General features: G+C 41.1%; 1 long non-coding RNA gene across 1 annotated transcript; it reads left to right on the forward strand.

The window, feature by feature from the left end:
* Positions 1-46,666: 46,666 nt before the first annotated feature.
* Positions 46,667-60,401, forward strand: LOC135309175 (uncharacterized). Its single transcript, XR_010369472.1, has 2 exons — positions 46,667-46,886; positions 56,928-60,401. It is a non-coding gene; the product is annotated as an uncharacterized LOC135309175 (long non-coding RNA).
* The last annotated feature ends 547 nt before the right edge of the window (positions 60,402-60,948 follow it).

Below are 60,948 nucleotides of genomic sequence, written 5' to 3' on the forward strand. Positions count from 1 at the left end.
TGCATTCCTGGTGCCACTTTAAAAATTAAAGGTGTCCAGGAGCAGTTTTGCTGGAGAACAGTGTCAGCTTGGCCCTTTCCACAGGCAGGTTCAGCTGCTTAGAATAGTGCCTGGGAGTACCACACCTCAGTTATTGCACTGCTCTGCTCCTGCAGGGCTGCTGCAGCAGTACCTGGACCCCAGGTGAGAAGGTGCTTCCCACTAGGCCAGGATGTGGGGCTTCCCCAGCTTCTCTAGCAGAAAGGGAGTGGAAAGCGTTTTGAAGCCTTCTGACTCAGGCCCTCCATCCACCAGATACCCACAAGAGCTCCAGGCCAACCTTGTAATGAGGGAGGGACATCCATGGACTCTGCCCCTGAGACATGGAATTGGAAGGCAACAGCAGAGCAGCAGATTTGAGCACCTGCTCAGAAACAGCCCCAAGAACTGGCCCCAGGTGTATCCTTCTGGCTAAGGAACCAGGGTAGACCTTGGTACATCTGAGGACCTTTAATTGGATTAGAAAAAAAGACCAATGTATTATTTTGTTGTTCCCAAGAAAGGTCTGATCTTTTCCTTGGGATTGCCCCATGTGTGTGTTTCTAAGTGATTAACCTGGCTGTACCTGTGTGATGGGTCCTTGGCTGGAAGTGCTGGTCCTCCCTTGGGCAGAGCAAGGACAAGCTGCACTGAGGCTCCTCTCTGCAGGCGGTGTGAATCAGGGTCAGGCTGTGCAGTGATTTCTTTCTGTCCCTGTTGGTGCAGAGCAGGGCACTGAGAATTTCACCTGAGCCAGGCAAGGCTCCTGGGCCATCTACACACCAGGAGATCACACAAGGAAATTCCTGGTGTGTTTTCCAGCTACACCCTTTGCACAGTGGTGGATGTCTTGGTGCAGCCCAGGTCTGGACATTCATAGCACTGTGTGATCTCCATGCTACTGGAGGAGCTGGTGAAGGTCCATAACTCCAGAAAAGCAGGTAGGGAATTTCATGGTGAGGTTCATAGCAAGAAGGAGTGTTAGGGTAACAACTTGCAGCCTTTAACTTCCATAGGTCTTTTTACATGCAGGGTCATATATTTAAAGTGGATTTCTGGATTAATGTAAGGTTGTTTGAGGCTCCCTCCCTTAAGTAAAAACACACGACACCCTTGCTTTCTTGTGGAAATGAACATAAATATGGATCCATTTCTGCAGTGGTTTAACATGCAGCTGAATTTACCCCAGAATGTCTGTTATAGGATGCATCATATAAATATATAATGAGTCACATTTTAGATACTGATCATGTCCTCCATAGATAATAATATCAGTTGGAGGTTATTACAGGTTCTGTGATGTAGCTGTTTCATATTTGACTTTTTAAAATATGTTCCACTTACTTGTAGACCACACAAGCTCTGTGGAGGACACCTGGTATCTATTAGATTGTTTCAGTCCGTGGAACAAAGCTAATCTGATATGACTAGGGAAGTTGGGAGTTTTGCCATTGATTTCAATGGCAGCAGGATGGGACTCAGAAGGCTGAATTGTAAAAACACAATTCCATATGATTTTATTCACATCTAGCCTGTCAGGAATAAAACCCCAGCAGCCAGAGGTCAGGGGAGCTGCACTGTGCTAAGTTGCACGCGTGCAGGATTGCAAGCACAGACAAACCATCTGCACGTGTGGATTTGCTGCTTTCACCTGAGGTTTAATTTAAAAATGAGCATCAGCTCAGCCTGAGCTACAACAATAAACTAGTGCCCTGAATATTGCTGTAGGTGGGATAAATCTTGGCAAAAATAACAGGCACCTAGCAATGCCAGAGGAAAGTGGAGCATTCGTCTTTGCCTTGCATATTGCAGCTTTCTGAATATCCAGGAGATGGTACAATTACTGTTCACAGTGCCAAGCACCTTCTCCTCCCACCTGAGGACATTCCTGAGCGCTGATTCCAGCGGGATTGCTGAGCCCTTGTAAACTGGTTGTGCAGTGTGGTCAGTCACAAGTCAGCAACAAGCTCTAACTTCCCAGGGACTTCAGAAGCAAGGATGGAAGATTTTTTCCCAAAAGAATGAAACCCAAGGTCATGTAGAAAGCTTCAGGGTCCTGCAGATCCTCTTTAACCCACTAACTCTTGACCACTACCCTGAAATTCCTGTGTGCTCCCTTTGCTGCTCCCCAGATCTATCACAGAATTGTTTTGAAGGCAGCGTCCTACATGGAGAGCAGGTTTAAGGTGGCTGAGCCCTGCTGTGCCAGGGCTGTGTGACAAGGGGCATGCACCCAGCACGGGCTCCCTTCCCTTGCATGCTGCCTTACAGCAGCTCCAGATTAGTCCCTGCAGTGCTGGTGCCGGGTGAAGAGCACCCAGCTCTGCCTTTCAGGCAGGCTTATGCCTCTGCTGAGGGCTTTTGTACTTGGATACACATTGCTCAGTCACTGGGTTTTACTACCCTGAGCCTGCAAAGCTTGAAAAGTTACTTGTAAGCTTTATTTAAAATTACAGCAGCTTGTCACACTTCAAGCTCCTCTTTATATCTAATAAATTATTAAAAAATTATTTATGAGAACACGTAAATGATTGAACATGAGTGACATCACTGTTGTTATTAAGGCATATCAGGGGCCCAATTTCATTGCGGTTTTGTTTATTTTTTAAAGGATTCCTTTATTCTGGATTCTTCCTAATTCCACACTTACAGCCGCAGTGACTCTGAGAATTGTACTTACCATTTTTTTATGGCAGGCAAAATCATCCTTGAAATCACCAGGAATTTTGTGTATATGAAGCTAAAAGTAAATCAGGGCTTCCAGATCTGTTTCCAAGCAATTCAAAATAGTCTTAGGGTTTTTATTTAATTTGGATGGAGTGAACTTGAAGGGAAAGTTCAATCAGTAAAAATAAATATGGCTCTTTCCTATGCGTTGAATGAAAGAAGATGGACTTGGAGACAACTTCATGAGACATCTGACCCAACCCTTTGCATCACACGCAGTAAAGGTTGTACTAATCCAGCCCTAAACTCCATTTTTATCTTATGCATCTCTACTGGTGCCTTAATGATCTCAATAGGCAGTTATTGTGTTTGCCAGGAAAGCTGTCATCAACTGTACCACTGCAATAATTTTTATGTTTCTGTTTCTGCAAAGATTCTTTCATTTAGAAGAAGTCACAGGAAAATGTTTGTTTGTTAAATGGATTTTCTGGCCAGATAGATTAAAAAAAATAATATAGCAGTGTAGGAATTCCAGTAGCTCTTTAATATTTAGTTAAATAATAGAATTAACTTGGTTCTAATTTTTGTCAGTGCTAAAGCATGCGTTGAATGGTAAATGATTTAGAATGATTTCTGGGTAAACTAAGACAAGTCCTAGAACAGACTTGCATATCAATTTTAATAGAAATCCTTCTGTTGAACTGTATTTTGGGTAAGAGAGTATAAAATTAATCCAATTTAAGTTTATGTGAGAGCAGCAAACTAATTACAAATTCACAAAATTAATTGCCACAGAGTTACTGAAATTGTTACATGACTATTTCAAATAGTCCTTGAAGGAAGAAAAGTCTCTAAAGCCAGAGCTCAGAGCTGCACCAATTTTCAGCAGTGCTCAGGTCCTGAGAGTACAAAGCCATCCCCAGAGCCAGCCCTAATTCAGAATAACTACAGCTCCTGCATTCCTGGCACACCACAACAAAAGACAATAAATGGAGTCAGGTTTTGTCCGGTCCAGTCAGCGCTCGCTACTGTGCTCAATGGTTTGCTTCAGTCGAATGCAGGACTGGACTCAATATGTGCCTGCTTTTTTCTTTTTCTTTTTTTTTTTTTTTTTTTTTCCTTTATGCTGCCCCTCTGTCCCCTCCTTTTCTTTCTAAACGTATGTAGAAAGAAAAAGTCCCTCCACAGTTTTCAGGACCAGCCCCTCCCGAATTCATCTTACGGTGCCTCTTGGCTGTACTGCACATTCCCCACCATAAAAATACATCCCCAGCACATCAGGAGCAGAGCAGGGGGCTGCAATATTGCTGAAAGGGACATCACAAGGGAAAAGTTGAAAACCTCAGGGCCTGATCCTGACCCCTTTGAACTGAACAGGAGCTGTTGCGTGGGCTTCAGCAGGAGCAAGCTCGTGTGCTCTAGGTGCAGAAGCATTAAACTTAAAAGCAAGCTGTTTAAAAGGCTGCATTGTTTCTTGCTTGTACTGATAGTTTCTCATGTAAAGTTCTATATATTCTTTCACAATAAATACATGAAACAGTTAATCCAATGTTATATTGTTTAGTAATATTTTACTTGCAAATGACCGTCATTTCTTCTCTGCTCTGTTTGTTCTTCTGAATGTCTGTTTTATATTCTGGAAATAGAAGAGCTGTTCTTTTAATGCCCATTTCTTTCTGATGATAATAGTTCTTTCTGGCAAATGCTGTGACTTGCAGCTAGTCTATATTTTTGATCAGTAAATATTGAACCACAATGGCAAGGAAGGTCTGAGCTATGATGCAGCTAAAACAAACAAACAGAAAGCAACCCACTTTTTTTTTTCTTCTTTTTTTTTTTTTTTGGCTATATTTCTATTATTTTCTGGATAGATGTACCCTCCTCTAGGGTAGTTCTAAAATAGTGGCTGCCTTGTCCCGAAGGGATGCAGGACATCCTGGTTTTGGGCAGGAGCTGCAGTGGGGAGGACAGGAGCCTTGTGGGTCAGTGGCCGGCACCCTGCCTGCTCTCTGCCTGCCCCATGGGACAAACAGGTCCTGGGGGTGGCTTCCTGGAGACATCAGGGTGGTGGCCCGAGGGGTGATGCTGGGCATCCCTCACGCACGCTGTACCTTGGAGCTGGCACCGAGAGCAGGGTTTTGGGGCTGAGGGGAAGGCAGTGCCCGAGGTCTGGGGCAAGGCAGAGCCTGCTGCTGGGGTAATCCCCTTCTCCTGGCGATGCCCAATCGCAAAGACAACCAGCGCCCAAATCCCCGGCCCTCACCAAAGCAAAATGCCATTGACTTTAATGAGCGTTTGCAGGCAGGTTTCAGATAAGTCAATGTGGACTTTTGTCTGCGTGAGGACTGAGGGATTTGGCCTACGGTCTTTTACAGTATGAAGTTAATCAACATGCGGGAAATTCCCACACCCTGTAAAGGGCTCTATTGTACCTCTGTTCCACAGAAATCTCCATCAAATCACTGGATTCTCCGCCAAAAAGCTGTGGGTATGATATGAACCAAAGTAACTCCAAGTCAGTTAACAGGATCTTCCCAGGAACGTATATAAAAAAAGCTTCCACAAAAAAAAAAAAAAAAAAAAAAAAAAGGACCTGGATAATTCAATGGGAGCCGGTGGGGAAGTACCCGCTCCTGCCCTCATTAACATCAATGGGAGTTTCCCCATTGATGGAGCCCATTCAGTGGGAGAGGAACTGGGCTTTACAGTAGCACTTTAAATTATATTCAAAGGTCACTTAAATTATATGGTCACTTTAAAACTGCTCTCCAGAAACGTGAGTAATATTCAGTTATGCTGGGCACTTGCCTGAAAGTGTCAATTAGGATCTCTTTGGATACATTCACTTTTGAAAAAGCCAGTTGGCATCAGCAGCTTGTTGTAGGAGCTGCTGCAGTCTAAGGTGTTAAAATGAAGCATTTGTTTTTGAAATGACCTATAAAGCCTGTCAGCATTTGCAATCCAGGTTGTGAGTGCTTGTGCAAGGAAGGCTGTTTGATGTCCAGGCGGATAGTTTGCGACCTTGGGCAGGATCCAAGTTTTTCAGGGAGCTGAAATCATCACCGGACAGTATAGAAATACAAGCATTTGGCAACACGAAGTATAGATAGAGACACCATCCTATAAATAATCTATTCCTCCTTCAGTTATATGGGATCCTGGAAGTAATATTCTCTATTATGAAGGAAAGGTGTCATGGAATAGGCTAGAAAATATGAACACAGCCAAATGGCTTACCTGCCAACGCAGGCACAGCTCGCCCTCTAAGTTAGCTGCGCTTTCCTTGTCTGGCAAAATATCTACAAGAAGCAATAAACAGTCTAAATAAAGCATTAATTCTCAGCCTTATCTCTTACAGATCCATTATGCCTTCATATAATTTACCAATATTTATCTAGATGAACTAAATGTTACTGAAAATTTAAAGGTGGTAAACATGCTGTCTGCTGAATTATTCTGTGTGTGCTGGGGAAGTAGCTCATGGCAGAATTGAATTATTTAATATTATTTTCCTGTATCGTGTAGACAAAGTATAAGCTTCATTTTTGGATTATGATTTGTATTATGAAATGCTTATCAAGTGTTTTGCAAAGATTAGTTTGGTTTTAATTAAATAAACCTTTCTCAGGAGAAAGCTCCCAACTACTCTTCGTACCCAGAGGCTACCGTACTTGTTGTTTTTAATTATTTTTCACTGTTACCCAAACTGCTTTGGGTACTCCTGCCCAATTAAATCACAGACATGGGCTTCTTATACACAATATGTTTAATATTTAATTTTAATTAAATTAATTAAATTGTTTATTTAATTTTATGTGCATTATTGTGCATGAAGCAATGCAAAATTTATGATAGGAAGAATTTGTGGGAGCTTTCAAACAAGCTAATTACTGAGGTAAAAAGAGACTTATTCTCTCTTTCTAGGGAATAGGCATTCGACCATAAGGAGATAACAGAAGTTGTTTGGATAAAATAATAGGTGGTTGCGCAGCATTAAGAATTATTTGTTTTACCTTACTTTATCTTGTAACCATTACTTGATCATATTATAATAGATTTGACAACAGCCCTCTTCCGCAGTTGTTGCAGGCAGGTAATCAAGTATTTATCAGGGTAAATAAACCTAAAGCTACTATGTAAATGTACTGGTAACATTAAAAATCGGCAGCTCATTTGCCACAGATACACATTTTTGGTTACACCCCGAGTCTTTTTTCTTCTGACAGACCAATTTATCTTCTAGGTAATCTTTATGAGAGCCTGCTGTTTATTAAAAATAGTATCGAATTAAAAAAAAAAAATCCCTTTTTTACTAGTGCAGGTTATTTGTTGTGATAGACTTTTTTTTCCTAATGAAGATTTCTTTCCCATCAGAGGAGTGGCAGAGTATTTTCGATGCTGTTTTAATCTGGTGGTGCATTGTTTTGAGAAGGTCGCTGGTGCTGGGCATAGACAGAAAGCTGTTCTGCATGACCCTGATGCATGCTATTTCAGCAGGATGCTAATAAGCAAAAAAAAACCACAAACCATAAAAATGCCTTTTGGTAAGGTTAGTTTTTATTATTTGTATAAAGGTGGCTCACGAGCCTCTTTTATACCCATGCAGAGGCTGTGGGGACCCATCCAAAGCCCTCTGGATTCAGTGGGGTCTGTCCGTGCTGGGGGGCTGGAACAAGCCCTGTGGGGCTGATTTCTGAACTCTGGAAGAGGCAAAACTATGGCTGTGCCACAGCTGCCACATCAGGGGTACAGCTCTGGGGAGAAGAGAGCAGGATCAGGCCCCTGGGCTGGGAAAGGGTCCTGGAAATGCAAACCAGGCTCGTGGTGAGAGCAGCCCTGCCTGCTCCTGCAGTTGCTGCGCCGAGTGCAGCTGCGAGCACGATCCCGGCGGAGGGAGAGGCAGGTTCTTACGGAAAAAAAAAATAAAGGGAAGTTTTTTTGCTTCTCTCCTGCCCTCTTCCTGCCCCATGGAAATGCAGAATGCATTTTGTGAACTCCCAACCTCTGCAAAGTCGTGATGGGCATTTTCCCTTTCCTTGTTTATGGGTTAAAAGGGAGTTCATAGTGAAATAGAACATGCTACTTCTCTGAGTATTGTGACAATGAAAACAAATACAAATAAATGTATTCACGGGAGTTATTAACATAATAATTAATAAGTCCTCAGCTCCAAGAGCAGAACAGCTAAAAACAATTTTTCTCGAATGTTAGAGATATTCATAGGGCAATAGTTTTATTTCAGCAGATTAAATAGTATCATAAAAGTAGCTGATGATGCAGTAAATTAAAAATCAGACTGGGGTCGACTTTACAGCAGCTTTTTTTAGCCTAATACAATTACCCATTACTGGCTAAACATTAGTTTTAAATCAACAGCAGTTGTCACAAAGAATTTTCTCTTAAAATTATTACTAGTAGAATTTAAAATGAGAGCAATATTACCGGATACACAAGGCCTGAAGAGATCTTAATACTGAAGGAACACACATCATAAAGACTCATCTAGATGTAATTTTTTCCCTGCAGTCTCTATTCCTGCACAGAGCCAGGCAGAGCGATGCCTAAGCACAATACACCTCCCTAACGTGCAGGCACACACCGGCAGAGCAATCCACTTGAATTCACAGAGATTCAGCCTCACCTCGGCGTGGTTAGGCTTAAAGGAGAGCTGTGAATAAGGAAGGAGGCTGTGGCCAAGCCCTGTGTGGCAGCCCTGTGGCACCGGGGGCTCGCAGCCTGCCCTGGGTGCTCGGTGCCACTCTGGATTTCCGCACGCCCGCGCGTACGCGGCGCTCTCAGGGAAGCGACAGCACCCAGCTATTTCCAGCCCCTCTTCAAGGTGTTCTGTGCAGCGTTGGAAAACTCCGAAGTTCAAAGCCTTTGCATGCTAATGGGAAGAGGGTTCATGCCATGAATAAAATGGGAAGGGGTTACATGATGCTGGAGGCTGGCAGCAGGGATAGGGGCGTATTTGGGGTGCCACGTGCAGCTCCCCATAACCAGTACCAGCACAGCACTCAGATCACCCCCATCCCCAGCTGCTGTGACAAGAATGGGTGCAAAACAGGCATTTTAGGTTGCCTGCTTTTCCTTCCCTCCTCAGGAAGACCTGGGTTCTGACTGGAGAAACAACAAGTGTGTCAAGCCAACGTGGCATATTTAGAGCGGGACATTTCACAAGGATAAATAAATGCTTTTTACCAGCCACAAAGACACACAGATGCTCTACTCTGTGCTCCCATGCTTGCAATAAGGCGGGGAGAAGCTCGGATATAAAGTTCATGATGTAAATCAGGGCAGGCAACTGCAAGGAAGAAGTAGCTATATGATTTACAGAGTAAATTACTGGCTTCACTAGATTTCATTATCTTCACCAAACTGTTCTTTATATTTCAGTGTGTTTATATTTTATTCAGAGCTCTTTTCGGGGCAGGAGGCTGAGCATGCACACTGTTGCCATTTCCTGAGATGCGTGCAGGGTTCCAGGAGTTATTTATAAAGGCAAACTTTGACTTTTATAGGCAGGGCGAGATTATTTTCCCTAGCTAAATATATGTTTTAGTAAGTGTGCTAAAGGTACTTTAATATATGTGCCTGTTATCTGATGAGCTTACTGCAACAGCTGCTGTTTATCCATGACGGCATGCTGCTCCAAGATTGATGGGTGGAGGACTCGTAGGAGCCAGCTCCTGGGAGCCCCTGCCCTGGCACCCCAGGCTTCCCCAGCTGGTGCCCCATGCATGGCCAGCATGGCAAACACAGCACCATCGGAGCACACAGCTCTGCTGTGGCTGTCCTCAGCCAAAATGGAGCCAAGGGAGCTGTGGGAGCCCTCTCTGGCTGATCCCAGTTTCTGCATGGGGTCCCAAAGGGAGCTGGTGATGGAGGGAGGCAGGATTTGTACTCAGCAGTGGGGAGATACATGCTATGAGCTCTCCTTAGGCTCAGAATTTGAGTAGAGGCCACACAAGAAAGGAGGTGAGGCAAAGGGAACATGAGAGGACAGAAAGTTTTGTGATAAAATCTGACCTGATGAATGTTTACTGCTGGGACAGCTCATCCCTTTGTGATGGTCACTCCTTTGAGCTCAGCTACACCATATGCTGATGCTGTGTTCAATTTCTTTTTAATCCAGCACTGGCCATTTTCCTTCCCTTTGTCCGTGGCATCTGCTGCAGCATTACCTAACTTCACCTGCTCTTTCCACAGAGAGATCCTTTGCCCCTGGCAGTGCCCATTTCCCCAGGCTCTCTTGCTTCACTCCCACTCTCAGATGACTGAGGGGGTCATCTCCTGGTGCAGGAGCCATCTAAGGGACAGGGTGAACTTCCAGGCCTGTATGGTGCCTCCCCTTCCCTTCCTCGTGCTCTGGCACCAGAGCCTCCCTGGTGACGTGAGGATGAGGATGAAGGCAGACATCCTGGTGGTGGGGTGTGATGAGCCACAATTATTTCCTGCCACTCCTTATGGGAGTGGACAACTTTCGTGTGACTTAGTATCTGAATCAGGAGTGCAGGTCTTAAGGAAGGGTAGTCTTGACCTGACAGAGCAAAACATCTCCAATTGTGCTGTTCAAAGCCATTGCAGGAGCCCTGTCAGCTCCAGCACAGCCATCCCAAACTGTGTGGTCAAAACTGTGTGCTGAACCTCACATGTGGTCTATATTATTATTTAACAGAAAATAAACAAGAAAAGAGAAAATAGAAAAGAAAGATGTAGTGTTTGTATAGAAAAATCTATTTCATCACTGTATTTCTAAGAAAACAAACTTTAAAATTGGTTTAGAACAGCAGTTCTGGACTTCAAAAGACCATGAATTTAGAGGGGTACAACTCTTCCCTTTCTAGCTCTGTATCTCTCTGTCCAGCAGGTGATCATCACAGGCACTTCAGGGCATTTTGCAGTGCATTTATCATTACAGGTGTTTGATGAAGTAGAGCAATTTAATTATTCCCATTTTTCAGCAGTGGAGCTGAGGAACAGGAGAGTTAAATGATTTGCTCAAAGTAGTACAAGAAACCTGTGGCAGAGAAAGGCTCTGCCCTGAGGCTTTCCTGCAAGACATTGTTAAGACTCAACTTCAAAGATGGGGCATTTTGATACATAAAAATCTGGCTACTGCTCTAGGATGGAGTTTTACCTTGGCTGCCTCAGCTTCAGGCCAGCATGTTGTGTGGTGGTTGAGTGTAAATTTATCATTCTCAAGGAAAGGAAAAAAGCGCTCGAAGAGGAAGCACAGGCTGAGATTTGTCTAAAACGGAGGAAATTGATAGGAAGGAGTTAGAAGATGGTTTTATTTCTTCCCTGTGCAAGCAGAAATTGTAAAATATATCTCATGAGGTTACTTATATGTGTGTAATGTGTGCACATTTGCCAGCGTGTGTGTGCTGCACACGTGCGTTGTGCTTCTGTTCATGTATTTGATCTATTTAACCATTATTTATTTGATCTATTTAACCATCATTCATTTGATCCATTTAACCATTTGGGGCACGCTGTTTATATTCCCAGCAACAAATAAAATGTCGCCCCATAGGCAGACGTGTTGCACACTGGGTTTGAGTCTAGAAGTAATTTTCTTTTGTTCACAGTGGAGTTATTAAGCTCTTGCAATGCGGGTTTACAGCCGAAGCACTGACAGACTTAATTTCAAGAGCAATGTGATTAGGGCAAGGCACAAGGTAGTGCTGTACCAGTGCTTACCTTTATTAGCTGTAACAGTGGCATAAGTCCAGCCAGCTGAGGGAGAAAACAAAACTGAGGCAAACAAACAAACCTCCTCCAGCAGCAGAAAACTTTGGCTTTTGGAGGCGTGCTTTAGGGGACGTGTGATGCCAAGCAAATTCCAAACTGGGGGAGACTCACATGTGCTTTTACTAATATTTATTTTATGACACATTATAACTACTGTGTGTTACTGTTGCTATGAACCCTTGGGAAATAAAACTGGGAGCCGTGCTGTGGTGAACCTAATAGTCCACAACTTTATTAAACATGGAAACCCATGTACACGGCACGGGCAGGAGCCATCAGTCCCAGCCAAAGGCAGGCAGTGGTGTGGCCAGGAACTCTCCCCAGCACCTCCACATCCTCCTTGCAGGGCCAGGCTGTGCTGCTCCCACGGGTCCTGCCTTGCACCTGCTCGTGTCCACCGAAAACAGCCGAAATGTCACTGTGCCAATATTAGCTGCACGCAGGGAGCGGCACCCCGATCAGCTGGAGAGTGGAGATTACTCACAGATATTGCTCTGAGGAAAGCTGCACAGGGAAAGGAAAATGAAAGAAAAACAGCGTTTTCTATAAAAATTCTCTGGCAGCATTAATCAGCTGCATGTTTGGTTCCCAGTTATTTGCCTGGCTCTTGCTCCAGGTTGTGTTTCTGCTTTGGCATCGCGAGGCTGCCAGGGCTGCCGATGCTTGGTGGGCACCTCCTCAGAGACACCGGTGGTGGGAAAGGGAATGCAAACATGAAAACTGCCTTCAAAACACCCATTTTTTTTTTTATGAGATGGCAAAACCCAAATTTAATGAGTTTGTACAGTCTGAATACCGATCTCATTAAAATGCTCTTTTCCATTTCTTTTGGATCAAACCCTGCTATAGTCCTTCCCTAAATATTAATCATTTGTCTTTTGGGACCATGTTCATTTTCCATTTTCTTCTTCTACCAGCATTTTTAGGGACTGAATAATTGCTCTCTGGAAACAATTATAAACCCAGTTAACTCTTCCCTTTCTCATCTTCTCTTCTAAGTGCACTACATTGTCCTGATTTTAAGGGACATGTGGGTATCGTTCCTTATTCTTTCTTTGTCTGGGATTGTGGGCTTGTGTGTAAAAAAAAAAGAAAAAAATAAAAGAGGAAGGGAAATTAATAACTTTTTCACCTTTTTTGAATTCAGTGGCTTTCTTTGTGAGTTTCCATGAGATGGTAGATTGAGAAATGTGAGGCAAAAGTAAACAGCATGCAAGGACTGAGTAGCTGGTTGGACTGGTGGGCTTGTGCTGATGTTTGTTTCTAGGCAGGTACTTGAAGAGTATGTCACAAAATTTTGAATCAAATGCATGGCCAGAAGGAGAAGATGTAAACTCCATCCTCCTGTCTTTAGTTTTCAGCTCTAATATAGACATATTTTCTCACAGTTACAAGAGAACAGAGATGTGAGGGATGATTTGGTGGAAGAGGTCTTTGCCTGAGCAATACTAAGAATATCTTGCTAAAAGATAACAGGTTATTCTTTTTTCTTCACTGTAGCAAAAGCATATGGTATTTGTAAAAGTGTGGAGTTAAATGCCCAGAATGAGGAAGTGTGTAGCAAAAAGCAGTCTGAAGTTTCTGGCTCTTCAGGGGTCAGACCTTAGAAGCCAAAACTCAGATCCAATAAAGGGAATTAGGAATTTCAATACTAATGAACTATTGTGGGACACAACAGTCAACTCCGGGGGTCCTGCTATCCTAGGGCATCAAAGGATGTTATAAAGCTACTGCTTTAGTTTGTTGTCCCATTAGGAGATGGGTATCTTTGCACTGACAGAACCCTCTTTTGATATTTTGATTAAAATTTATGAAGTTCTGTAATCATCTCTTCTCGCCGCTCATTGCCATTATGATCCCTAAATTCCCTCGTCTGTGATTTTCCCCTTCTCAAAACTTTTTGTGGTATTCAGATCGTCTCTGTCTGACAAAGTGGGAGGACAGAACATTAGTGAAGGCACTCTAGCTCCTAATTGGAGTGATAGTAGCACAAAGGGCTCTGGAAACAATACGTTGTGCTTAGGAACGAGGCCAAGAAGGGCTGCCATGCCCCTCAGCACAGTGTCAGCCAAGTCGTGAATAGCACCAGGCTTGTGAGCAGTAAACAACCTGGCTCATCAAGGCTCTTCACAAACTGTGACAGTTGAGCTTCTCTTACCGTGGGGATTTTTCCAATTACTGTCCTGACAGGATCATTCAGCACCACACCGGCTTTTACTTTCTTTCTGGAAGTGGAATAAGTTCATGAAGATCAAATGCAGTCTTTGCTGCCATTTCAGACTGTAGGTCCTGCAGGAGGTCAGGCAATACTTGGGACTCTGAGACTCTCTGAGCTCTGTGCAGGTATCATGCAGGACTTAACACTTGCCAGCAACAAGATTTTCTTTGGAAGAAGCAGTTGTTAAAGTCTTTCTAACCAACTTTTCCTGCCTCCTTGAAAAGTCTCAGCTTTAAGCAAGACTTTTGAGAAGATTGTAGCAAAATAATTGGATAGCTTTTGACTCTGCTTCGTTTCTCCCTGACACTGACAGGCTAACCTGAACTGTAGTGGTGACACAGAGCTGCTCTTGCATGCTGAATTTTTCTTCAGTCTATATGGCATTTTTGGCCAGCAAGGCAGAAATCGGTTCTAAGATCTAAACACGACTGGACATGTCACCCTCAGCTATCACCACAGTGAATGTGATCAGCTCATGGCAGCAAAGTATGGTGCTGGATACACAGACACAGATAGAAGGGGTGGTAGGTGGACTTGTCAGTGTGGGTAGACCCAGGGGAGGTTTGCTGATTTTTCAGCTCAGCTGAAGACTTTCACCTGGTCTCTTTTCATGCTTAGGTGAGACTAGGGGACACAGAAGAGGATTTGGGCTTTTGAAGTACCCATCTGTTCTTGTTACTTGTGCAAGGCAAGCACCCTGTTATTCATCACACCTTGCTTTGATTGCCTATATATTTGTCAGCTTAAAAAGAGAATTTTTCATGAGCATCAATCTTTTTGTCTCACTAGAGTTTGTGAAGAACGTGTGATGTGGTGGCCTAGCTGATAACATTTCATGCAGAAAGTACCCCACTGGCCTTGATGGTGCAATTAAAAAAGCTGAAGTTTGGTAGTGTGTGGTCCAGTCTCCATCTTCCCAAGAGATCTGGTCTTTTGTCTGGTAGCTGAGGAAACCTGATGGATTTGGCCAAACTGCTTTGATGAGGTGCAATTGGGTAACATGACCCTCTTTACCAGGAAGTGCTGGCATGGGAGTTAATATTCCCCTAGATCTTGAAACATCTGTCTTCAGTTTTCTGAAGTCTCCCAAATCTACCAGTGTGACAAGGATGGTGTGGGCATGGCCTGAGGACCTGGGGGACAAGGGGGTGGACAATTTATCTTTGCAGAAGGCAGCACTGTGAAACTCTTGAGGAGGAACACATACAGGGTTACAGATATATATATACAGGTATAGTCCTGAGCCTGTCCTGCTACAGGAAGAACATTTTCAAAATCAGCTGTCTCACTTCAGGCTTCAAACCTGTTAACTGTAGTTACCTATCTAATAGATTTTGTAATGATTCTGTGTTTATGTGTTGGACTTGGAGAACACTGTCTCCATTATGTGTCTCCAGAGCTGCTGAGACAGTGCTTGCTCCCTTTTACTTGCTCTGCATTGTTTCATTGCATCACTTCCTGTTGATATTTTATCTTCATCTCCATAAACCGTCACTTTCACTTTGGTCCCACATTTCCATCCTTTTCCACCATTTTTTTCTGGAAGAATCAACAGTCATCTCTTGAAATTCTCTAAATTCAGTGTATCTCATCTTGTACAGATTGAATGCTTCTGTATATGGGAAACCAGGGCCAACAGTAGCAGTTCACATATTCAAAAAAAAAGTTCATTTTATATCACATTATTTTAGTCCTAAAGAGAAATTAAAACTTGACATTCTTTTTTACGACTTAGTTTTTTTCAGACCTCTTTAGATTTCTTGTTTGCATAAATGGAATGATTTTATGACTGTGAAACAAAACAGTGGGTAGTGTTGATGCCATATATTATGAAATAGGTCTTCATGGATCATGTTTTGGAAGTATTTCAGTATCTGAATCCATTCAGACTTCAGCTTCTCTGCAAGACTTAGAAGATCCCAAATGCTGGTTGTACACACATAATAACTTATTCATAACTTCTTTATATGCCACTGTTCTTCCTCATAAATATACTAATAAAACTCATTATAGAAATCAAAGCTAGCTAATACAATATATCTGATGGACAGCTGTCTCTGGATGCATGAATTATAATTACACGAAGCAAGATGGTCTTATTATGCCAGGATATCTCTGCTCTGAATAAATTTCTATTACTGGAGTGTAATCTTTTGACTCAGGCTGGATGATAGGACCTTGCCCAAGTAAGTCCCTTGCAGCATTACTATTGAGCTGGGCTTTCACTCGTAGAATTGCAATTAGATAAGTTGTGCCTTTGAGTAACAGTGGCCTGTGCAAGGTGGAAGTTTGGGGGGGAGCAAGAAGCATTTATCATCTGAACTGGTCTTACCACTCCAGCTTTCAGGCTAAAACTTAATGCCATACACTGATTTAGATGTAGCACTTGTCAGCCAAGAATAAGACTATAAGACACAGACATTCGAGGACTTGACCCACAGTTTATTGTGAATACGTGATTGAACTCTGAGCTGACAGACAGACAGAGACAACCACTAGTGTGAGAAAGAGAATTTGTTCTGCCATGTAAGATTTCAAAATATCTTAAACTCAGATCTGTGTTTTAAGCTTAGACCACTCTTAGCAGATTTCTCAATGGTATTTGATGAGCTGAGTGATTTTTCTAAACTTTTTTTTTTACTGCCTATTCTTCTGTACTTTGCTAATAAAAATGGCAGCATCTCTTTTTGAGACACCACTTGGGACCACTCTTTATTTCAAGGGATTTCTCTCCTCACATCTCCAGTATTCACATGAATGAGAACAAACTGATACTGAATGTTGAAGCCACAAACCTTTAATGGATCCCTTTGCTCTAAATTTAGGACAATTCAAGGCACTTACTTGACAGCAATGCAATGGGTTTCTGCTTAGGCTGAGCTGCAAAGGAAAGGACTAAAAAAGGGCAGACCATCCCTGCATACTTTAATTGCTCTCCCCAAAAGTGTTCTGACCCTTCTTCAAGAAGCTGAGCTATCACTGATGAGTGCTGACATGAGAGACCTGGAAAAAGAGTTTGTGTCCTCCAGAAATGCAGGGAACACTTAAGAAACTTTGAAGAGAGGGAGTTTCTCTTTTCCTATGCCTGACCTATCAGGGAAGGTGCAGCACATCATGACAGTCAGCTCTGTTCTCCTCCTGATCTGCTGCAGATGTTAAAGCAATGGAGAATCACAGCTATTACAGGACAGAACTAGAGTAAATGAGCATGCAACCTCTCCCCCACTCCTGCCCTGGGAGGCTGACTCAGGTATTGGGCAGAATCAAGAATATCCAAAGGACTCATGAAATTGTCAGAAAGTAAAGCAAAGCAGCACAAGAAAAATCTTGTTTCTTGACTTTTAGAATGCATTAAAATAAAAAGAACTGTTCTCCAATGCTTTCTACTCAAAGATGTATAATCAGTTTTATATTTAGAGATAATGAAGGCATCATATGCACAGTGAGAAACCTGTTCCTGTATTTATTATATGTAAGTTTTGATTTAAGCTACTTCTGCTTCACAAATGTACTTAATATCAACAAGAGTACTATTTACACTGATTTTTTAATTAAAGGAATGTAGTCATCTTTTATGCTTGCAGTTTTGCCTGCAAGCAGATATTTTTTTTCCCCTTCAAATTCATTCTGTCAAAATGGTTAGACAAATTGTTTCTGGAAATGTATTTGAATTATGGATGATTTGTGAGTCGTCCATAGCAAGATATTTGCTGTAGCTAAAAGTTATGAATATACCCAAACTTGTCTTTTGAGCTCCTTGTGTTACCAAAGGATAGAAATACATGTTTCAAAAAAGGTGTTTCATCCTCTGAGGATGAAGAAGATGTGAATTCCTTTGGATGCACCTGTCTATTATCTATGGAAAAACTTGCAGACTTGGAGCCTAAAATCGTGAATGTTAAAGATATCTGAGATATTTTGTGACTATTTATGTTAATTCAGATACAGTTTTCAGTCCTTAACAAATTGATGTAGTATTTATGAACTGTGCTGTTTCTGCCCAAGCAAAATTTCAGCTCTTGACGAAATTGTTTTCAACTTTAGGTCAAAATTCACAGTTTGGGAGCATTTGTATGGAAACATCCTAGGAAGCCTGGGTTGTGGAAAGGAAAGATAAAATAACCTCTGGCCTGGTTTCTAGTTTGATGCTAGGTTTGTGAATATTCTTGTGGACTTTGGCAATTCAGAGGAAATACAATGTTGACATTGAAGGACAGCAGTGCTATACGCTGTTGGCAGTGGGCAGTGTGGGACTTGTGACAAGAAATTACAAACGGGAAAATGAAATAAAAATTAAAAGGAAATCTCAGAAATCTGTCTGATGCTGGAAACATTAATTGATACTTAGCAAGCACAATAGTTTTCTTGGGGGATAAAAAGAACAAAAAAGAATCTAAATGGTCTTGATTGGTGAAGAGCTCAGGGGAATGAAATGGGGAGAATTCCTCAGCCTGGGGTGGCAGCCAGGTGTCCCCCATGTCCTGTGGAGCACCCCACCCTTACAAGGCTACTGTTCCCATGCCAGGAATTTCATCCACAGCATGAAGAGTGAGGAAATGGGCTGATGGTTGTGATACCTCAGGATGTCTTAACCAGCATCCTTGTTTGTGCAGGAATGTATCTGAGCCACAATGTAAAGCACAGAAAAAGAGAAAGTGTTTTACATGCTTTTAAACACAGGAACTACTGATACTGTCACTGCCTGGCTTTGCCTACAAACAACGCACCCAGCTGAGTAATTTATTCTCAGTGTATAATCTTTGACGGCTGGGAAGCAGAAAAGCTGTTCACTACATTTGGAAAAGACTGCAACTACAAGGTGAGAGAGCAGTATTTAATATCTGTTTTGAAACCAATACTGGAGGCACCTGATAAACTGCCAGAAGATGGGGTTTGTAACACACAGAAAGCTAAAATCTGAAGGACTAACAAACATTGGAGCCACTATAGGGGGATTTAAAATGCTGTGAAGTCTGGACTCAATTTATTTTGTCCTTATAAAATGCAGTTGTTTAAATCTCATGGGTCAACAAGTAAAGACTGAAAATTTCATAAGAGTGGGCATTTTTGAGTGGATCCTCCTTCAAGGGTATTGCAGTACATGGGGCACCTGTGCTCTGATTCACTCCACCACGAGAAGAATCATGAAACACGAAAGGAACAATGATAAAAACAAACAAGAAATCAAATTTTTTAAGCTTCATAAGTATCTGTGTCTGGTTATGTTTGGAACATTTGTTGGCACTGCCAAGACTCCTTCTTTTATACATTATTTCACTTTGGTAACAGGGAGAGAAAGGCTTAAAAGGTAACATTTGAAAAGGGCATCAATACCAATCAGTATTTTGTTACTGATCCCCAAGTTTTTGTGTCTCATCAGTAAAATGCATCAGGTCCTGAAGGAGAAGGACTCGGGTAGATTTTCAATCTCCCTTTGTCCCAAGGCTGTGTGCCACGGCCTGGGGGTGCTGTGAGGGCTGAGGGTGGCTCGGAGTGACCTCGTGCAGCAATGCCATCTCCACAGGTGTTCCCAGCTGTGCAGCCACGTGTGGGCCAGAACTTGGTGGTTTTCACAGTGACAGGCTTGAGCAGCAGGAAAGGCAGGCACAGAGAGGAAGTTTGTTATCAGACTTGATCTTGAGCTTGACCCTAATCTCTGGAGTAGAAGGGATCACCCCTCAATGGGCAGAGCCTACAGAAAAGCTAAAGGTGAGGTATAAGATTATAATGGGTGTGGAAACAAATAGAAATTTTTCTCAGCTACCAGTTGTATTTCTCCAAGGAGTAATGAAGGAAAGGGTGTAAGAGTGTTGTTTTATTGTTGATAGGAAAGACCTGGATGTACAGATAGGTATTTATAAGTCAAAGGCAATAATTTTACTGTGGTGGAAACAAGAAGTGAGACTTTTACTGCTGCACCACAATCCAGGCTACAGTCAACTGCCTTGAGAAGGATCTTTATGGTGTAAATATAATCTTGGCAACCCCTGTCCATGTGAAATCAGATGTACAGCAGCGTGCTGCATCTCCAGCCTGGTTTTGCTGACATCCAAAAACAGGGCAGGACTTCTCTGGATGAGGCATCATCTAACCCCATAACCAGGGACTATCCCTGTCCAAAAGCAATCACGTTAAACCAGTCCCACCAACCCTTTCACACACGTCAATCCCTGCCATGCTGCTGTTGATGTCTATAGGAGACTATTCATGAAATTCACCATGCATTCAAGCACTTGTAACATCCTTTATTAACATGAACAGCAGAAAAATTCAGACAGAAGAAGCAAATGAATGATGAGCAAGAGGAAAAAGGAAATTACGATGGCAAGCAGACAGCTGTGAAGACTAGCAATGTGCCCAGCTGATGGTACTACAACCACAATTTTTAAAATGTGTAATAGGAGATAAATAAACTGATAAATAAAATTGATCTCAAAAGGCCACATGGGAAAGATGCACAGTCTTGATTACCTAATTACGGAAGGGATATTGCAGAAATGGAAATAGTACACCAAAGTCCCATAATGACTTTGAGACTGGAGACTCCAAAATGCTTAGTGAAACTAGGTCTGTATCCCTCGCAAAGAGAAAAGATTAAGAGGGGACCTGGCGGAGCTGCCAAGGGCTCTGGGGGGAACCGCAGGGAGCACTGCTGCAGTTATTAGAGCTAATGTCAAATATGAGGACGAGGGACACGGCTCCAGCGAGGTCTTGCACTGTACAAATGTAATACATTTTTTTTTTCCAGAGGGTATATATTATAAGCTACCAGATGCTGCTCTAGATGCAACCGATCTGACCAGATTTCAAATAGAGCAAGAAGCATATGGAGAGAGAGGGGGAGAAAAACAGTATATTATGGAGAACAACTGTTAACTGGAGGAAAGGATAGGCCTAGCTGGGCTTCCTGGCCTCCTGCCATCTTAAGATTTTCTTATGTCCCTGTGTAATCTTCTGACTTTTGATTTAGATGTTTCCTAAAAATGTGGCCCAGTGGTTGGTACATACTAGGCATTAGCCCAAGAAAAGAATGAAAAAAAAAATGCACTGTATCTCATTAAAGAATTTTTAAAGGGAGACTTTGAGGCGCCATTTGCTTCTTGTTACTCATCTTTGCAAATGTCTCTTGTCTTCCCAGGCTCTGCCCTGATGTGTTAGCGTTAGCAGCCTGTGGATTTCTGAGCCGCGCTGAAACGGGGTCTCAGGGCGGCCAACCTCAGTCGGTCCAGGAGAGATGGCAGCGTGAAGCAGAGGAGGAAGACAAAAATAAGATCAAGTGAAGTAAATGATGCAAGATTTTTGCGTGCACATAAACAGTATCAGGTGAAAAAGTGCTGTCTGGTAAAGGCTTTTCACGCTGCTGTCGAGAGTAAGGATCGCGCCTATATTTGAAATATTTACGGTTCAATTAACAGCATTTGTTTCCATAAAATATTTTAAAACAGAACAGTATCTATCTTTAATTATTTTTCATTTTCTTTGATGAAAGATTCCAATGTAGATATTGCTGTAGGCACAGGGGGCACTGAACACCAAGAGGTGGATTCCGTAAACAATTTCTCTCAAAGCGCTACAAACTTTAAATATTAATTTGTCCATAATTGGCAGAGAAGCAATTAAAAATGCTACAAAGCTGACTTTCTGCCTCCTTTACTTTCTCCTCCCTTTTCATTTAACCACAGTATAGAAAGTAGATGTAAAACAATAGGACCCTGAGCTGTACGGCATTCTAAGCCTAGCTTGCCTTAAAGCTACAATATGGATTTAATTTATATGCAAATGTAAGCAATAAAAAGCCAGACACTGTAGAAATTATAGTATTTTTCATAGATGCTTCAGCACCAGCACACAAGCCAGCAGTGATTTCAAACAAGGAGCTAATTATTACTGGTCACTAAGCTACCTTTTTCTTTTAATATCTCTCTTTCTTCCTTCAACTCCCCCCCTGTTTTTTTAACAATGAGTAAATTATTTTCTTGAGCGAGGAGGGGTGGGGGGGGGGGGGGAGAGAGAGAGAGAGAGAGAGAGAGAAAGAAACTCGAATATTGGGGGTGAGTGAATGAAAACAGCCAGAAATATCTCCTGTGAGATTCAACATCAGGATAATTTCACAGTCTCGCTTTTTGACTGCTGTGTCCTGAAGCTGACCAGCACCATGCAAGGCTGATCAAAGGCCATCGGAAACATCAAGTAAGCCTAAATGGGGCTAAAGTATGCTAATAGAGAAGCTAAATGTACTTTAATCCTGTTATAATACAAGGTAACTTAGAGGCAGTGAAGGGCCTTGTTGCTTTTCCCTACTGGGTCCAGGACCCCTGCAAATCTTGAATAGAAGTTGCTTCCTATTCTTCGCCGGCCGGGGTATGGCTTTCTCAGATGCACACACAGTCCCCTCCTCCTCCGTTTACTGAGTGTCAACAGTCGGCTGAGCAAGACTTCTCCGCTCCTTAGATCAGCACCCTGTGACCTTCCACATTTAAGCACAGACCATTAAGCTAAGCTTTCCAGCTGTTGCCTGAATTATGAGAGCTTTTTTTTTTTTTTTTTTTTTTTTTTTTTTTCAGAGGAGGGCAGAGCTTAGAGGAACACAAGGCAACAGTTTTATATTATGGACCCGCTGCCACCCAACTTGCTATGCAGAGCGATGTGCTTTCCGCAGGGCTGCGGCAGACGGGTGACGTTGGCTGAAAACAGGGGCTTGCTTTGAAGTGATTCAGGCTCTGCCTTGTCCAGCTTCGGCATCATTGTGCTCACTCGGGGTAACGTAATCTAATTTTGGGAAGAGGAAGAAACAAAGTAAACGTGACTGAACTGCGCTGCACCGTACACACCGTCCGCGACGGCGTCCCCGGGAATATCCCTGCTCCCCTGGCAACTTTCTTGTTCGTTTTCCTTCTTTTTTAGACTCCAATTTCGGCGCATACTAGCCAAAAGAGGAAAAAAAGGGTGGTAGTTCTGCCCGTGAAATGACATGCTTTGGTGGATGTCCCAAACTAACTACTGCCTGCAAACCCCAGATTAAAAAAGAAGACTGATGTAATTTTAAAGCCAGCCAACTGCCTTAGTGACTGTATCAGAAGATTAAAAACAAAGGTTTCATTGAAGCACTACCTCCCACTGTGCAGCTGAAAGTCTCATGGCTGAGGCAAATAGTCCTAAATATCTTTCTGTTAAGTACAAATTACATACTGGATATATTAAGCTGTAATGGTGCATTTTTCAAGAGTCACTTTTCTTGTGTGAGAGCATCAGTAAAGACTCAAAAAAATGCTGACTGTACGGCACATGGAAACAAAAAGCAATATGCCTTTTACAAAAAAATGTTTTGTTCCCTATTTTTCCTCCATCTCTCCCCATCCCCCAGCTAAGCCTGGAGTTTCAAATGCCAGAACCAGTATGTACAGTAAGTCTTTTGAAATCCATGGCAGAGAAATAGTATCCTGGCCTAGCAAACTATTGTCTGCACTTACATTCCTAAGCCTTACCCCTCTGTGTTAGTGCTGATAGGAGTCCATCAGATCAGCTGAAACATAACTGAATAAAGATGCTCCAGAAAACATCTTTTTAACGTGGAATTATCTTCCATTTACATAGGCAACATCCCTCAACTCGGCACATGTGCTATAATGCTTCATGCAATAGAAGCATTCCTATAAAACGTAATGATTAGCATTTGTTCTGCTCCCAAATGATCAATAAAATGCTAAGTTAATGCACAACGTGCAAAGGAGTCTGCCAGTGTGCATAAACTTGCATTGCTGTGTGGGATGTAGGTGCATCACGACTCTGGGAGCAGAGGAAGAGAGCAGTGCCCACTTGGGGAAGGGGCAGTGGCACCAGGGCTGTCCCTGCCAGTGGCTGTGTTCCCAGCCAGCCTTGGAATGCTGTGTGTCACCACGCAGCACCACATGTGCACAGACACATTTGCAGTTACAGCAGGTAAAAAGTAGGACAAAGCAGGCAAATACAAATTAAAAAAAAACCCCCATAATAACATCTTCTCTTTGCATTATCAGTGAAGGCCCACTTGTGAGTGATTTCTCCACAGAATCATTTGCAATAACTAAATCAGACAGAAGAAGCATAGATGGGAACTGTGGATAAGAGTTAAACTAGTGGAGTGGTGCACCTTTGCCCAGATACCCTCATGGTGATCTTGTACAAGTGATTTATTCCAGCAAATAAACAGTGAAGGATTTGAGAGAATATAGCTGGGCAGTAAAGAGTTAACATTAGCAAAATGTTTTTGGCAGGGACAGGCTTAGTGTCTGCTGAAATATTTTAATTCTAATCTGCTCTTATTTACCCCTGCTGGGAATAATGTTCTCATTTTTAGGTGTTTATCTACCTATCTAGTCACCATTCACCACTTTTATTGTTTGTCTGTCCTTCCCTTACAAGATTAACTGAATTGCAGTTGTGTTTTAATTATCAACAAATTTTGAACTGCAAAGCATTTGCATGACTCTGTTCAGTTCAGCTGTAATTTTCTGGATTTGTTTTTAATTAACAGAGATCCTTCCCAACACATATGAAGCTTGATGGAAATCTTTTTGTTTGTATAAACACTCATACAGTGTTTTTGCTGCACATTATCTTTCTAATTTCTCCATCACTCTTTTGAAAATTAAAACTTTAAAAAATTGAATGATCATCTGAAAGTGGGCAGTTTCAGTCCAGTGACAGCCTTTGAAATTGTCAAAGGGTTACCAGTTCAGAAATATTGCATGAAAGGACTTAATAGATTCCCCCCTAAATTTCATTCTAAATGTAGGTGTTAATCCTTTTTTTCAGGTGCTCATAATTTACAAGATAATGGCCATTTGAGGTGATATGTGACTGCCCAAATATGTTTCTACTAAAGTTCAAAAATTTTTATTTATTATTTTGGTTTATTTACTTCTAGAATATCAGAGTCTCTGTTGCCACCACAAGAAAACACCATAGCCTGAATACAAAGGAGCCACAAAAACCAGACCAACATGAGCTGTACGTTAACAGCAATGGTGAATTGACGTGCACAGTTTGTTTTGCTCTTTTGCATTTTTTATAACTCTTTGCGTCATCTATGTTTATCATCAAAATGTCTGTTTCTTCATCAAGCACTTATAATTTTGTCAAGACAGATGATTAATGTTTTGTGTAGTTATTTCCAGACCTGGCAGCCAATGTCTCTTTCCCATACAGAGAATTTTCAGAGGCTCTGGCAAGGGCAAAAGCCACTGGAAGTGCAACTCTGTGGCAGCAGGAGAGGTTATGAACACAGATAGGTGGCTGGAATTGTTGGAGCACGTAGCAAAGCTGGGAACATGACTCAGTCATTAGTTACCTGTTCAATTATCTTCACTTTATTAACAGAGACGGGGCAGGCGCCCTGCCCACACAGGCCAATCCATGGGGAATACATACACCAAGCACACTCTGTGTGAAAGGTACTATGCTTTCCCCACACTAAATGTTTTCGTCTTGAAAATATATTAAAATATAAAGAAGAGTTGAGATGAGGTTGTGGCAAAAATCCCACTTGTGTTGTGAATTAGAGGATACATCACCGAGTTTTGATTCCAAATCTTTTGTCCCACCAAATTTCCCAGACTAGTTTTGAGCTTATTTGGCCTTCCTGTCTCCAAGAAGATGAGGCTGAAACATTGGCAATGCCTCTTCCTGTTCTAGCAGCCAGATTTGAACAGGCTCAGTGTTGCTGCAGAAATGCAGTTTAACATGCTGTGCTGCATGGGACTTTGGAAACTTTGCTAAAATGTTCCTCTTTTGAAATGAAAAAAAAAAAAAGGAGAAGAAAACCACCTGGTAACACTGCGTGAGTTTTCTTACCTGTGCCCTGGACTGGGAGTTGAGCTGCAATGTTTACAATTCAGATGTGTGGTGAATGCTGGGAGGAAGCCACAGCTGACTGTGTTTCTGAATCATGCTTGGCCCCAAGTCTGAGATGAAGAAAGAGTCAATATATATTTGCCTGTGGAGTAGCTAATTAGAACAATTAATCTGAGAACCAGAACAAGCTGTGAGACCGTGAGCTGATTCAGGCACGCCCTCTACTAACTTAAATTTTGATCAATGTTTAAAGCACCATGGGAAGGGCTGGGGTGCTGGGGCCCAGGGGCTGAGATTCAGGCTCAGCACCCGTGCCCCTGTTGCTGTGACAGGCGCTGAGACCTCGGGCAAGGCGTTTTCCTCTTGTCTCTGAAGCAGGCCAGTGATATTCACTGCCTTGTCGAGCTTTGTGGATACAAGCAGCATGTTGTGAATGAAATGTTAAGTACATCTCAAAGCCAGCCAAGACAAGAACTGCATTTTTCTTCCCAATATCTATTAGCTCAGAGCAACGGGAGAATCCCACTTGCCACCAGCTCCCTGTTCTTGTTTGAAGATGTGGAGCTAGCCAGATCATATCCATCAGATATTTGCTTTCAGGGTCGCATGAAAGTGGAGTCAAAGAAAGATCTTTTGTGGGGATGACATGCTTGGAAATATACTTGTCCAAAGCAAACAACCCTTGCTCTTTCTCCAGCTAATTCACTGAAAAGATACTATTTTAGTCAAGAAAATGGTATCAATTCTCCTCCTTTTTGGCAGGATGGTGGCAGGTTTCCCATGTAGATTTGTGGAAGGTATAGTTTTGACAGGAGCATCTGGCTCCTTTGTGAGCTGCACAAGGAATTGTGTGGCAGTGGCTTTAGGTCGGCCTCTGGTTGAGCCATGTGGGCAGCCCTTTGACATGTCTGTGCTGCTTTTCCTGCTGCACTCTGTTTTGTTTTGACTTCCTTTTGAGCTTCCTAAATATGCAGCCTTGCTCTGCAGATTCCCTGGGACAGTTTCATTCATGGGTCCTGACAAGGTCTGAGGTTTTGCCAGGGCTCATGGATCCATTCTTACAGTGGTGCTGTGTGTTACATTAGCAGACAGCTGCTTTTGGCAAGAGGTTTTTTTTTTCCTCAGAAATCCTCTTAGAGAAGGGAGAAGAAATACTCTCCGGGTATTGGAGCTTTCAGCTCACAAAATAAACTGTGTCTGGTTGTTTAAGAATTTAAAAGCAATTGTGAGCTTTCCTAGTACAATAATATATAGTGTGGTCCTTCTGCCCTCTTTAAGCAGCTGATGCCTGGCTTTCATCTTCTAGGTGTATTTACAGTAAAAAAAAAAATCTAAATTTCTTTTTTTTTATTTCTTGTGAATGAGGTGACCTAAAAATGTGTTTTTATTCTTATTCACATGAATGCAATCCTAGCAGATGTTTTGTCATCAAGAATGTGCCAGCTTGTTGTGTTTGGCATAGAAAAGTGGTACAAAACTGCAGAATACTTTGACTTCTCCTCCCCAGATCCTCTGGGTGGTTTGGGCACCATGCTTCAGACATGTCCTGTTGTTCCTGACACTGTGAGTGACCAGCAAGTGACCACTGTGAGTAGCTGGAAAGTGACCACCAGCTGTGCTGCCATTGGGTTTGTCCACCCATGGGTGGTGTGGGCAAGGAAGGGAAGCAGCAGCTGGGAAGTCCAAAGTCTGCAAAGATCTGTTATTTTTTTGCACATCCTTAGGCTGTATGAGGAAACTCACCCGTGCTGGATGCATTGATGACACAGCAAAGAGGGTCCCTGTCTCCTCCTGGTGAACCTTGCCCTGAGGCCAGCCCTGTGTAGCTCCATCCCTTGCCACACGGGGCTGGGTGGGGTGTGAGCCCAGGGGATGGCTGTGCTGTGAGCAGTTCATCATGGAGATGTGTGCTCTGCCATTCAGATTGAAATCACCAAAAATGTGTTCAGGAGAGATCTCTTGGCTAAGAAGGTATACAGTGAGCAGGGAGGATGGAGCAATTTGTAACTGCATGTTTGGACAAATTTGATGGCATTGGGAACTGTTCACAAATAAGAAAGCTGAGCTGTTTTACAACAAAGTAGTTCATGTTTATTCAAATCAGGAAAAAGCTTGGCTAAATCAGGATTTAAAGAGGAGCACATGGCTGAAGCATATTTAAAAAGGTCGTCTGGAGTCCATGGCATTGCTGCAGAGAGTGTGTTGGCTTTCCTTGCCATGAAAAGCCATAGAAACACAATACAAATGCAGAAAAAGAGCATGTGTGTATGCGTGATAAGATGGAGGGAGAAGCCTGTGTGTCTAGCAAAATTACAACACTATCAGAAACATCAAAAACATTACAAGGCTATTGAGAAATCCAAAATAATACACTGGGGAAGATGCCAGCCCAGGTACAGTGTATCTGATCTTGCAATGCCAGTGGAAAGGAAGAACAAAGCTACTGGTTCATTTGCAGCAAACCAGTTAAAGGAAGAGATATTACCAGGGACTGTCCATGTGCTGACAGACTCCCCAAAGTGCTTTATCAGCTAAGCATCTCCAAAGCCATCACAGCTGTTTCTCTACAGAGCAGAACCACTGCTGGTGCACTACACATGCAGCAGAGTGTGCCAGCATGACCAGCAATGGAAATGCTGTCAGGCAAATGGAGCTGCTCCCCCAACTCCTTGGTTCCCTTCCACCAGCACACAGTTTGATTGCACATTGCTTTTGCTTTCTAAATTGGTCTAACTAATGTAATCAGACAGAAACATCCTGTTCCAATGTCACTAATGCCTTCCAAACTAGATGGCCTAATTAAGGTCACTAATTTCATTGTCTAAGACAATTTCTTGAGAGATATATAAGTGGTTACCAGAATAGGTCATATCATTACATAAAATTAGCACAGAAAGGCGTAAGAAAACACCCATGTCAACTGGAAAAAAAGACTTTGAGTCTTCAACATTTACAGACAACAAAAACATAATTACAAATGATGATGAGTGAAGGGAGAACAGAGAAAGCCTATTCCCAGAGCAGAGCCTTTTGCCAGACTCAGGACCTGTGGGCAATTCAAAGATTTGCACGAAATCAACACTGCAGGGCCAAGTGAATAAATGTGGTGATGCTAATTTTTTTACTGTTTTGGAGCCTACATCTTGTCGCTAGAAGATAAAGCAGATCAAAGAAATAGTCCTAATCTGTATTAATGGGCCACAATAGAGGCAGTGTGTAGTCACTCCCTAAGCCTATTCACTTGCCCCAAGATGTGCTTTGCAAAAAGGAAGATGAAACCTGTGGTGGGATCTCTGAGGTTGCTGTTAAACCACCACAAAGCTCAGTGGCCAGAGGGAAAGTAAAACTCTGATGAATACTTCACGTCTGCTGTTAAATTATTTTGGTTAGAATCAGCTAGGAATATAATCTTCACCTTTGCAAAAAGCAGGAGCCATCTCAAACATGAAGCTACCAGGAAATCATGCTGGGATACAAATATTCAGACTAAGCAGGAGCCTCAGCAGTAGAAAGACCTCACCTTACAAAACCCTCAGACACTCTTATGACATATCACATAGAGAGGTGATGGCTGGGGTGGCTGTGCTGCAGTCAGAGTTTTGTGAGTGGTGTCTGGCCAAGGGCTGCTCCTTGGGCTGCTGCTCTCTGTGGTTTCTGTCTGGTAGGGCATGGCAGGGCAGGAGAACCTGCTGAAGCATAAACTCCATTGCTCATGTCCAGTCTGCCTCAGTCCCTGGCAGGAGTAGAACTGTAGATGCCTGAGATCTCCAGGAATGTTTGCTGACCTGGGAGGAAAGAGTGTGCCAGTCCTTAGGATGTCCCGTGGGAGTCCCTCTGGTACTGGCCACCTGAACTGGAGAGGCAAAAGATGGGAGTCTTTTCAGCTTGTGTGTCCTCCATTGAGTCCCACAAGCTGAAAACTTGCATTGGAACACATGGGAATGAAGACAAACACAGGGAAAGATATGCAAGAGGACATCAAGTATAGCTAATAATTTCTGTAAGTCAAACATTTTTTTTTACTCTATCATGTTTGAAATACTAAGGATAGCATGTATCTCTGTTATCTAGCATTTAGCAGCATTTGTTTTGATAAGAGCAATATGTATTAACATTTGAACAACATCAGTTCAAGACAGGGAGACTGAAAATATTCAAAAACTTCTAGACAATTTCACAGGCACAACTTCACCTTTGTCCCGCATGCAAGACCAGGTTTCAAACTAAACTAATCCTTAGTGCACAGCTATGACTCCTCTCATGCCCACATTCACCACCATGGTGAGATCTATGGATGCAAGTAAACAGAAGAACAGCCAGTGAAATGCCTGCTAGTGAAAGTGGGTGTGGAGGTGACCCAAGCCACAGAGGACTTTTGGCCACCAGGAGGATTTAATGGCATCATTGGCCACACTTGCAGTTTGCTTCCAGTTTATAGCTACCAAAGTAGCTATATTTCAATCCCTTAATTTGTCCAAGTTAGTCATGCAAAACCATAAATTGCATCTCTGGACATTTGCAGTGAAGTCTGTCCTCTCTCTGAACTCAAAAAGCAATTTTCTGACATATCGTATTACAGCCAGCTTTGAGATAGGTACCTGGTTAGTACAGAGTATTGAAAATCCAGTGCATTCTGAATATATGTTAATGGTAAACTGGCTAATTTAATTTCCTTCTGTAGGTGTGTAACTCTGGCCATCTTGATAAAGTTTTTATACCAGTGCACACGTTAGAAACCTGGTACAGACAACAGTGTTGTCAGTATCAGTTATATTTTCTCAAAATACATCTAACTAGGAGTGGTAGGAATGACTTCTAGAGGTAAGGAGCTATATATTATATGGTCCTAATTTTTCTAAGAAAATTCATGCCAGAGTTGTGTTAATATTGAAGAGTTTTTGCAAGAACAGAGTATTGTGAATAACTCCATCATTTATATTTTCACTGAATGTGTAGATATTACTTGTAAGTAATGCTCATGATTGAGTCTTTGTGCAGTTATTTAATGAAATTTTGTATTCCTTGCATGAAGCTCACTAATTCATCATCTTTTGCTCTAATAATTTCATGTCACCTACACCAAAAGAGTATTACCAGAAACATCACTTCCATCTATACAGTACAGGACAAAAGTTCTCTCTTTATTGACAAAAGGATATACAAAGGGAAAAAATATAGGAAGTGTTATGAACGGATCAGAGAAAAGGCCAACAGTCCCTCCTAACCCCAAATGTCTCAGATCTTGTGATTATCTGGACCTTGAACATTTCAATATAACTTTTGAAAAAGTGACTGCAGTCTTAAGTATTTGGCTTTCACTAAATTCCAGCATATGCCAAATAACATTGCAATCTATTTCCAAAACAAAGCACCCTAAAAGATGAGGCATTCACCTTGTAACTGTGGCTTTTCAAACCTTTTTTTTCAATTATGTCATAAGGAAAACTTCTGAGAGCACTTAAAAATGTCTTCAGACTTTTTAGATGCACTTTGCACCTACAAGGCCCAGCCAGGAATAGTCTCACAGTCCCAGTGTGTGTCAGTAGCTTTATTTTACATTAAGATTTTTCACCAGTCAGTCAGTCCGGTAAGTGAAAATGTGCTGGTTTGCTTGTGTGAACATAGACATGATTTTTAGCAAATCTGAGGCCACTCTTGCCAGTAGCCCCGTTAAATTGTTTTTATCAGTCTGGTTGTCTGGAATGTTTGAGTATTTACAATAGACTCAAGAGTATTAGGCTGAAAGTCTGACTAATGCACTACCAAATTAGACATGGCTAAGCAGTTGTGTAGCAGTTTTCAGCTGCATACTCCAGAATAAATAATTAAAGTGTCATGAAAAACTCTTAAAAATCTGCTTTAATTGGGAATCTTTAGGACTCCCCTCTCCCTTTTGCTTCCTGAGGGTGCTCCGAGAAAACAGAACCAAGCTGTAAGTCATATGGAGCACTCTGCTCATCTTAAACCTTCTTTCTTTGGAGGCTGAGCTGCTTTTGGTAACCTAGTACTTACTGAGGAATGAAAGCATGTAGCTGGGCTACTCTGTGGCTTGCTGCTGTGCTGCAGTGGTGGCTTGTTCATGGCTCATCCATCCCCTTGGTGTTGAAGGCACACATCTGGTCCTGCACACTGTGTTTGTCATTTATCTGTAACAGGATGTTTCCCAGAAGTTAAGCTGGAATGGGGAAAATAGTCAATCATGTGCATGAATTTGGTAGGCAAAAAACCCCTTAACAACACTTAGTAGGAAAATATATAGGGTGGTTAAATAGAACATTACAAGTGATTGAAACTGGAGGAACAAAGGAGCAACCAGGTGTACAGTTTAGTGAGATGATGTAAAAGACTGAGTCAGGAATGGGGTTTGACCTCTGGAATTTGCTGGGTTTACCATTACAACTTATTTACACAAGACAGTTGGAAATTAAGAAAATGTCTAACTAAAATGCCAAAGAAATAGTTGGCATTCACTCCATATATATATATATACACATATATGTACAGTCACACAGACACACAGACACATAGACACACGTATATTTATGATTCACTCCTGGAATGAGAAATTGCTTTTTCCCTTCAGTCTAGGGTGTAATCCAGGGGAAATGCCCCCTCATTTCAGCCCAGACAAACACCTTGCTACTGTCCCCAAACATCTCCATTTGCACCCTCAGGTGCACAGAGGTAAATCTGTTCTGCAGCTGGGGCAGCACAGGTTGCACTGGAGGTGTCACAGCTACATGTGGTTTTCATCACCTCAGCTAAGGTGCTGCTGCAATTAGTAGTGTAAATTAGCATACCTTTTAGTCTCCTCTTTTGTCTTTCCTTAGACTTTTGTTTTCATCCAAGTTTCATCTTTGAGCTCTGACTTGCACTCAGATGGGAAATGTCAGCTGTCAGCTCGGTTACAGACTTGGATGAGGGTTTGGAAGAAAGGGACTCCCCAGAAGACTACATGGCCTTGCTGTAATAATATTAAACATCTTGGTCAGGTGACTACACTGGACACTTAATTTACTGGTATTTTGAGGAGGGAGAAGAAAGAATCATGTCTACTTTTGATTATGACCTGGCCTTGCGCCACTTGCCCAGAACTCGGCAGGAGGAGCCCAGCTCCTGACCAGTTTGACTCTTTCAGGCATTTCTCACAGTGATTAGACTGAGCCCAGTCTGGTGAGGAGACAGGGAGCTTTTAGGAGGGCCTGCACTTGTTCAGGGAGCAGGGGCTGTGCAGGAGGCAGGTGGGCAAGCCTTAGGCAGCTCTTCACACAGAGAAGCATCACACCACTAATTGCACCTTGCATCAGTTTGCAATTAGCTTGTGTGCAAAATTTCACTCATCAGCATTGCTTAGCTTGAGATCTGACATGACCAGACTCTTTCTTTTCTTAGTTCTTGCAGAGACTGCTCGTGAAACGTGGGAGCTGGAGCTCCTGCAGTGCAAGGATGGGAGCTTTTCCCTGTTTTCTATGGAGTCAGGAATTTTCTCTGCCTGGTACCTGGGTGTTGGTGCTTGCTAACAGCCAGAGCAGGGTGCTGCCACTGAGGCTCCCCTTGATGTGGTGGCTGGACGAGGTGTGTGGGAGTTGCCTGGTATTTTGCTGCTGCAGGTGGTGCTTTAGTCCAGGCGCCGTTTGTTGCCTGCTGGTTTTCTGGTTTGTTCTTTTGTTTACATCAAGTCTTCATGAAAGGGCGAGGTGCTCCCATGCAGAGCAAGCAAAAGAAACATAAACAAGCACACACACAGGTTGGAAGAAATATGGGCACGTACTTAGGCCTGAAGCCATCAGGGGTTTGCCCCACTGGTTTGCTCTGTTGGGGGAAAAGACATTTACAGAGAGAGGAGACCTCCCCAGAGCTCCCATCACAGTCCTCAGCCCTGTGGCTTCTTCTGCTTCTGCACACTCCATCACGCCAACAGGTGCTGCAGCACACACCAGGCTCTCCAAATCCATTCAGATGCTGAGCATGGAGTCTGAATCCCACAGACCTCATCTGAATCCAGACTGCAGCTTCCTCTGTTGTTTTTGCCATCATTTTAGCAAGAGACAAAGCCAAGTGATCCTCTAGGTGATGCCACCCCACATATGCTGTTCATTGAGATGGCTGCTAGCCAGAATATGATAGAAATTGATTTAGAAACGCTTTTGTAAATACAAGTAATTTTTCTTCCATTTGTGCTGGTATTGAGGGTGTTTGTGTTACAGAGGTGTTGGGAGACTCTGTCCTGAAGGATATGTGCATCTGTAGAAACTGAACTTTGGGCTCAGCAGTTTAGAGAATGAATTTTTTCTCTCTGTTTATTGGTGCAAATTCTTGCAACAACCATGCTGAGCTCATCCAGTCTGGGGCTAGGAACAGCCCTAGGAAACTCATCTGTCCAGTCATAACTGAGCTAAGAGATTTTTGCTAAGTTGTAAGAGATAAAAATGTAGAAGAAAAATAAAAGAACATCCCCAAACGACAAGTTATGTAGTAATAATAACGAATAATTTTAGGGAAATGGTGATCTGTTCATGGAAGAGCCACGAGAAGAAAAACAAGTTAAATTAGTCAGATGATTTATTCATTGTGAATGATTCACTCCATTACTGGCTGCTTCCTCCACAGGCCATAGGAGCTAATATATAAACTGGTAGAGGAAGGGTGGGATCGATAGCGAGCAACCTCTGCCTCCTCTCCAGGGAAAACAGGTCACCTCTCCCTGCCATGCTGCTCTCTGGGCACGGGGCACATCTCAATAGACTGAGCATTCATTTTCAGCTAATGAAGTTTGGGTTTTTTCAGGGCAAAATTTTCCTGAGGAGTGTTTCTTTTCTTCCTTCAGCTCTCAAGCCCGTGCTCGCAGTTTGGCCGGCTCCCTTCCCCCGTCCTGACAGCTCTCATTGTTCCCAGATGATGGCTGTTTGCTGGCCTGTTAAAAAAAAAAAAAAAAAGAAAAAAAGAAAAAAAAAAGAGATTTTGTGGTCTAAATGCAGTGTCCTTTACACAGCTGGTGCTGTAGAGGAAGGAAATCCCCAGCAGCCTGGGGATTTGCTCAGTGTGGGACTGCTGGCTGCTCAGGTGAACCCGGCTGGAGCAAACCTCTGGGTGCAGGCTGTGACAAGCTGTGGGTGCTCGCTGGGGCTCCTTGTGTGGCCATAGTGACACACACACCCCATGCCTGTGGGATGTGGGTTTTCCTGCTTGCTCCACACCCCACGCCAGCCCCAGCACCACTGCAGGCGCTGGGAAAGCCAGCAGGGAGATGCACCATGCCTGTGCAGGAGGATACTGATCTGCAGAAAGCTGCCATGCTGGGAAACATTCCTCAGGCTCCTTTTAGCTCCTAATAAGCAATAATATTCTCTGTGGTGATGCCTCTGCTGAATTTTCTTGTACCCAGCACAACCCACTGTTTATCATGTGACTATTTATAAACTGCTGCTGAAGCTTCATAAATGCTTTTTGCTCCTCGCTCAAACCGGGGCTGAGCAGCTGGAAATTGTGTTGCAAGCACAGCCTGAGCTGAGCCTGAAAGACAGAAACTGTGCACAAAACTCCTGTGGATGGTATTTATTAGAGAGCTGCTGGAGAAGAGTTGCCAGCTCTGGATACTGAATGTATTGAGAACTTGAGAGTGCAGGGCTTACTTGCTGGTTCATCTTTAATTAATTACAGAGGGCAAACAATCAGGGGAAGAGGCTGCTGCTGGACTACCTGACTTGTAGGGCAGCTCTGATGGACATTGCTTATGTGCTCCTCTGCCAGGACTGTTCTGTGGCCCACAGGAGGTCAGGCCCTGTGTCCAGCTTTGAGCACTCAATCCAGTCCCCAAAGCAGTGGGCACATCAGGCAGCAGCTGCTTCAGGCAGGGAGCTGAGCAGAGGATGGGCTTGGGGATGGCAGTGCCCCTGGCAGTGCTTCTTCCATGCACCCCAAAGGGAGTTTTGCAATGTTTCACGCTCCTGGTGGATTTGTTTGTGGGTAAATGTCAGTCTTTAGGCTTCCAATAGGCAATATGCATAAAAAATCCCCAAAACCTAAAAAAGTACAAAAAGTTTGTGTATATTTAGGTTAAGTGGTTGTGAACAAACAGCTCTGTTTGTGCAGGTGTAAGAGCTTCTTCATCTGAAGAAAAGAATTTTAAAGATTCTGTTAAAAAAAAAAAAAAAAAGGAAAGAATAAAAGAATGGAAACGTTGCAATTACTTTGTAGATGACCACAGCTTTCCAGGCAGCTCTGGTGTATATAACAAAGATTCTCACAGGTTCTGGAGAAAACCAAAGACCCAACCCTGCATGAAGTCCAAAGAGAGTGTGTTGTGTGAAAACGTTGGTCATGAGGTCAGATCTTCAGTGCCAGTGTTGTGCAAACACACAACTGCATTTGATGGCCACACCTCAGCCACTAGAGAATACTTGTGAGTAACTCTTCAGCCATGATTCAACCTGAGTTTGGTTTTAGAGACCCAGGGCAGATGCTCTAAACCTGCTGCTGAAATTCAGGCTAGAGGAGTCATCTGTTACAAGGAGCTTGAATCATGCCCAGTTTGAATGAGATCCAGACCCAAACCAACAACCTAACTGCAGTCTTTGGCAAAAATGCCTGGATTTAGTGGCCAACATCACATTCAAACTTAAAAGATTTTTGCAAGTCACTCAAAATGTACACCAGAAATCTGTCTAACAAAACATGATCACTCCATGCTAATTTGGTTCAAACTGCAAAGAAACAAGGCAGAACCAACAATGGACATCAGAGTTTGGTTTGCTTCGGTTTAACCAAATCCTGAGTATGCAGTTAAATAAAGCAGTTGTCAGTCACAAGGTGCAATGAGCCCAAATATGGACCAGCACAGCTTGTAGCCAGCTCTTGAAGTCCCCAGAACCCTTTTTGCTACCACACAGTGGCTTGGTCTGAGTGTTTGCCACAGTATTGAGTCTCCTTGGGCTTGCAGGGAAGAAGAAGAAGCAGGAAAATGGTTAATGTACATTATTTTTTCCTGCATTATTTTTTTTTCCATATATTTTTAAAAACCTGATGTAGAATAAGCTGCATGGGGAGAATACAAATCCACAGTTATAATACATGACAATGCAGCAAAATCCTGGACTCTGTCAATTACTGTGGCACCGTATATTTTTATTTTATTCCTTTGGGGAAATATATCACTCAAGTAAAAAATCATTTGGACAATGCAACTACATGGAGAATATCCAATGCATGAAGACACTTCTTTGCAGTGAGCTGCACATGGAGTGATATGGAAAATGTAAGGAAACTGAGGGAAAACCTCCTGGTCTAATTGGTGATACAGTGCTGCCAAATGAGTGTGCCTCCAGAACACACTTGTTGCTGTAAGTCACCTTCAGAGATCCCTTGAAGCTACGAGGCACACAGCTGACTCTTTTTGTAGTAACAGTATTCTGAAGAGGTGGAAAAAAAATCCATCACAGCAGCCAAAACTGACTAGGGCAGCAGAAAGATGAACACCTGGGAGGAGGAGCTGCTTGGGAATGTATGGGGCAGGGCTGAAAATCACTTCCAAATTATTTTGTTCAAGACTAGAAGAGCTGCCCAGTAACATGCGCTAGACAGCCTTGGGTTGTCCAGAGTGAGCTGTTTGTGAAAGGAGGACATGAGCCAAAAATTTACATTTTGGTTGCCTGGCAATGACTTCAAAATTAAGAATGAATTATTTCGAATTGTGTGGTTGAAGAATTTTGAGCAAGTTGGGAAAAATGAAGAAGAAAATAATCAGGAGGTGGCTTGCTAAGTTGGGTTTTTATGCTTATTAGCCCAAACACAGAGCCAGGGAAGGGAGACCTCAATTCCCTCCTCTCCCTGGGGGGACATGGACCTCTGGGCTTTGCTCCTGGGGGAGGTTCTGAGCCCAAAGGCTGGGACAGGGCTGCTCTCCTGGACCATTTCCACCTCTAGAGTGGGAGCTGCATGGGGGCCTTCTGCAGCCCCTTCACTGTGGGCACGTCAGTCTACATGGGGATGAGATCTTGGGGATGAGATTTGCTTTGAACAGAATACTGAGCCAATTTTTTAACAGTGGGGAAAAATCTCCAAGTAGTGAGATATTAGCCTTGAGGATTTGAATTGGGGTAGATGGCACTTCTCTTCTTCAAGGAAGGATCAGTCTGTTCTCATAATTCCTTTAACCATATTGGTCTACCATCTCCATTCACCTTCATATCTTTTTATTAAAAATAGGCCTGGTAATAACTTTTGCATTGGGAGATATGCATAAATTGTGAATTATTGACTGTAATATTGCATGATCATCTAAGTCTGTCCAAGTTTTCAGAACTCGGTATCCAGATCTGTATGCAACATGTCAGTTACTTTGCCCTTTAAATATCTACTTTTTTTTTTTCCTTTGGGCTTGTACAATATATTATTAAAAATTGTGAAGGAAATTAATCTGTTTTTCAGGTAATAAATTAAATAGAGATTACTCTCGAGAAAAAGGAGTGCATTATTTTAACTGCAAAATAAATCACAATGAAGATGACGTGTTTTCAGGCATGTAGACCAGTCAGTGTATATAAAAATACACCCAATCCTTTAATTATATCTAGGCTTTGAGTAGGCATTTCTTTAATAGCAATCAAAATGCTTCCACACACAGAACAGCTTTCACCTTTTCAAGAATATTTTCCTTTGCAAATCTAGGTGACCAGCTAACCTTCATCCTGGGATAACCGATGGAAAAGGAGTGGTGGTGGCAGGGCTGGCTGCAGGAGAAGCGGGCTGTGGGAGAGGGTCGGGCTGGGCAGCTCTTTGCAGAGGAGGTAAAGTTTCCCTTGTCTCCTTTGCATATTCATGTGGTGGACCTGGCTGTTAAATCACAGTTTTGATTTGCTTTCTTAACAGATTTCACTGGGTTAATTATGTGGAAAAATTGGTAGCAGCGTATAAAAACATATATCCAACTCTCTCACAATAAATTAAAATTCCTTTAAGAGTCACAACGTTTTGTCATTTTCTTAAAAAGACTCAGAGGTAAATGTTGATTTTAATATGGTTGTAGCTATTCCCTCGTAAGTTTAGTGGTTAGAATACCATCATATCTTTCAAAGAATACTTATGAGTTATTGATTAAAAAAGTAGCTGCAGAGCTTGTGGTGCAGGACATGCCTCGCATTTGGGAAACTGTATGGACATCTTTATATTAAACGTATCCACAGCACCTCAAAAGATCAGGCTGGAACTGCAAATTGTAACCCTCTAGCAAAAGTTTAATGTTTGTTTAAAGGGGGCAGCTTTCTATTACATTGTTTGAACAGATCTCCTCAGACAATGATCATAACCTCGTTCCCTTCTCCTTCACACGCAGGTTATGATATCTATACTCTCCTTATCATATGTGACTTCACTTTTATGAGCTGTCTCTGGCTCTCACCTGATTTTACGCGTGAAGCCAATGGGGATAACGTGGAGCCCTGAACAAAACGACAGCCTCCGATTTTTGAGAGGTGCTTGCAGCAGCCAAATGTTTGACCCTGGGCAGGGAGATGGGAGCGGTTTTGGCTTTGTTTTTTGATGCAGCCCCGGCGGGCGGAGGGCAGAGAGGTCCCCGGCCGGGGTCAGCCGTGCCCGGAGCCGTGCCGTGCCCCTGGTGCGGGTCGGGCAGCGCTGTCCCGGGCCCGGGGTCCCTCCGGCTGCGGCTCCGCTCCCGCGGCCCCGCCGGGAGCGCCGCGCTCCGCGCAGAGCCGCGCACACGGGGACGCGCGTTCCCCGCACAAACGCCGGCCCTCGCCGATTCACCGTGCACCGTTTAGAACCTCTGCTTTTGACAACAACACTCGTGGCTCTCGGGTTTTCTTTTACTTTTTTTTTTTATTTTTTTTTTTATTTTTAAATTTTTAAATTTTTTAATTTTTTTTTTCATTGACAATACCTTTAAAATCTGTTATTGCCTGCAACTTCCGCATTTTGTGCCGAAATCTGCGCCTAACCCACACACATTATCAAAGACCACGCCAAAACAATTAATCAGAAAGTTCAGACATTAAGTTGGTGACTGAATGGCTGCTCCAGCCCGTGTGAAACTGCTGCTGCCCGCTATGTGACTAAGAATTAAAAAGTGCCTCCACCATCCTGAAAAACAAATGTTGACACCTAAGCTATTAAAAATTAACAATGCTATCCTTTAAAAACGATTAGAAATGTGTGAGCAGGTTTTTACAGAAAGCGTATTTGGACAAGGAGCACTGGCTCAGCGAGGAGGTAAAAAAGATCTCAGTCTGTACATCTCTGTGTGCATGGGAAGGGCACGTAGGATGTGGTTCCCAAGCCCAGCAATTCCCTGTCTCTCCCTGCCTTTGGTGAACCTGCAAGGGCAGCAATAACAGTCCTGCACTACAGGGACTTCAAACCCTCCTCTATCTAGGTTCTCGTGCTGTGCTCTCATCACTGGGGTTTTGCACCTAGGAAGGGCTAATAGGTACTAATTATGATTGTAGCAGCAGCTATTTTTGCTATACTTAGGATGGTCCCATATGCTTAGGATTCTAGAAGACAAAGGGGACAAATTGAATGATTTTGGATGTGAAATTCATTTGCAGTGCTTTAATTCCTTAATCTAAGACTAAAGAGTGCATTGGATATGCTGGCCTAAGAGTGAATATGCACTGAGCCTCCTGGGATTTTGTCTTACATTAACTGGCCCCAAAATTTTCAGAAAATAGTAGGAACAAGATTTTTATTTTGTCCCCCCTCTCCCCTTTATTTTTTTTTTATTTTGCAGCACAGTAAAATACAATTTTGCTGTATTTGGCAATGTATTCTATGAACATAGCAAAGTGAGGGGCATGCATAACAGTATTGGAGATTTGAAAAATGCACACAGCAATGAAGAATCAAATTCTCCTCTGAAATAATTCCACAGATTTTAGTGGAATTAAGCCAGTAGGGAATTTGATCCTTAACAAACTTGTTCAAATTCTGCTGAAGTTTCATGCTGGAACATATTCACAAACATCTAGGATGACTTAGACATGAAAAATATATTAATTTGATTAAATTGCTTATATACTGTACTTTCAGTACATATATTTTTGTTGGTTCCATAAATAATTTAATATAAATTCTTGAAAATTCTTTGGTAATTTTCTAAAGGCACAGAAATAAGAAATTCAAGCATAAAAAGAAATTAATTATAAATTTTAAATTAATGTGACTAATTCCAAATTAAGGCATACTTATAAAAATATTTTGCCAGGCTAAAACTAGCCTAAGGTTTCATACTTACACACAGCTTCAGTTTTTTCTTTATCTTTTTCTTTTTGAAATTTTTTTCTTTTATTTTTTTTCCTGCAGGCTTGAGCACAACCCTAAAATACCAATAAATACAAAAAAAATGCATTGAGGGAATCAACATACTGATTGTATGACTTTTTAAAACAAGGTTCATCTTGTGACAGCAAATTAATGTATGTTTTACTTAACATAAAATTTTCTTGAGCTTTAATTCAGAAGGAAATTGCTCTTTTAAGACATAAGATTTTGTTTTAAAATAATTAACAGAGAAAAATTGACTTCAAAACTCTTAAATTAATTTAATAACAGTATCTTTTGAAGTATAAATGCAACCATTTGGTCCATTCAAGCAGTAAAATTAACCATAAGCGTACAGTGTGAAATAGATTTTAGTATATATGTCTCAACCGAGGGACATGCCATCCTCACTGCAGCAGGGAAGCGCTCACACTTCCAAAGACTGACTAAATCCCAGGAATATTCAGGTTTCCTCAAAAGCCTCTGTTACTGAGCAATAATTTAAATTACAAGTAGCTATTAAAAAATAGCAAATTAAATGTGGAGAGTCCTCCACTTACTCAGGAGGCGAAGAGCTTTTTAAAGTTTCCTTTCCTAAACCAGATTTTGTTTTTTATTTACCTTCCCCTTGTCCCCCCATAGAGCTCCTATGGAATATATGCATCACAGCTACTTAAAAGTCCGACAGTGAGAGCACAAATGTCAGCTAAAGGACATTATTCAGCACAAAACATCTGCACCAAGTTGTGGAATCACGGTAATACTATAAGGAATAAGCTGAGCAAAAATTCCTGTGTCTAATATTGTTACACAATTTTATGTGATAAATAGCCAGAACAAATGCTCGTCAGAATCAGGTTTTTGTTCCATCTTATGCTGCAAAACTAATTTGTGAATGACCCCAAAGATAGATGATTTGTTAATTTGCAGATGTCTCTTCACTTTCCTCTCCGTCTCTGGCTGTTTCAGGAGATTATGCATTTACTGACTCTGTGTGCATGTATAAAATATCTCTCTCCTAGGCATTTCTCAATCACTCATCGTACCATGTTCAAGTGCTAAATATATGTATTAGGCACACACATGCCCACCCACAAATGTGAGATACATATACATATCTGCTAGCTAGACATTCAATTAAATATGTATTGTAAAAGGCATAAGTGATTTCAAAGATTTGAAGACAACCGTGATGACAGTATATATTACTGTTAAATTCACCAAGGCACATCTGCAAAACAGACTGGGGACTTATCTGTAAATCTTCTCTAGGAAGCTGAAGGTAAACATTATTTGTTTGCCAGAACAGTGTGGAAAAAAATATTTATGATTTTGAGAAATAGTTAGTGAAACCTTTGCTAAGGGAGTAGCAGTACATTTGCTTTTTAAATGAATTCATCTCAAGTAATCAGGATTTAGTTAAATGGACTAATGCCACTGAACGTTTCAGTCTGTCATTTGGGGTGTGAACACTGGCACTCAGAGGATACCTTTTAAGCACAATACATTTATGAACTCATTTCTTTTTCCCTGAGGATTAAAAAAATAATTTTTATGCACAGTATCAGTGGCCTTCTTTAATAATTTCCTCACTGCCGCAGCTCACCTTTAGAAAAGATGGAGAGTTTAACCACATATGGTAAAAGTTTTAGCCCTGGGGGGTTTATTATAGCAATATTCCTTTTCAGTGCACTGTCCACCATAACGGGTCTCAACATTTCCTCACCAGGCAGACAGGCAGAGAAGCACAAAAATGAAACAAGCTATGTTTAGCAGAATTTTTACATACCATAATCTCTTTACCATGGTCAGGCAAGGCTGGAATTTTCAAGATGATCTCTTATGGCACAAATCCATTGCAGGACAGAGCTGATTTACAGCTTAGCACCATTCTCCACTCTTCACTGAGAGTAAGTTAAATGACCCAAGAATAACATTAATATGTACTATAACTAGATAGAATGGTGGTCTAAAGGGTGGTCTAAGGCATTATCTTTCACCCAAGGAAACTCAAGCTCATATATTGCCCAGAAATACTAATAAGGGTCAAGTATCATTACTATTTTAAGAGGTTGACAATGTAGTGAGTTATGGGGTATGATAGTGAAGCAGGGCTCTTCTCCTGCCTTCTAGCAGCCCTCTTGTCTCCCCTCTGTTATGTTTTGAACAAATCTTGGCTAAATTCAGACTCATTATTTTCCGTACTCTTTCATGGCTAACCTGGTTTAAAAATAACTGCTGACAATTTTTTTTTTGCTTGGTAGGGTCAATATGTTTAACCTCAGCCGAATCCCACAGTAAACTTTTTCTTCCTTTTCTCCCTTTCTTTAGGGAAGTGATTTAGAATAATAAAAAAATAACACCACAAAAACAGCATGGAAAAAACTGAAGTGCAATTTTAAAATCAGGTTAGGAGGGGCACTAAAATATTTCCCCAGTAAAAAGAAAGGTCTGACAAAACAGTAAATAGAAAAGTAAGATGTTGAAATTATTTTAAGACAGATGCCTTTTTAAACTGTGTTAAGAACACCTATCATGGAGCCTGATTCCAGCAGTTCCTCACACAGGAGGTATTTTATCTTCACAACATCTGGCACTGTCAAGGAGGTACAGTTGTAGACCTTACCAGATGCAGACACTCCATACATAAAAGTACACTAACAAATCATACCATTAATAGCAGCACAACACAAGTGTTTCTTATACACCCATGAAGAGAACTATTCCATGGTTATGGGAAAGCTTAAAGAAAAAAAAAAGCCACAAAAAACCCCAACAACCCTTAACAGAAATTTCTTGTAATTCTTAAAACATAAAAATAACTCAGAGAGCTTTATTTTCAGCTTTTTTTATAGATGACTGACAAGAAGGCTTTTTTCTTCAGGGTGAAAAACTCCTTGTCCCATAAATCTGTGTGGTTGACATATCTAGGTAAATTTGTATCCTTGCTCAAAGGGATCACTGGTTTTATTCTCTATGGATTTTTCACTCACTCTGTTGTGGAAAGTGAGTTGAGGCAGAGAAAAAATTGCTTGATATTTGAAGGAAGGTTTACATTATTTTATATCATCCACACTGCTCTGTTGTCACTTGGTTTCTTTTATGAACTGTTTAAAACATGATAGTATACTGCAAAAACCTTGCCCATTTTTGAATATGTAGTTTGTTCCACACCCTGAAGATCTTGAGCTCAATATTCCTCTCACGTCCTCGTCTGTTAGTTGGACATAACTATATTAATCCCCAAATAAAACATGAAGGCATTTGGAAGTTATATATTATATTTATATAAAACACATGCTATGTTTCCTACTTTAATATTATATGCATTTATTTATTTTTCAATCAAGGTGTCTCTGATAGTTTCTTAAATAAAATGAGCAGTACTCCATGGTTCAAGTAAGACGCCCTTGAAAGCAAATCTGAACATCAGTGGCATTAAGGTAATTGCCAAAACCCAAGAATTTAGTTTGCATATGCATCACTTGATCCTTCCCCTTTATACTTCACCATCAGTGATCAATAACCCATAGGACTCATCACTACAATGAACAGGACTTACAAGAGAGGCAGAACTTCTTTTTCTCATCTCTTTTTCCTCTGGCAAATAAAGTCCCCACCCTTTTATTAAATGGTTGAGTAAAATAAATAGGTCTCAGTGAAATAATCTTTTAAGATCAAAGCTCTGCTCCATGTTTTGTACAATATTATCATAACAAAATGCACAGAACAGCGGCGAGCTGCAGCCCCAGTGAATTATTTTAGTATATATGATACCACTCTTCTCAGAGCTGGAGCCATAACATGTTGTCAGGACCGTGTTTTCTATTTCTGCAACATGCTTTAAAATTTAATTTTCTCCAAAACGCGCTGTGCTTCTTGGAACTGAAGTGATTTTAAGAGCCTGTGCCGTGTTATGACAGCGGTGATGGTGGTGGAGCACGCTTGGCAGAGGGATTAGATATGGGTCAAATGTTTAACCATCTGGATTTGCCATGAGCTAAACCTTATTTTTGATACCTCTGTTTGGACTAAGTGGAAAGCGATTCCTCCTCCGTCCTTCCCAAACTTTTCCTTCCCCTCTGCGGGCTGGTGTGGCCGTGGAGCCGCACTTCTCCTACCACCCTGTGGCAATCGCATGCCATGACACACGTCAGCTCAGCCCGGGCTGCTGGCAGCGAGCTGCAGCCATCGACAGAGTTATTTGTCTTCTGGTGATTAATTCTAGGAACAATTAACTTCCTTTCCTTTTTTTTTCCTTTCTTTTTTCTTTTTTTTTTTTTGTTTTTTTTCCCCTAATGCAAATAATAAACGCGTAGGTGCAGAGTGATAAGATGAGAGCAAATCTGTAAAAGAGATTACTACTGCTAAACTCTTTTTGGATGTGTAACTTGAACTGTATTAAAATAACTTTTAAATGCTGGAAGGGGTAGACTCTGTTTCTGTGTCTGAGCTATTCGTGTATCGTAGAAGATCTTAAAGAAAATATCTGGGCAGTATTTTAGACACATCTATTTGCTTACTGAACATATCAGGAGATGATGAATGCAAGAAGTTGTCTTGATCAAAAAGAGAAAGGTTAATACAATTAAAATTTTCTCACTGCATGCACATTTCACAAATTCTCTGCATTTTATATGTAGCAGATGGTGTTCAAACAAATCAAGAAGCTGAAGCTAAAAAAACCACCCTGATGGAGAAACTCATATATTTCTTCAAACGATAAGATGAACTGCAGATGTTTGTTGAAGAGTACTGCTGACGCAGGCGACCTAAGAAGCAAAGGCTTAAAAAGAAGAGTCCAGTTGTGTTTAGCACTGGCCAACCACTCTAGCTGTCACTGCGTGATTTATGAAGCTTGCTTGCTAGATTTTATGTCGACAGAGAAATTGCGATTTAAAAAAAGCCTGAGCAGTTATCTATGCTAACAGGGAACGTGGCAAAACTCCGGCTGCAGCATAACTTACACTCCTCTTGCAAGTTTAGCTCTTCTGGGCAGACAAAGATATTTAAGCAGCATAACTCACTTCCATCAATCTTTCAGAGTTTTGACCAACGTGCTTTCATGCTTCTGCATTTTGCCCACATGGTTCTTGGTAGTGCTGCTAGAATACTGTGCTTATCTGACACCTGCAGTCAAATTAATCCCAAGTTAAGCCTGACAAAGTCACTAAAAGGAAAACAGTTGTCTGTTTAAGAACTTGGGAATCGGACACAAAACCAGCTGCGTGATACGTGCTTAAAAATCATTAGCAAGCACTTAAAAATTAATTTCAAGATTATGCTTGATAATGTTCACAAAACCTACAATTAACTCAGTGTTTCACTGGGACAAAGTCGCACCCTTATGTGTCAGTGTTTCCACACAGAAAATCACATGTTCTTAGGACTTGTTGCAACTTGGCTGTAAATATTTACTTTAGACAGCAGTTTAGTAGTACACAAGGCTACAGCCCAAAAGCAAATATTTCATACCAAGTCTCAAATATATGGATTTTCCCATTTGTAAATGATTCAGGCAGCCTTTCCCCTCCCTTAGAACTGCTAACTCAATCTATAAACATAAATACAGCATTTCAGAGGAGAAAGGATACAAATCACACATCAGTACAGTAGTCCTTAGGGAGTTTATTATGGGGTAATTGGACCAAACAAGGGCCAACTTCTGGCCTGATTTACAGTCTCAACAAATCTATTGACATCAGCAGAGGTCTAAGGCAAGGAAGAATTTGGCTTTGAGGGGTGGGAAAGACTTTTAAATTACTCCAGCTTAGCCTCCCTAGGCTAACTTCTGCTCAGAAGGGGCACCATTATAAATGTGATTTGCAAGCAACTCAACTTGCTGGCTGTGCATGGGTGTAACTCAGAGCAAGGCTTTGCCTCCCCAGCAATGCTTACTCATCAATTCTGAATTTGGCTTCTCCAAACAATTATAACCCTCCACAGATATTGCATAACATCACTGAGCATGTGTGGTTTTCTTATATAATTCCTGGTTGCAAAGCAGAGCTCTAGGCTGGAAGCCAAGTCACACAGGGTATGAGCAGCTTCAGAAATAACCACCATTCAGGTTTGTTTACTGCAAGGAGCTCTCAAAGGAAACCATCAAATTAAGGAAAACAAAGTAAGTAACCAATTTGTGTTGGTGCAGTTTTGTTATATCCTTCCTAGGATTGCTCATGTTCCTGTGGGGTTGGGGAGAGGGTGTGGGGACAGGTTTGTGTGGCTACTGGGGTGGAAGCAGCAGCAGAGATGAGGGGCACCACCATGCCCATGCAACAGTGAAAAGGCATTTTGTAAGGTTTGCACAGGAATTTTGGGCTGTCAATGAACATTCACTCAGCTACAGCTGGAAGTGGAAGTGACCCAGGGTAAGTGTTTCACAGGCCATGGCAAATTGCTTGGAGATTTCAATGCATGTGACCATGTAATTATATCATACCTATCTTCTAAATCACTGGCTTTGTGGTCCCAGCATGGTTACCACAGACTAAAGGGCAGCAGTGTCTTCATCTCAGGGTTGATATGAGGTAACAAGGGGCGTAAGGTCTCTATTTCAGATTAGCTTGTGGGTCAATGTCTCTGAACTGGCAGCTGGAATTTTTCTCATTCATTTTTGTGCCTCAGTTGGCAGCGATACTTATTCCAGTAGCTACTGTGCTTCTGTGATTTTCACTGAATTTACTGCGGAAACGAACACTGGCAGTTGAGTCTGAGTCAGATTGTGGTTCTGCCAGCCACAGGGTTTATGAATGTACCTCATGACTCAGTTTTCTGCAGTTCTTGAGCAGTGTGCAATCAGAAATAAAAGAGATGTTTACAGCGTAGTTATGGTTATTGTCAAACAAAGAAAACATTTGCAAACATGTCTTAAAATCTCAGGGAAGGTGCCTGGATCTACACTTTGGGTGGGCTGTGTCTGTCTGTCTGTAACCATGGTGCAAGAGGACAGGTTTGTACTTATCTTCTTTGGGTGCTCTGGGAAGTATTGGGTGCTGGACTGGCTGCAGAGAATGAAATCTGGTGTGCAATGGGACTCTCCTACCTGCTTTATGATAGATTTCACATCCAGTTACATGCCAAAATTAAATCAAAAAGATGCAGCACAGGACAGGATTGGAATTTCTGCCGTGTGCATTTAAAATGCTGCCTCCCTGGAGATTTTCCTTTAGCGTGTCCTCCTGGGAATACCTTTGTGCCTCATCCTCCACCTCCTCAAGGCAAAGGATTTCTTTTAGTTTTGTGTTTGCATAGGACTTCAGAAAAAGGGACACTGGTTCAGTTAGAAGAAGAGCCCTCAGTTTTCCCAGGGTGTGGGTGATGTTATTGCCAGGACACACAGCAGCACCAGAGAGGTATAGAACTCACCTCCAGGGAATGCAAAATATGCAAAAGTGACTTGGATACAGCTACAGCTTCCAGTACACTTTCCCCTTTCCTTCTTTCTTTGCTGGAGGATGCTATGCCAAGCTGTTTTCCTGCCTGAGCCAGTGTGAACACTTGTCTTCCACTTACTTCTGCGGGACGTGCACGAGGCAGAATCTGACTTTACAAGCTCTTACCATCCTTGGTAATGTCATTCCTTTGATAAGGCACAATATTATATACCTTTCTGCATTTCACATGTCATTAGATCTTTGATCATGAGAAGTCATAAATATAAATAAAGTATTATACTATCCCAGCAAGCTGCAAAAGCATCTGTTTAGTCCCTGAAAGTGCTTGCAGAACAAACAGTGCTGTGAAATCATTGTTGGCAATGCCTGTGTTATTCTTGCTCCTGATAAATGCACTATTGAAATAAACCAGCTCTCTCAGCATTAATGATCGTTTGATTAAAGAAAACTTTCTAGTTAACATTTTGTAACAATGTAATAAGTAACTTTCAATTAATTTTTTCTATATGTGGGGAAAATGTGTAATGAATAAATCAGTAAAGACCACATAATGGAAGCCTATTAGCAGGGTGAATATATTCTTGTAACTCAAATTTCTATACCACTTTAGTATTATCTTCTATCAGAAGAGAAGGTACAATTACCAATTTTATCTTATCTTAGACTTATTATTAAAGAGTAGTAAAGGAAACTTCATTCCAGAAGCTATAATGTGATTTTTGATTAATGGTGGGGTTTTTATGTGACAAGAATATTTCTCCTAGGCAAAGCAGGCACTTGTATCTTTGCCTGAACTGACTTGTTTCTGGCAGGCTTTTCACTGACAGAAAGTTTTGCTTCTCTATAGACACATGTATTTTTCTGTATGTATAGCAGATCTAGGTGTACAGGATCTAATGCAATCTGAACTTAATCTATGCTACATGAAAGGAATTAAGCCTTTACTTCACATTTTAATCCATCTAACAAGACCCACTAAGCAATAAACACCTTGTGCTTTATCTTATGAAATGTCAAAGCTGTAAAGTGACAGGTTACAAATATGAGCAAAATTCATCACTGGAAGTTTTGCAAGTAGGTCTCACACTTGTAGGTAGGTGCAATGGTTATGGTTACTGGAAGCTACATGTAAATAATGATGGCCAATGGGATGTCCAAGAAATTATTTGAAATACATGGAAAAAGGGATCCATTCAAGACTTGTGACTACTTTATTACTTTCACTAGACTTGTTTGTCCTGATTCTCCTTTGTTTCAAATACCATAAATGTTACTTTGATTTCCCTTTCAATATCTATTTTTTTCCCTTGCTCTTGCATCTTCTTTCATATAAATACACATAAATAAATTTATATACATGCTATGTCAATTGTCCTGGTTTCATCTGAGATAAAGTTAATTTTCTTCCTGGTAGCTAGTATATGGCTATGTTTTTGATTTAATATGAGAACAATGTTGATAGCACACTGATATTTCATTGCTGAGTAGTGTTTATACCAAGTTATTCTCTCCTCCATCCTGCTGTGTGGTGCTTAGTTGTTGGCTAGAGTTAAACCATATTAATATATAAATATACATTAATATATATATATTTATTCATGCATATGGGCAGGTATTTAGGTGATAACTACAGTCTGGTTTGTATCTGACAAGTCCACCAATAAACTGGCACTGACTGGCATATTCTTCTTTGCTTTTCTTCCAATTTTTTAATGTCTATTGCCAATATAAATTTCATATGTCATTGAAAATGCATAGCATCCTGATGCATGGTGCTGCTGTATTGAATAGAAGTTTTGCTTCAAATTCTATACAATTCAGTGGGCATTATTCCAGGGAAAATAAGTGTTTGTGTCAGATGAGGCATACATGCAATTCACGGAATCCTTTAAATTGTTGAAAATGGGTGTTTTTACTGACCCCTTCAAATACCAATGAGTTGCTTTGGAGTAGGACTTCTGAACAGTTTTAACAAACTGTTTCTTCCCCCTCCCTTGAAAATACAGAGTCAATCAGAGTCATGTTCACACTCTTCATTCAATAAATGCTGGAAGAGTCAAAAACATTAAGCCTGTGCAACCAAATGTCTGTTTCTGCCAAACTGTATGGAAGCAATATCTTTTCGGGTTGTACCCAAATTGGCTAAGTGAGCATGGCCAGCAGCGTTTCAACATCTGTGTTACTGCACATAAACCCTCTGGTGATTCACTGGCTGCTCCTGCCGCGTTCTCCACGGTATCTGTAAATATGCACAACATATGAAACACCTCTGTAAAGGCTCTTCCAGCTTGGAGGCCTTCTTCTGCCACAAAACCCCCCCTGCTCTTGATTCAGGTACAAATGGGCCACCGGTATATTTTCCAGGGCAACCACAGGACTGATGAGCTCCATTCAAGTTTGCAGCAGCACTGAGGACCCAGTGCAGATCTTATCCATCCCCTTCAAAACTAGAAGAAAAAAAAATGGGCCTTTCAATTAACCTCATATTAGTACAAGAAAGATGATGGCATAATTTTAAATGTGTATTATCTTGCATGAAATATAATGCCTGTGCAGAATGACTTCCAGTTTCCCCTGCTGCTAATCTCTGAACAAATACAAACAAAAAACAGTAGCAGGTCAGAGCTCCCATAATTTATTCATTTTCCCTTCAACTGAAATATTTTACAGTCTTCCATTTATTTGCAATTTTTTGTTCTAAAGCAGAAATCCCCTTGAGATCTGGCATCTTGTTTGCAAGAGCGTCTGCAGGGAAAACAAGGCTGATGGCAGAGAACAAAAAGGCTGAAATGAAATGGGATATGACATCTTCAGTTGTTGCATGGATGTCTGCAAACAGATTTAACGAGAGGCACTCGTTTTTACTGTAAAACCTCACAAATGGTTTTTCATCATGCAGTGCTTGCTCCTGTGTCCCTGCTGGTTTGGCCCCTGGTTTTCCCTGTGCTGCTTTCTGCCCTTTGGTTTGTGCCTCTGCCCCACCCCAGGCTGGTGGCTCTGCCCTGCTGGTGATCCCCTCAGTCACAGGCACAAATTACACAGAGGGCAGCCCTCTTCTCATCTCAGGGTTTCATGGGGGAAGGGGAGCAATGATTATGATCTTTTAATTAACACTGCATTTAACATAGCATGAAACAAAGGCGTTTGTTCTGGGGTTGGCAAAACAGACTCCGAGTCAAGCCTGAGATAATAGAACTTTTAAACTTGGAGTTTGGGAGGAAGGAACGTCCAGTGGGGTCATATTGTCCAAAGTCCCTGCACAGGGGATTGCAACACAAAGGAAAGGGTTTAGACACTGGTAACAAATGTTGCTGAGTTTCACTGCTCATCTGGCAGCTGAGGAACCAGACCCTCCCTTGCCACCCGCAATTTCACAGAAAATCTTTGCCAAAAGAATCATCTTCAAAAAAATGAGGACCCACAATCTATTGCATATATCCTTTCAATATCTTATGCTGCTCTTATCTTTATAAAGCTCAAATTTTCGACAAACTGTGGAATGGATATGAATCCTGAGGTTTCTTATGCTCTGTTTTGAGGCACTGTTAGTGTGAAGTGGCCAGTCTGGTAATGGTGGGCATGGTCCAGCCAGGTTATTCAAAGTCTTTTCACTGAAATAAAACTTGAAACTGTTCCTGTTATATTGAGCAAAATGCAGATTCTGGGGACATTCCTCACACAAGTGAGGGTGTTCATAGGAATAATTGCTTTGGAAATGATGCCTGTGCTTTTCTTTTCTTTCTTTCCACTCTTATCTCAACACAGCCCTCATTCCACCAGGACTTCTGCTGGGGCTTCCCATCCTGTTGGGTTCTGTGTTCACAGACAGATTTCACAAGTGCAAATATCTATGCAGGATTTGGAACTTTCATCACTACCTGGGCAAAAGCATTGTCCAGTTGAAAAAAAAAAAGAAAATAAAATGCCTTTAATGAGGTCAAAAATTAAAAGTTGAAGGGTTCTGCAGTTCCCTGGTTCAGACTGTACCTCTTCCCTGCATGCACAGGACCTCACAAGCCTGAAGGGTGGTAGAAAAACCCTACAACAGCCAAAAGTAATAACATGAGATTTCAGAATAAACTGCAAAGGCAGAACAAACCATAGGGCCTGTGAACTATTACACTGGGTGTGATCCTCCTCTAACTTACAACTGGTGTAAATCAGTTTACAATTGATGTAGGACTGATACAGACCTGATGTGGCATAGATTAAACCCCTATTGAAATCAATGGAGTTAGGCAGGTATAAAACTTGAGGAGTGGAGAACTAATCTGATTATCTCAGAGTTATGAAAACACCATTTATTTTCAGAATTGACATACTTTGTGGTTTCTGCTGCTCGGCTCTCCAAACATTCCCTTACACTGAAAGTGCACTTGAAAACTTTAAAGATTTATTGCACAGCCCTCAGTTTGGGTAGGTAATTAATTGTGATGACTATTTATTTTGGAGCTGCTTTTGTGTATTTTTGGAGGAAGAAGGAAGTTTGCTGCCAGGCAAGAAGGAATCTTTGTTTTGCTTCTTATAATTTGTGGCTATGTCAGTGGCTGACGCATGAAGTTATAGGAATAGCTGCAATTGCTTTTTTCCTTTGTGAAAATGAACCGAGCATTTCCTAGTCCTCAGTTTTTTGTTATTTTTTTTTTGCCTCCCAAGACTTTGGCATCTGTTGCTGTCAGATAATTTGTGGCACGGCCCACTTGACCCTTGGTTCATAGGTCGTCAGAATCTATATGAAGGGGGTTATTCTCTGCTATTGTTGAGCAAGGGATTTACATCCTAACTCCTATTAATGCTTGTAAATCTCTCATGCATCATTGACAAGAGGAGGCCTAAATTACAATCATATTTGCTTATGAATACTACCAGACCACTGACACAATCCAAACAGGCATGGAAATGGAATATTTGAGGAAGATGAAGTTTCAAGTGAGTCTAACAGGAATCTGAACCTGCAAGCCTTGCAGGAGTGCAGCTAGTTAGACACTTAGAAATACATTATTGATTGTTTTAAAAGAAGCAAAATGTTTAGGAGAGGTAGTGCAGCCTTGTGGCAACTGAGTCACACAGTGGAGGCACAGCTGCCTGAGCAGAGGGAGCTGCACCAAGTCCTGGACTTGCTGGAATCAGGCAGAGAGCTCTGAGAGGAACTCATCATCACAGGCAGTTAAGCTGTTGTTGATAAGAAAAAGGGCAATGTGAAATCAAATACACTTATAAACACTACAAGCAGGCATGCTGCAGTCCACTCTCTAAGATCTATTTTTTATTATAACCATCTCCATCTTGGTGTCAGGCATTTGAAGTAAGCCAGATATTTATTTTGAAAATCATAGGAAAAGCTGCTTTTTAAAAACAACTAATGCTTTTAAGAATGTCACTGGCAATCAATATTCCTTTGAGGAGAAATCCTTGAGTAAGATGTGCATTTCCTCAAACAAGAACAAATCCTGTGATGAATTCTGTGTGCCCTGTCTTTATTCAGTTATCATTAAATCCAAACTCATCTTGAGTCCTTAGAGTCTGTATTGAGGAAGGAGTTCAGCATTTGGCTAACAAATTGAATGTGAGTGATTTAATCACCTTAAATGCAGAAGAGTTCTTGGTAACCATAGAAAAAATTATCTCAACACAAAACGCTTCAAAATTCAATCTTAGTTTTGCTAATTCTGATAACAATATATACTTGTCTTCCAATTGTCAAAAGTAAAAATCAAAGACAGTGCAGTCAGTTAATCTGCAATTAAAAACACTGTATGCTTGCATATTCAATGATAAAATTAAGATATCTAATAACTGAACAAATCAGAAGAGAACTCCCAATTTTATCTCTGATTTTACCTTGTCAGGACTTTTTACTGTTTTTTTTCACCCTGTAGGAGCACACCTGCACAAAGTCTGCACTTACCTAGATACAATATTAAGGACATTTTCCTCAGGTTGCTAAACTGAGGGACTGATGGCCTGAAGGAGAAGTCCCCACAATGGGGGGACTGGGTGCAATGGGTCCCTCTGGCCCACAGGAGCTGGGGGTGCTGCACCAGCCCATTCTCTGTCACTGCATCCATTGCCACAAAAGGTTACAAGTTCAAAAACAGAACAAATTTGAATAAGTTCTTCTTCCTGCAAGCAGTAGTTTGTTATTTAAAAGAAATCCTTCACAATAGTTTTCTCATGTGCCTAAAAAATATTTTCCATTATTATTAAAGAAATGGAAATATTATATAAAAATTATTTATAATTATCAGTTTTTTATGAACAATTTTTTCCCTTTCTTAGGTATTCATGAATATTTGCTGAGAAAGTTTTTGTCAGCTTGGTGTCCTTTAACTCAGGACCTGTTTGTTTCAGTTCAGATGTTCATTGTCTGGATGTTTCAAAGGAAAAAACAAATGCATCTTTCCATGTGAGGAGCAAAGACTGTTCCCACACTGGTTATGTCATCTAATTCTTAATGAATGATGAGCATATGATAAATTCTATGTTACTTATAGGGTGAGAGATGTATGTGCATATGCTTAACATATCCTATATCATGGATACATTATTAAGCCAATATAATCACAAGGAACAAAAAAGGGATGTTAAAGAAACGCTTATAAATTAAGTGCTGTCAAAGATGTGTATGTGGGTTTAAGGCTGTCCATTTTACAGATATTATGTTTCATCATTTAAACTCCAGGTTAAATATCAGAACAAATCACTCTTTTGCAGGAAATAATAGAAAAACAAAGAAATGTAACTTAAGCACAATTCAATTAGATGCAAGGGAATTGAGCACCTCAATTCTTAATGAAATTAATGATCTTTTATAATCACAAATGGCCAGACCTTAATTTTACTTGCTATTTAAAAGATGACACCTAGAGTAAAGTCATGTCCCATAAACCATTAAGTGTCTCTGGGATTCAGGAAAGACTGTCCCTTCCTGGATTACTGAGAGTGTCTTGACACACCTTTAATACTTCTAATACCAAGACAGCTCAATTATGACTGCAAGATTTTGATTAAAAGGTAAGTGGAGCATCCCAAAGCCAAATGAGATCAAGCAAAGGGCACTCATTAGCTTCAGTGGAATATGGCATCTGCCTAAAAGTCTCATCAACAGCCATTGTCAAATGCAGCTACTTTGAATTTTTACAGACTTGGTTATAAATAAGTCCAAAATAACAGAGGAATGATTTTTAAATTATGTTAACCTTAGTTAAATATTAAAAAAGTTTTTTCTTATGTCTAAGCAAAACCTACCTCTCCCTGCAATCCCTTTACCTTCTGTTAACCTCTATAGAATATCTTATTTTACTCCTTTCCCCAGATATCTTTTATCAATTTTATGCCTATTGTCTCACTCATTTAAGGGCTTATCAGAAAGAACTTGACATAATGCATTTTAATAAACTGAATTTTCTTCAAAACAGAAATCTTTCCACCAACAGCTGAGTTAGGATTGACTTCCAAAAAATTACTCTCACAATAAAGAAAGATAAGCTTTCACTATCTGAGAAATATCTGAGAAATAATAGTGTGAGAAAGTTAATAAGTTGGGAAACTCATCCCAAATTTTAGTTACTGAAGTTGGAAGGGCAGGGATTCTTATGCAATATAGAATTGCACAAAAGGAAGAGGCCAAGTATCCTGGGATTTTGGTTTCACCCAAATAAGTACAGACTGACTCGTGGCATTGACTTCAAGCTTGTACAAATAGATGTAAAATGAAAAAAATGAATGAAGCAATATTAGAAATGTCAGTGTATCAGAGCCTGAACAATAGCAGCATTTCGGCAAAACTTCTACCCTATTTTGCAAACCCTGTAAGCTTTCTGAGCTGAGCAATAATGACTATTTCCTTCATATCCCCTCATTATAACTTTTTTTACAAATAGCTTTTGACAGTAGAGTCATTATCCCAAACTTCTAGAATACAAAAAAATTATATATATTGAGACACTTTTGTTCTTTCCATGCGACCCTCACATCACCAGATGTTAAATTACTGCATTTTTCCTCTAAAGGGCTGGGAAGATGTAGCCCATACTGACTTAATCTGAGCTTGATGAAGTGGTTTGTATTTGAGATAACAAGATTAGATTATCACAGTTTATTAGTTTAAAGTCTTTCTGACAGAGCCTTGTGTTACCTGATATTAAACCATGAATCATCTCTGTGTGCATTCCATGGGCCAAGTTCTCCCCTGGCACAAAATGACACAGCTCCACTGATGTCCTTCCTCAGAGCTGCCCTTGCCAACCCCAGCTGAGGACCTGGCCCTTATCACACAATATTTCATTGAAACATCAGCCTTTAGAGAGTTCACCAGCTCGATCTCCCTCGCCAGTCCTGGTTAGCCATGCCCCGGGGGTAGCCATGGTAATCTCCTTTCAATCTGTACTTCTGGAATGGAATTGTTTGCAAATAATTCTTTCAGCTGCACACCTTGCTTTTGGGAACTTTGCCAAGAGGCTTCTTGCTCTGTTTTGAAATAAAGACTCACATCTCTACTGAGATTTTGGCTCTATTCCCTGTTGCAGAATTTTCAGTAAGTTATTAGGTGCATCATTACCCCATTTCATTTCCTGGCTGTTCTGACTACTACCCTCCTACTTTTACATAGAAGCCACCAAGACCTTTTCCCCAGCCCTCTCCCTGAGTACCTGATCCAAATCCCACTGAACTCCATTCAAAGTTTCCCAGCAAACTTTCTCAGACTCCTAGGAGAAAATAAAGAAAGATATCTAAAGTTTTTGATCATTAAATCTCTTATGCCACAGGTTGAGATGCTGGAGTGGAGCACAGAGAAGCAACAGGAAGACGAGATTTTCATCACTGCAATGTCTTCTACAGGTTTTCCTGCTGTACCTGCAGGAAGAAAATCTCTTGGCAAGCAGCTGTTTATGGATTTCTTTTATTCTATTTGGACCATACTGCTTCCTGCTGAAAATGAGCAACTGACTTCACTGGAAACTTTCTACAATTTGTTCAGGTTTATAATTTTAAAGGAGAGAGAAGATTCTGAAGATGTGAAATAACTATTTGTGGGTCTCTAAGTTTACTCTGAGTCTCTGAAGTTATTCCATAATATACCAGTGGGGTATCATGCTAATTCATATTTCTGCATTCTCTGTGTTCAGTCTCATAGGGTGAAAAGATGCAGACAAGGTTCCCTGAATAATGCACAGGGATCATCCTTTGGATGCAAGCATCTGGCTAAAAAAAAGAGATTTTTTCTAGAGAAGATGCAGCAGAAGTATCTTCCATCCAAACATACACACTTCTGAAGGCTGATATAGTCTAATCTTCCTGAACACACAAAAAAATCAAATAGTAGGAGTTTTCTCCTTTGCCTTTGCCTCCAGCCCACATCTTGAACTCTGGTAAATAATCTCACTTTCTCTTTCTGGACTTCTGCCCCATGTCTGTATGTCCTCTGCTTCCCACCCCTCACTTCAGCAAACATTCCTCACTGGCCAGGCACTTGCCTGTGCTGTTTGGGTGATGACATGTTTCTTGGCTTTGATTTGGAGCCTGCTATAATTTCATAAGTGACTGTAAGTGCTTCTTCTCAGCTCTCTGGAACGAAGGGCAGCTGTTACACCTTGGGCCTCAATAACATTTTGTCCAGCCAAGACCAACTTCATCACCTCATTGAGCCAGCACTGCTCCTGAACACTCTGTTGGCTTCTCCTCTGGACTCAGCATCCTTCTGAGTCTGCTGTTTTCCTCTTCTCCCTTTGCTCTGTACTTCCTTCATCTCAAACAGACACAAATATACTCATGAACAATATTACTGAAATCCCCTTCAATGCTTGCTTTTCCTTCCTTAAAACCTGACTGTATTTGGGATGGAGGCTGCTGTTGTTTCAGCTCTTTGGTTCCATGCTATTGCTTGCATTAATCATTTCAAGTAGTGGATAATTTTAACTCCCAGAAACCTACCTGATTTTTTTTTCAATTTATTTGCTCATACAGACTAACAGCTTGGATGTTTGCTGGATTCTGAGCAACAGAACCTGCCCCATGTGACACCCAGTGTTTTTACAGAAGTTTTTCTCCTCACTGTTAACAGTTTTCAATAGAGAACCTCTTAAAACAAAAGTAGGCAAAATTGTAGCCATCATGCTGTAGAAATCATGCATGTTTGGTCCTGGAGCAGCAGATCAGGAGCAAAACCTGGCTGAGTTTTTACCTCTGACTTGAAGGGAACTATCAGAGGGCATATCAGAGAAGGCAAAGATGAATGGGAGAAGGATTCCTAGAACAGTAGAAGAATTCCTGCTTTACAAACTCTTTTTAGAGGAACAGCACTAGTTCTTCAAAGAAAGGAATGGCTCTGCTGCCAAGTGTTTCAGAATATTAATGATCCAGTTTTTGCCAAGGGCTTGGAAACAGAACAATGGAATAGTTTGGGTTGGAGAGACCTTTAAAGGTCATCTAGTCCAAACCCCCTGCTGTAAGCAGAGACATCTGTAATTCCAACAGGTTGTTCAGACTCCTGCCCAAACTCACCCATAATGTTTCCAGGGATGGGGTTTCTGCCACTACAGAGACTCAGCTCTGGTAAATCACTTGGGAATCCTCTCCCTGACCTCGGCTCCTATCTAGACCAGATCTCAACAGAGATTTTAATAGATTTCTTCAGAAAAGCATCAGAAACAGTTTCAATTCAGTGCTGGGAAATGAGACACTAGTACTAACAGATTTAATATTCATCTTGTCACATACAAGGTTGCCCTACTGATCTTTGAGCTGCTCACATAAAAAGCATCCTATCGAGTTTCTGCTGAAATCTCTTGAATGCTCAGCAGCACAACCATGCAGAGAAATATACAGAACAGGAAATTACTTTTCCCCAAAATTTTGATGCACTGTTTACAGATAAATGGCAAAATACAGTAAATATATGTTTATGAGCAGATTCGATTGTATACTTATAAAAATATTAATCTTAGAAACATTTTATTTGAAATTTCTGAATATTAAAACATAAATGAAATTTTATTATCTATCTGTACTCAACTTTGTTTGAAATGCTATTAAAGCTTCAAGCTGTTTAAACAATAATACTCTGGATGTCTAGAAAGCCTTCCAGGCTTCATGAGGGCTTTTTTCAGGCTCCTCATAGACATTTATTAAAGCCGAGAGAAACTCTGTGTTCTTGGTACTAATTACACCTATTTAATACTATTTTACATGCTACATCTGAGGTCAAACAGCAAACCAGTAACAAAACCAGTGTCAGAATTGGTATATCAGAACTCCTGAGAGCTGCCTGAGCTATTGGACATTGTCTTCCAGCAGACCATACTATCAGTCATAGAAAATAACTTTGATTGCTCAGAGAACCATCTGAGTACAGTTACTATTAACACGTATCAAAAAAAGGCTGTGTAAGCAGACTGAAGGAAAACCCCCCAAAGTTGCAAATGTGCTATTGACAGGCAATTTCATTAAATCTGGTTTCACTTTATTTGGGTTATATATTCCATTTCATAAAAACCTTATCGTAAAGATCTAAATCTGTGAAGAAAGACATTAAGCAATTCTTTATTATCTCTGCTGGTCCATTAAAATAAATCACTTCTATCCCTTCCCCTATTATTCCAGGGAGTGCAAGGGCTGATGTATTTTGGCATAATTGCTTTGGCATCCCAGGTTTATTCTGTCACTGCTGTTGTGCAAGTGCAATATTAAAGGAGTAATCATCTTTTTTATGTATGGCCCATCACCGTGGTATGGAAGCAATATACAGTCTGCAGATTTTGTAATAGGTAAACTTTTTAAAAATTTTATTGGCAATTTTTTTGATAAAGACACATGTCAGACTGCACCCAGTTTATTCACACACTGTAAGGTGTTCTCTGGCTTCCTAATTTATTAAAAATGGTCATTTGTTACACTGACAACTAAGGAAAACAGATTACTTAGAAGTTATGATGGGGTAATTCTGCTTCTTGGAGCCTCTGCAATGAATCACCATTTTCCCTCCCTCCCTTGACCTAATTTCAAAATCATATACCTGTGTAAAATATTGTGATGAGAATTGTGTCTAATTATCTTCTAAATTTTTCTTTTAATTGCTAGAAGGATACCCATTCTTGAATAAGGGAGGTATTAATGATGTAATAGTGTTAGAGAGTCCTTGAAATCTAGATTAATTATTAGTTGTGTGGACTTCTGAGAGTTTTTGATGTATTCATTTGCATTCACAAAGATGGCTTTTTAATTAAAGAGAGTTTTTGAACTTATACAAATGAGCCTTTTCAAATGTCCCTAGAAACGTGGAAAGTGTTAAAAGTGAGAAGAATTGAAATTTTCCTGAAACATTACCTCCTGCTGCAAACACTGAATGACCAAAAGCATTTGAAACTCCAGACCCCGTGTCAGCAGCTCCAGTGGATCTCAAAGACCAAGCAGAATTATAAAAGCCTGTGCTTGTTTCAAATACCACAGAAATGGTTCTGTACAAAAGAGCAATGCCAGAATATCTGATTTCCATTTCAGCCTCCACCACAGCATATGTTTCTACCTTTACCTGCATGCTTATTTTTTCCTCTTTAGAAATTAGATCCTCTTTCCCAAGGACTCCAATGTTAAATGTTTCCTCATTGTAACTCTTATGATCCCTTGTTGCCACCTCAGACTTCTGGTTTTTCTTTCTTTCTTTTTCTTTGTTCGAGATCAAGAGAACAAACCGAAAGCTCTCAGTCTCCAGGTCTGTTTCACAGATTTATAAATGGTACCATATTTCCTGTGTTACAGCCATTCAGTTCTTAATGCAGCCTAACATCTAAT

This window comes from Passer domesticus, chromosome 10 (genome assembly GCF_036417665.1).
Source record: "Passer domesticus isolate bPasDom1 chromosome 10, bPasDom1.hap1, whole genome shotgun sequence".
Taxonomy (NCBI): Eukaryota; Metazoa; Chordata; class Aves; order Passeriformes; family Passeridae; genus Passer; species Passer domesticus.